The 72,089-nt window shown below is 46.9% G+C and overlaps 1 pseudogene; it reads left to right on the top strand.

The window, feature by feature from the left end:
- Positions 1–12,996: 12,996 nt before the first annotated feature.
- On the top strand, positions 12,997–59,893 carry LOC141220388 (uncharacterized; annotated as a pseudogene).
- Positions 59,894–72,089: the final 12,196 nt, after the last annotated feature.

Below are 72,089 nucleotides of genomic sequence, written 5' to 3'. Positions count from 1 at the left end.
CACTGAAGGATTCTTGGTGATGAGCGGAGAGTTGACTGCTGGGACATTATACAGGACGGCACTGGAGGATTCTAGTTGATGAGCGGAGAGGTGACTGCTGGGACATTATACAGGACAGCACTGGGGGATTCTTGGTGATGAGCGGAGAGGTGACTGCTGGGACATTATACAGGACAGCACTGGAGGATTCTGGGTGATGAGCGGAGAGGTGACTGCTGGGACATTATACAGGACAGCACTGGAGGATTCTAGTTGATGAGCGGAGAGTTGACTGCTGGGACATTATACAGGACAGCACTGGAGGATTCTGGGTGATGACTGGAGAGGTGACTGCTGGGACATTATACAGGACGGCACTGGAGGATTCTAGTTGATGAGCGGAGGTGTGACTGCTGGGACATTATACAGGACGGCACTGGAGGATTCTGGGTGATGACCGGAGAGGTGACTGCTGGGACATTATACAGGACAGCACTGGAGGATTCTGGGTGATGACTGGAAAGGTGACTCCTGGGACATTATACAGGACAGCACTGGAGGATTCTGGGTGATGAGCGGAGAGTTGACTGCTGGGACATTATACAGGACGGCACTGGAGGATTCTAGTTGATGAGCGGAGAGTTGACTGCTGGGACATTATACAGGACGGCACTGGAGGATTCTGGGTGATGAGCGGAGCGGTGACTGCTGGGACATTATACAGGACGGCACTGGAGGATTCTAGTTGATGAGCACAGGTGTGACTGCTGGGACATTATACAGGACGGCACTGGAGGATTCTGGGTGATGACTGGAGAGGTGACTGCTGGGGCATTATACAGGACAGCACTGGAGGATTCTGGGTGATGAGCGGAGAGGTGACTGCTGGGACATTATACAGGACAGCACTGGAGGATTCTGGGTGATGACTGGAGAGGTGACTGCTGGGGCATTATACAGGACAGCACTGGAGGATTCTGGGTGATGAGCGGAGAGGTGACTGCTGGGACATTATACAGGACGGCACTGGAGGATTCTGGGTGATGACCGGAGAGGTGACTGCTGGGACATTATACAGGACAGCACTGGAGGATTCTGGGTGATGAGCGGAGAGGTGACTGCTGGGACATTATACAGGACGGCACTGGAGGATTCTGGGTGATGACGGTGTCGTTGTTGTCAGGTTCCTATAAGGTGTCAGGACGTCGCTGTCTATCTCTCCATGGAGGAGTGGGAGTATCTAGAAGGACACCAGGATCGGTACCAGGAGGTGATGATGGAGGAGCTCCGGCCTCTGACATCACCAGGTGAGAGGAGACTCTTGTTGGCTCCGGTGGATGTGATGACGTCTCTCGGCCTCGTCCTATAATAGATGATTTTTCTCCAGACTTGCTCTGGTTTTCTCTACATTTTCTCACAGCTTTCATTCCCTGATTATTCTCTTCTGATCTGTGAGTCGCGGTTTCTCCGCTGTCGTCTCCATCAGTCTTGAGTCTTCGTCCTCGGCGGCTTCTTTCAGAATCTTTCACCTTCCTTAGAGCATTGGTCACATTTTGTCTGCAGATGTCCCAGCGCTTCTGTCCTTTCTCTCCTGTGAGATCTTTCGGTACCTGAGTCTGTCGTGGATTGTTACTCAGCAGAGTCGGGGTTAATTTACTGGTGATTTTCCCCCTAATCCACTGTCGCTCGTCCGTCCCTCAGAATCGGTGCCGGCTCAATGTCGTCATCAGTCGTGGTCTGGCGTCCGGCTCCTCCCTCTTGGCTGACACTTGTGTGATCTTCCTTGGTCTCCTCCGTTCATTCTTCTTCTTTGTGACAAATCACTTTCTCCGTACTGAGCACAAAGTCCTGGATAAATATCGGCACCGGACCGTCCCTCAGACCCCGAAACACGAGTCCTGACATGAAGATGGAGCATGGTGGAGCCGATCACCCCCCAGAGCCTGACATGGAGGCTCCAGCAGTTCTCGGCCCCCGCGTCTACTCACCACTCGCTCTGCCGGCGGAGAAGCACAGAACTTTCCGCACTGGAGGAGAAGGTCGGACCACCGACCGCTCCTCTCTATAGGGGGAATGTTTCTCCTGGAGGAGAAGGTCGGATCACCGCGCACTCCTCTCTATAAGGGAAATGTGTCTCCTGGAGGAGAGCGGCGATTCTGAGTACGGAGAGTTATAGGCCGTGCAATGCCCCATGGGAAATAAGATATGCAGAGAACGGGGTCTCTAGCGCCACCTACAGGAGGCAGCAATCATAGGAGTCAATAGCAATGTTTCAACCCCATCCTGTTGGGGAAAATTTCCATTTTTTTCATTTTTTTTCCTCTTCTTCCATCAGCCAGAACATTTCTATTTTCTATCCACAGATGTTTGAGGTTTTGTGGTTTTTTCGCAGGACACATTGTGCATTTTACCATATAATGTGCTGAAATCAGGAAAAAAAATCCAGCTGAGGTGAGACAGTTAGTGAAAAAAAACCAAAACCCAATTCCACATTTATATTTTGTTTTTTGTTTCTCTGCATTTATTGGGCGGTAAGAACGACCTTGTGGCGATTTTCCAGGTCAGAACAGGTACAGCGATGCCAAACTTGTTTTTTTGTTTTTTGAATATATTTTTTGGGTTAAACAGATTCTGTGGCATCGGACCAGACAATCTCTCCTTGGCTCCCCGTGTGCATCAGTAAGCGCCCATGACCCCGGTGCCTGCTCTCTAGTTGTCCTTTCTACACATCGATAGGTACTAACCGCTGTGTACCGGGTGCTCCCCACAACACCGTCCTTCCAGGTTCTGTGACTTCATCCGTCAGCCGTACATGTGCCCTTTTTTCCTCCTTCAGAGACAAACGCAGAACTTTTCAGCACTTGCTGCCTATTTTAGTGTTTATATCGAGGTGGATGCAGAGATTTATGTCTATTTAAAAAGGAATAAAAACGCATTAACTCGTGTCTTTTTGGCTCTCAAAATACAATCACTGGTAAATGGTCACCGTCCTTCCCTCAATCTCTATACAGTAAATTAGGAGAGAAGAAACCGATAGATGGAAATGTGGAGCTTTCTCCAGCTCCTCTGTGGTTCCGTCCCTGGTGGAGACGAGACTTGGAGAAGTTGTGTTTCTTAGTACGGCTTCTCCATCTGACTGACGAGGGTCTTCTCTGTCCCTCTCCTCAGGGTCCTCATCCTCTCTGCAGAGCATTAGGCTTTGGCCTCGCTGATTATCACTTCATAGTTGAGGCCACAATGTGCTGGGACCTCTGTACCGGGGGTGAGGACCACAACAATGTAATTTATTCCCTGATGCATAAACCTAGAATTACTGGTTCTGAGAGACGAGTCTCGTATATAGACAGATACACGGCAGGTCATGTATTCAGTCTCTGTGTCTCCACAGATGGATCCAGGAGGAGAAATCCACCAGAGAGATGTCCCCATCCTCTGTATCCCCAGGACTGTCCAGGGGAGAATCACAACATCCCGGAGGATCATCAGGTAGATGACACTGAAGTCCCCACAACATCTGCCCATGAAGTGATGGGACCTGAGCCCATCTTACATTTTTATTTTTAGGGTGAAGATCTGATTGGTAATAAGATTGAGGTTATCGATGAAGAAGAAGAGATGATGGATTCATGGACCAATCAGCAGGGTGAGAAGGGGAGACTGTCATATCTGTTCTCTGGTCACCTACTACTACTCCCGTCATCTCATCACATGACACAATCTATTCCATCAGTGAATTCATCATCTTTCCGCCATCCCATTCACCCCCCCCCCCCAACTGACCTATCTATCAATGTCAATGGCTGTCCACTCTCCCCAGTCCCTCAAGCTCGCTGCCTTGGAGTAACCCTGGACTCTGATCTCTCCTTCAAACCACATATCCAAGCCCTTTCCACTTCCTGCCGACTTCAACTCAAGAATATCTCCTGGATCCGCACATTCCTCAACCATGAATCTGCAAAAACACTAGTGCACGCCCTCATCATCTCCCGCCTCGACTACTGCAACCTCTTGCTCTGTGGCCTTCCCTCTAACACTCTCGCACCCCTCCAATCTATCCTAAACTCTGCTGCCCGACTAATTCACCTGCCCCCCCGCTATTCCCCGGCCTCTCCTCTCTGTCAATCTCTTCACTGGCTCACCATTGCTCAGAGACTCCAGTTCAAAACCCTAACCATGACATACAAAGCCATCCACAACCTGTCTCCTCCATATATCTCTGACCTAGTCTCCCGTTACATACCCGCACGCAACCTCCGATCCTCACAAGATCTCCTTCTCTACTCCCCTCTTATCTCCTCCTCCCACAATCGCATACAAGATTTCTCCCGTGCATCCCCCCCTACTCTGGAACTCTCTACCCCAACACATCAGACTCTCTTCGACCATGGAAACCTTCAAAAGGAGCCTGAAGACCCACCTCTTCCAACAAGCCTACAACCTGCAGTAACCACCACTCCACAAATAGCGCTGCATGACCAGCTCTACCCTCACCTACTCTATCCTCACCCATCCCTTGTAGATTGTGAGCCCTCGCGGGCAGGGTCCTCGCTCCTCCTGTACCAGTCGCTGTCACATTGTGTTCAAGATTATTGTACTTGTTTTTGCTATGTATACCCCATTTCACATGTAAAGCGCCATGGAATAAATGGCGCTATAATAATAATCACTGTGTGTTTCCTACAGATGGACGCATGAAAAGAAATCCACCAGAGAGATGTCCCCGTCCTCTGTATTCCCAGGACTGTCCAGAGGAGAATCACAACATCCCGGAGAGTCATCAGGTAGACGGTGCTGAGCCCTGTACCGGATCTGTATATGGGGGGACATTTCTGATCGAGGTCATAGATGTCACAGATTTTGATGGTTTCTTGTATTGCGCTGATTGTTACATCTGATATATCAGGAGGAAGATCCGACTAAGAATAAAGTGAAGGACGAGACAGAAGAAGAAGCGATGACGAGGAGGGATCAGCCGTGTGTGAGTGACGGGAAGGAGGAGATTCCGGTAGATGTTTCCACAGGTATGTAATAATGACCGGCGTGTGATGATGATGACTGGCGTATGACGATGATGATTGGCATGTGACTATGATTAGCGGCGTGTGATGATGATGACCGGCGTATGACGATGATGATTGGCATGTGACTATGATTAGTGGCGTGTGATGATGATGATGTCCGGCGTGTGATGATGATGATGACCGGTGTGTGATTGTGATGATGATGATGATGATGATGACCGGTGTGTGATATTGTGTGGAGTCTCCGGTGCAGTGAAGCTTTATCCGTTGTCCACATCACAGCAGAAGAGTCCGGTGATGGCGCGGCTGCTCCTGTAGAGTCTGGATGCGCACAGATGACTAACGGGGCCGCCTCCACACCTGTTTTTGATGATTTAGGAATCAAATTCTTAATTTTCCTAATTATATAACTTCTAATATTACTTCCATATTTTAATTACACAAGTCCCGTGCTGCCATATAAATGACTGAGCTTGTGATCCAGACAGAACCTTTGGCAGAAGATTCCCTGTAATGAGGCAGATGGAGGCATTGTGGACCCCGTCTGACCTGGATTTGGCATTCTCCGTCTTTTTCAGCGTGCGTAGAAGAGCCGTTAGCATAGTTTTGTGCATCTCTGAAAAGATGGACACAGCTGAACAGAGGCCTGACGGTGTCCAGAGTAACTCTGCTGCCACATTATAGTGAATGGATCCCTTGGGGGTGTCATCTGAATCACGTATTTTGTAGATTTAGATGGAAACCCTGATGTAAGTGCTCAGCGTAGAGCGCAGGATAAATGTGATCTAAAATGTTTTGTTCCCCAGAATGCCACCAATAAAAGCTTCTACTCAACCCACGAAAAACAAGTCCCCACTCTGGTTCATCATATTAACAAAAACATAGCGTGTCCACATTATGTGACGTGGCTCCCACCTAATGAAATCCAGCAAAATCTGCTCATCTAAATATCCTCTCCTCCTGTTCCCCACAGTACGCTTAAACCACAAGTTAGCGTCCACATGTTTTGCATTATTGTAGCAAGGAGAGCCCACTTAATTTACAGGTTGCTTGTCTCCAGAAGCTCGAGCTGAGCATAATGTACTAGGCACTGCAGTATACCGGGCACTACTGTGTACTGGGCACTACATCGTATGGGCGCTGTGACGATACAGTTTAAAATTTTAATTAGCCAGATGATTAGATTTGTTAAGTCACAGTGGCTCAGTGGTTAGCACTGTAGCCTTGCAGCGCTGGGGCCCTGGGGTCAAATCCCACCAAGGACAACATCTGCAAATAGTTTGTATGTTCTCCCCGTGTTTGCTTGGGTTTCCTATAGGTTCTCCGGTTTCCTCCCACATTCCAAAGACATCCTGATAGGGAATTTATATTATGAGCCCCAATGGGGACAGTGCCCATAATGTCTGTAAAGCGCTGTGGAATCAATGGCGCGATATAAGTGAGTAAAATATATAAATGAATACACTATTATCTTGGTGTTGACTTGTAAATGTTTGTGTATTTATGTGCCTGGTCAATAAGAACAGACCAGTATTTGTATAACCCTGAATATTAACTTCTATTTGTTTGGAAACAAGGATGTTTACTATGCTAAAGACATGTTGCACTAAAAGGCAACTAGATGTTTATTTACAAGACCCCCCTGTGATACCAACTATGTAAATTGATTAGCTCAAACAATGCCCTCCCTAACACCTTACCTGTGAATGTGTACTTGCACAGACAACTGTAGCTATTTTTAAGGGACATGTGCTTCTGTAGTAGTTAGTCTTGAAGCAGAGAATCAGAAAGGAGAATGAGAGACATCCTTCAGGACAGTAGATGGGTAGCATGGCAATTCCATTCAAAGAGACATAGATTTGGATTCTACATGACTCCGGCATAAGGGTATCATCCCTAAATGGAAAGATACGGATCTCTGCTCCATTGACAATCAGAGAACAAGGATACATTTGGGGAGACCAGGTTGGGATGATGAAGTCACTTGGCCCCATGGATATGTTGTTTGGAGTTGCCGGGAGGGACCCACTGGTCGCCTGGAACCCATGGAGACATTCAAAGAAGCCAGATTGGGACCCACTGGTCATCTGGCCCCATAGAAACTCTTGGAAAAGCCAGGGTGGGACCCTCAGGTCAACTGGCCTTGTACCTTGATGGACTACTAGCTTCCTAAGCTTACCGCTACCTTCTCTCTGTGGGGACCCGCCATAAGCGAGAAGCCACTGGTTGAGGTAGTTGGCCCTGGAAGTTTCCAAAGTCGCAGCTGTTCTATCCCAGGCGGGCGTAGTGGAATGGTGAGACTGTGTAATGTTGTACCATCTTAGGTATTTGCTGGGACTGTTCTGTGTGTTTATTGTCCTCTTTGTGGGTCAGTAAAGTATTGCCACGCTGTTTTACCCTCACCCTGTGTTGTCTGAGTAGCATATCGCCCATGGAAGACCCCGGGTCTTCACAGGCACTATAATGGAATATTTGCATTTTCACTTTGCAACATCCACTGCTGCTCGTTTCTGAAAATCATTGATGGAGTCAAATCAATCACTATACCTGTAGATAAATTCCCAGATAGGTGTAATTTCCAAAACGGGATCACTTGAGGGGGGATTCTGCTCTTCTGCACTTAGGGGCTCCTTATATGGAGTCCGCAAACTATTCTAAAAAAATTTGTTCTCCAAGAGTCAAGTAGCACTCGCTATATGCTGCCCCACGCTGCATATCTGACCGTCTTTTCCAAACTGTATCTATCTGTCTCCCGGTATGTTCCCTGTATCCAATATCTGCTGTGTATCCACTGATCCCTGCTAATTTCATTCTATCTGTCCTTGGTATGTTTGATCCCATCTGCACGTTCATCACCTCAATCCTTTGATCCCAAAACACACTGGTCCTTGACTGTCTGTTTCCTGAATACATTTAGCCTCTGTGTCCTAATTACTCCCCCCTCCACCCATGCTTTTGTGAGCAGTCTTCCTGCGGCTCCTGCACACCTGAGCCATCTCATGTGCTGTTCAGAGCTCCATAAATCAAGTGAGCCAAGTCTGGCACAGACGGGTCTGGTTTCTAAAGGGTCGCTTTTTAAGGGTCTAAAAATGAAATATGCCAGAAATGGGCCAGAAGTGACCAGAATGTACGAATAACTATTTACTAATTGTACTTAGATTCTCTTTCTCATTCACACTGTGCTTCGCTATCCCCAAACCCCAGCACCCTCTAACCAAATCATCATCTCTCCTTCCCTCTTACCTCCCCACCTGACCTCATCTACAGACCTGCTCCTCAACCTCAGGTCTATCCTACCAAAACATAACACAAGCCGGACACTCTCCTTCTCCCACCTGCTCTCCCTCTCTCTACTTCTCCTCACTGCTGGCGACATATCTCCCAATCCTGGACCCCCACAGCTTGTACCTTCGACCAATTCCCCCACCTATCGCTTCAAACCAACTGCAAACTACCACAACCTCTCTTATGTAAAACCCGTGCCCATGATGCCTACCCCCCTGCTCCCTCTCTCTGGAGCACCCTGGAATGCCCGCTCTGTCTGCAACAAGCTCCATTTTGTCCACGACCTCTTTACCTTTCGCAGTCTCCTTCCTGGGCATCACAGAGACATGGCTGACACCTTCTGACACTGCCTCCTCTGCTGCGCTGTGTTACGGTGGCTTGCACTTCACCCGCACTCCTCTCCCTGGTGACAGACATGGTGGAGGAGTGGGTCTTCTCCTTTCTAACAACTGCACCTTTGGCCCTATTCCCACTCTACCCGACACCTTCCGACACTGCTTCCCCTGCTGCGCTGTGTTACGATGGCTTGCACTTCACCCGCACTCCTCGCCCTGTTGACAGACATGGTGGAGGAGTGGGTCTTCTCCTTTCTAACATCTGCACCTTTGGCCCTACTCCCCCTCTACCCTCCCTTATTCTCCCTTCTTTTGAAGTCCACTCTGTCCTCATCTACTCTCCCTCCAACCTCCAAGTGGCTGTCATATACCGACCGCTAGGCTTGGTCACTGCCTTTATTGACCAATTCGCCACCTGTCTTCTTTACTTTCTCTCTGCTGACATTCACACAATCATCATGGGCGATTTCAACATCCCCACTGACACATGCCAGTCAACAGCACCCAAACTCCTGTCACTTACTTCATCCTTTGGACTTACTCAGTGGTCCTCCTCAGCCACCCACACAGACGGACACACACTAGACCTCATCTTCATCCGACTCTGCTCCCTATCTAACCTCACAACCTCCCCCCTTCCCCTATCTGACCATCATCTACTCACTTTCTCATCCCTGTCCTCGTCACCTGTCACCCATGTCCAGCAACCAGCACACCCCCTCAGAAACCTTGTATATCTAGACACTCACAAACTCTCTGACTCTATTCTACCACTGACATCCATATCTTCACTCCACAACACAAACTGCGCCACTGCTTTCTACAATGCCACTCTCGCATCAGCTATTGACTCGGTTGCCTCTTATGCATGGCAAAGCACGACGAGTCAATAGGCAACCCTGGCATAAAAACCTCACTAAACAGCGTAGCAACACTCGCATTCAAATCAGCACTCACCTCTGCTAAACAGGCCTACTTCACAACCCTCATATTTTCCCTGTCCTACAACCCCAAATAGTTATTCAACACTTTTAACTCTCTCCTCTGCCCTCCACTTCCCCCTCCGACCTCTGTCATCTCTGCTGAGGAGTTTGCCACACACTTCAAAAACAAGATTGACCAAACAGGGCAAGTCTTTACTGCCCAACCACCACAATCCCTTTGTTTGCCACACCATTGCTCTTCCCCCATAACCTCCCTTCCCAATATCACGGAAAGAGACCTTACTTGTCTCCTCTCCAAATCACACCTCACCACTTGTGCACTCGACCCCATCCCTAACCCATCTCTTCAACCTATCACTAACTTCAATTACCTTCCCCGCTGCCTTCAAACATGCCACAATCACACCCATCCTCAAAAAGCCATCCCTCGACCCAACTGCCTTGTCCAGCTATAGCCCCATTTCGCTCCTCCCATTTGCCTCCAAACTTCTTGAGCAACATGTTCACGCTAAACTTTGCTCCCACTTCTCATCTAATTCTCTCTTCGACAACCGACAATCCTGCTTCCGCCCCCACCATTCCACCGAAACTGCTTTTACCAAAATCACCAATGACTTACAGCCAAAGCTAACAGACTATTCTCTGTACTCCTTCTTCTTAACCTGTCCTCTGCTTTCGATACAGTTGACCACTGCCTCCTACTGCAGATCCTCTCTTCCTTTGGCGTCAAAGACCTTGCTCTGTCTTGGATCTCCTCATACCTTTCTAACAGCACATTTAGCGTCTCCCACTCACAAACTACATCCTCACCCCTCCCCCTCTTTTCTCAATCTATACCCTTGGCCTGGGACAGCTCATAAAATCCCATGGCTTCCAGTACCATCTGTACGCTGATGACACCCAGATCTACCTCTCTGCTGTCCAGAATCCCAGCGTGTCTATCAGCCATATCCTCCTTCTTCTCCTATCGCTTCCTCAAGCTCAATGTGGACAAAACTGAACTCATCATCTTTCCCCCAACTCGCATATCTTTCCCACTTGATCTTTCTATCACAATAAAGTACATCACGCATCCCCTGTACCAACAATCCGCTGCCTCGGAGTAACCCTGTCCTTCAAACCTCACATCCAAGCTCTCGCCACCTCCTGTCGCCTCCAGCTCAAAAATATTTCCAGAATTCGTCCTTTCCTCAACCCTCAATCTACTAAACTGCTTGTGCATTCCCTCATCATCTCCCACCTTGACTACTGTAACATCCTCCTCTGTGGCCTACCTGCTAACACTCTCACACCCCTCTGGTCCATCCTTAACTCTGCTGCGTGACTGGTCCATCTCTCGCCTCGCTACTCCTCTGCTACCCCCTTTGCAAATCCCTTCACTGGCTCCCAATTGCCCAACGTATCCAGTTCAAGCTACTAACACTGACCTACAAAGCCATCCATAACCTCTCTCCTCCGTACATCTCTGAACTAATCTCCCGATACATTCCCTTACCCCTAATCTCCCGATACATTCCCTTACCCCTAATCTCCCGATACATTCACTTACGTAATCTCCGGTCCTTTCAACACCTCCTTCTCTTCTCCACACTTATTCGTTCCTCGCTAAATCGCCTCCAAGATTTCTCCTGAATATCCCCCATCCTATGGAATTCTGTGCCTCAACACGTCTTATTATCCTCCATATTTGGATCCTTCAGACGGAACCTGAAAACCCATCTCTTCAAACACGCTTACAGCCTGCTATGACCTTGCTTGCTGCCACCTCAACAACACCGGAGCTATTGCAACCCCCCCAACCTACTGTCTCCTTCTCCGCTCCTGTAGAATGTAAGCCCACAAGGGCAGGGTCCTTTTCCCTCTGTACCCGGCTATCATTGTTAGTTTGTTTACTGTAAGTGATATCTGTATTTGGCATGTAACCCCTTCTCATGTACAGCACCATGGAATCAATGGCGCTATATAAATAAATAATAATAATAACGCTCCTTCCCTCCCGAGTCTCGCCATGTGGCTAAGCAGTACTGTACAGCCACATATAGTTCAGCAGAAATTGTGTAACAAATTATGTGGTCATTTTTACCCATTTACCTTTGTGAATATGTAAAATCTGGGCCTAAAACAACATTATAGTGGTAAAAATTAATTTTTTGTGTCTTCTCCGTTCAATGGTATAACATTTTGTGCAACACATATGGCTTCAAAACGCTCACTACACCCCTAGATAATGTATTTGTGAAAATGATTAATTTGTGGCCAAAATAACGTTTTTTGGGGAAATTTTTTTCCCTTCCACCTTGCTTTAATTCCTGTGAAGCCCCTAAAGGGTTAATAAACTTCTTGAATGTGCTTTTGAGGACTGTGAGGGGTGCAGTTTTTAAAATGGTGTCACTTTTGGGTATTTTCTATCACAGGACCCTCAGTCACTTTAAATGTGATGTTTTCCCTAAAAAAATATGGTTTTGTAAATTTTGTTGGAAAAAATGAGAAATTTCTGATAAACTTTTAACCCTTCTAACTTCCTAACAAGTTTCATCAATGATGCTGATGTAAAGTAGACATGTGGAAAATGTGATTTATTAACTATTTTGTGTGATATAACTCGCTGGTTTAAGGGCATAAAAATTCACAGGTTGAAAATTACAAAATACTCAAATTTTTTTTGCCAATTTATTTTTATATTTTCATAATTAAAGGCAAATAATAACGACCAAAATTTACCACTAACATAAAGTGCAATCTGTCACGAAAAAAACAGTCTCAGAATCAGTGGGATACGTTGAATTACCACATAAAGTGATGCTGGTCAGAATTGTAAAATGAGGCCGTGTCATTAACCCACATAACGAGCAAAGTATCTTGGTCCTTTAGGGGTTAATGTACCTTCAGCACTATTTCAGTCTTCTGAGGTTTCCTATTATGCTCTTATGCATGCTGTGGACATGATTACGGTGGCCGGAGCTCGACTGCTCCTGGATGTAGGGCCGCCTTTGTAACTAGTCAATCTCATTTTCATTTGGTACTGAAATATTAAAACTCCATTGAGTGGACACTTTTCTACACTAAGGGCATGATAGGAAGCTTGCTACGAGAGTGACATGGCACTGGTGCTACATTAAGGGGTTAATTCCTGATGACAGGTTCCCTTTAAGAACTGTCTATTTGCTGTCTAGTCTCTGCCACCCCTGACTTGTGCCAATGTCACCAGATTATAAGTGTTATTCACTTTACCCGTCATTGTGTTAATGTGATGGCATGTAGTTGTCCTCCTTATTACCGGTACTTTCACTGACGAGGGTCTTCATTGTGAGATCCATAAAATACATTCAGAAATCTCTTTGGATATGATTTTTTTCTTTAACACAAATATATGTTTCATCCTTATAGGAAATCCTTGTGAGAATAACGGTTTATCACTAAATTGTAAAAAAGAAGATATCATGAAGCACTCTAATGGAGGAAACCTCATCACCCTTCCTGTACCTCCTGGACTTCACAGCACTTCACCTTCTTATAATCCTCCTAATCATGAGGAACCCTCTCCTGAGCAATCTCACATTGTTACCAAAAGTCCAGGGGGCAAAGTGGATACAAGACTTCAGTGTGACAAGAAATTTACTAAAAGCTCAGCTCAGACACAAAGAAAACATAAAGGAGAAAAGCCATACTCCTGTTCAGAATGTGGGAAATGCTTTACAAGAAAATCAAAATATGTTATACATGAGAGAATTCACACAGGAGAAAAGCCGTTTTCATGTTCAGAATGTGGGAAGTCCTTCACAGATAAAGGGAGTCTTATAAAACATCAGAGAATTCACACAGGTGAGAAGCCATATTCATGTTCAGAATGTGGGAAGTCCTTCACAGATAAAGGGAGTCTTATAAAACATCAGAGAATTCACACAGGAGAGAAGCCGTATTCATGTTCAGAATGTGGAAAATGCTTTACAGATAAAAGGAATCTTATTGCACATCAGAGAATTCACACAGGAGAGAAGACATATTCATGTTCAGAATGTGAAAAATGCTTTAAAGATGAAGGGAATCTTATTAGACATCAGAGAATTCACACAGGAGAGAAGCCGTATTCATGTTCAGAATGTGGGAGATGTTTTATAGATAATTCAGTGCTGGTTTAACATCAAAGAAGTCACACAGGAGAAAAGCCTTTTTCATGTTTACAATGTGGAAAGTTCTTTACAGCTAAATCAGATCTTGTTAAACATCAGAGAATTCACACAGGAGAGAAGCCATATTCATGTTCGGAATGTGAGAAGTCCTTCAGAGATAAAGCGAGTCTTATTATACATCAGAGAATTCACACAGGAGAGAAGCCATATTCATGTTCAGAATGTGAGAAATGTTTTATAGATAATTCAGTGCTTGTTAAACATCAAAGAATTCACACAGGAGAAAAGCCGTATTCATGTTCAGAATGTGGGAAATGCTTTACAGTCAAATGGAATCTTATTATACACCAGAGAATTCACACAGGAGAGAAGCCATATTTGTGTTCAGAATGTGGGAAATGTTCTAGAAGTAAATCAGATCTTGTTAGACATCAAAGAATTCACACCAGGGAGAAACCGTTTTCTTGTTTACGATGTGGAAAAAGCTTTAGAGATGAATCAAAACTTCTTGTACATCAGAGAATTCACACAGGAGAGAAGCCGTATTCATGTTGACTTTGAGAAATGCTTTACAAAAAAAATCAAGTCTTTTGAGCCACGAGAGAAGTCACACAGGAGAGAAGCCGTATTCATGTTCAGAATGTGGGAAATCTTTTGCACATAAATCATATCTTGTAAAACATGAGTAGTCAAACAGGAAAGAAACTGTAATTATGTTCTCTGTGTTTCATCAATTTTAATAAACATTGCTCAGCATAAATGAGTACACCCCTTTTGATAAATTTTATTTAATATCTCACTGAACACAAGAACAATTTCTAAAATTTTGCCAACACTGAATTCCATAGAAATTTTTTTAGAATCAAAACATGAAAGTAAGGTTGATTAGTGATTTGGTACTCGCCCGAGCATCTCAGTGCATGAGATGCTTGGTACTCGGTGAGCAAATTTGGAATGCTTGGGCGGGAGCCTGAGTCCTCGCCCTGCATGTTTGGTGCTGTTCAGACATTTAGACAGCCAATTAACATGCAGAGATTGCCTGCCAGTCACGGTAATGCCTCAGCCATGTTGGTTGTGGCATTACAGTGATTGGCTGGCCGCGTAGCGTCATTGGGTCTATATAAGACCGCCATGCTCGTCACAGTCACTCCGGAATCAGACAGTGTAGGGAGAGGTGCTGCTGAGCGAGGGAGAGAATTGGCGGTTGTTTTAGTGAGGTATTCCACAGCATTACAAATCCACACTAACAGTCCTTCTAAAGACTAATGCTACTGAATATTAATCCTGGTGATAGCAGGAGTTAGGCAGGCAGAGTTTGTGGAGAGCGTATACAACACAATAGGATCCTTTGCATGTTCTTTCTGCTGCTGTTACTCATATCCATAGTCCTAGATATCAGGGCTAATATTCTTATTGCTCTTAATCCTGATAATTTTGGTGAAAGCAATATAATACACCATTTTTACTGCTCCATTTGCTTGTTAGCAGCATACAGTCAGATTTGGTTGATTTTAACCCCTTCGCAACCCTGGGATTTTCCGTTTTTGCATTTTCGTTGTTTGCTCCCTTTGTTCCCAGAGCCATAGTGTTTTTATTTTTTGGTCAATATGGCCATGTGAGGGCTTATTTTTTTGCGGGACGAGTTGTACTTTTGAACGACATTACTGGTTTTACCATATCGTGTCCGGGAAAACGGGAAAAAAATTCCAAGTGCGGTCAAATTGCATAAAAAGTGCAATACCACAGATTGTTTTAAAAATTTTTTTTACCACGTTCACTGAATCCTAAAACTGACCCACCGTTATTATTCTCCAGGTCATTACGAGTTTGTAGACACCAAACATGTAGAGGTTCTCTTTTATTTAAGTAGTGAAAAAAAATTCCTAATTTTGCTAAAAAAAAAAAAAAAATGGCAGCATTTTCCAAGACCCGTAGCGTCTCCATTTTTCAGGATCTGGGGTTGGGTAAGAGCTTATTTTTTGTGCGCCGAACTGAAGTTTTTTATTGATGCCATTTTAGGGTAAATCCGATGTTTTGATCGCCCGTTATTGCATTTTATTGCAATGCTGCGGCGACCAAAAAGCGTAATTCTGGTGTTTCGAATTTTTTTCTTGTTATGCCGCTTACCGATCGGATTAATTCTTTTTTTTATATTGATAGATCGGGCGACTCTGAACGTGGCGATACCAAATATGTGTATGTGTTTTTTTATTATTATTTTATTTTGAATGGGGCGAAAGGGGGGTGATTTTAAACTTTTATATTTTTTCAATTGTTTAATATTTTTAAAAACTTTTTTTTTTTCACTTTTTGCTTGCTTCTATAGTCTCCATAGGAGACTAGAAGCAGCACTTGTCTGATCGCCTCTGCTACATACAGGGGAGCAGCAGATTACCTCTATGCAGCAGAAATGCTCCTGTGCTATGAGCACCAACCACTAGGTGGCGCTCATAGCGATCAGCTCATGACAACCATTGGAGTCAGCTGCAGACCCAGGGTTGTCATGCTCACGCATCGGTGACCCGCGATCAAGTGACGGGGTCACGGATGGGCGGGGTAAGTGATGTGCTTCCGGCGCGGCAATGTTAAATGCCGCTGTCAGAGATTGACAGCGGCATTTAACATGTTAACAGCCGCAGGTGGATCGCAATTTTCACCCCCGGCTGTTGAGGACACATGTCAGCTGTAATAATCAGCGGACATGTGCCCTGTTGAACAGGGGGTTACAGCCTGGTGCGTACTAATAGGCCACAGGCTGTAAAGGGGTTAATAGCATTGCTGTATTGTGGAAGCAGAGAAACTTGTCCATCATCTCAGGTGATCAGATATTACTGCGGTAATAATCCAGACATTTTTGGGAACGTGACAGATATTATACTCCATTTAAAGCCTGCCAGTTGTGTGTTCAAACCTATTCACACTTGGTCGCTGACCAATAGCTTATCTATTAGGGCAGTGTTCCCCAACTCCAGGCCTCAAGGCCCACCAACAGGTCATGTTTTCAGGATTTCCTTAGTATTGCACAGGTGATATTTACATCACCTGCACAGGCAATAATCCCATCACCTGTGCAATACTAAATCCTGGAAACATGATCAAAGCTATACATGGAGTGAACATGCATGATTATATATAAAAGACCCACCAATACAATTCAAGATTGACATCACATGATTACACTACCAATACAAAAGACAATCAAGATAATGTCAGATGGGGGGCATGGCCTAGCCAGGGATGTAGGCAGACGTGGTTCGGTGCTCTCTCGCCGACCGTCGCTGTGTGCGCCGACCCGGTATACCGCTGAGCCCTTCAGACACCGCCGGATCCTGTGAGAAGCTCTCCTGCCGCCCTGGGGAGCATTTCTGATGAGCAGGAAAGAAGTAATGACCCGCACCAGGCAGCGAGATACTGGCCCTGGTAGAGAGGGCAGGGGCCAAGATGGCGCTGAGATTCAGGAGGAGGCGGCCAGAGAGAATGCGGCGTGCTCCAGGAGGATGTCGGCTGCTGCGCGCCTTGAGAGGTTTGCAAGGGTGGAAGTGGGTGAACACAGTGCTGGACTCTCAGAACGGGAGGCTGGGACAGAAGATGTTATGGAGGATCAGGAGAATACTGTGGGTGCAGGAGACTGTGCGGCTGATGGCTCTGGAGATGAGGTGCAGGACAAAAATATGGAGTCTGCTGCTGACCCTGCTGTGGAGGAACCCACCCTGAAAGATGTGTTCACTGTGGTGTCATACTGCAAACACGCGCTTACAAAGTTGTCAAAGCAGGTTACGGGTGTGCAAGCAGAAATTACTAACATTAAAGCTGCCATGCAGAAAACCGATGTCCGCACAGGAGAGATAGAGGAAAGAGTGAGCGCGGCTGAGGACACCATAATATCTCTACAAGCTGCTCAGAAAAAGCCGGACAAGCAACTAACAGATGTCATTGCTAAAAATGATGACTCGGAAAACAGGTCACGACGTAACAATGTCAGGATAGTGGGGGTCCCGGAAAAATCAGAGGGATCAAACCCTACAGAGTTTATTGAGAAATGGCTGCTGGAAAAATTTGGAGCTGATAAACTGTGAAAGGTCTTTGTTGTAGAAGGAGCTCACAGAATCCCACTGAGACCCCGGCCTCCTGGAGCAGCCCCCCGGGCCATGCTGGCTAGGCTCTTAAATTACAGGGACAGAGACATTATCTTAAGTACGGCGAGGAAGATCAAGGATTTAACAATTGATGGACAAGATATCTCGTTCTACTCAGACTATTCACCCACGGTGCAAAGAATGCGCATGAATTATAGAGATGTAAAGAAAAAATTGAGAGACATGGGACCGGCGTATTCTGTGATGTATCCGGCCAAGCTGAGACTGGCTGCACTGGGGAGAGTACACCGGCCAAGCTGAGACTGGCTGCACTGGGGAGAGGACACTTTCTGCAATCTCCAGAAGAAGCTCTGGACTGGATTGAAAAGAATTCTAGACAAGTGCGAGAGCACAAGGACGGCTGAAGAGAGGCAGATTGTGGTTTTGTGAATGTGATTTATAATTATCCTTTGTTATCCTTTTTCGGTTGCGTTTAACTATTTGTTGCAGGATACAAGTCTGCTCATGGACTGGAGCGGCGTACTGGTGGTGCATACAGTTTATATACCTTTTATAGAATATGTTTTTCATAAGGCGGGAGAGACCTTTGGGAAGATAGCTGGTGGAATAGGCCGGTTTCATTCACCCACTCTCGGATAGAGAGAACGGAACGACAAATTGGGAGGTGGTTTGGGGGATATAGGGGCGGTCAGAGGAGTTTTGGTTTGGGGCATGGGGGAGGAGGGGTTGGATGCGGGGGGGGGGGGGCAGGGACAGACGGCATGGGGGACATCTTATGATGTGGTTATATACACAGAAGTTGAATCTGATAAACAATGGAGGGTATGGTTAAGGTGTTAAGCTGGAACATACGTGGTTTGGCACACCGTAAGAGACGGGCTATTGTTCTCCAAAATATTATGGCCCACGGGCCTTCCATTATCTGCCTCATGGAAACACACTTGACGAGGGACAAAATTGGGCTCCTGGCGAGGAAATAGGTTCAAAAAGCATACCACTCTACTTACTCTGCATATGCGAGAGGGGTTTCCATCTTGGTGCATGTGGGGACTCCATTTGAGGAGGTTGAGGTTAAAATAGATAAAGATGGACAGTACGTTTTTCTAGTCTGCAGACTTTATGGTAAATTATATTGCGTGGTGGCAGTGTATTTCCCACCGCCATTTACTGGGACAAAACTGCAAGAGATTATAGAGCTCACGAGGCATTGGACAGGGACCCCTGTGTTGCTGATTGGAGATGTTAACAATATAATGAATAAAATTTGGGACAAAACTAGTAGGCAACTGGGAAGAACTGACGGAGAGGGGGAGACACCCTTTGCTAAGTATGTGTCAGAGGTGGGCCTGATAGATCTATGGAGAGTGAGACATATGGGAGTGAAGACATATTCATGTTACTCCTTGACGCACGGTTCTATGTCTAGAATAGACTTAGCCTTGGGAAATGGGTTGGTTAACCAAAACATCACTCATATTGATTATTTGCCTAGGATACTCTCTGATCATTGTCCCTTGCTGGTGGAGCTGAGGTTCGGTATGTGTGGGAATGGTGGACGGAAAGAGTGGAAGGTTCACCCGGTATGGCTGGAAACGGTAGATATTCAGAAAATCGCAGGAGAGGTGGAGGAATTCTTCCAGAACAATGTGGGAAGTACAGCCATAGGAACTGTGTGGGACACAATGAAGGCTTATGCTAGGGGTTTACTGATTCGAGATATATCCAGATGTAAAAGTCAGAACCGATTGGAGGAAAGAGAGGCATTGGCTGCGCTGAGGGGGGCAGAGGAGGAGTTGGTGCTTAATCCCACCGTAGAGGCGCAACAGAACAGAAGGAAGCTCAAAAAAAGGTGGATAAAATATTTCTGGCCAATGGGGAAAAGAAGAGGGAATTCCAAAAAATTGCCTTTTATGAAGAGGGTGAAAAAGTTGGTCACCTGTTGTCTGCTATAGCGGCAGCGCAGAGGGAACCGGGATTTGTGTATGGTCTCTTGGATCCAACTGGCACCCTAGTCACTGAAACGCGAGATATCTTGAGGCTGTTTAGAGACTTCTATAGTGACCTATATAACTCTAAATTAAGGAACAAGGGAGATGATATAGACCAATTTTTGAGGGGTACTCAGATATCTAGGCTTAGTGAGGAGGCTAGGGATAGCTTGGAGGGCCCCCTGACGGTAGAGGAAATGGAGGAAGCTCTGGCTTCAATGGCAAATAATAAAGCCCCAGGTGCAGATGGTTTACCAGCAGAATTCTATAAACATCTTAGAGATGTACTATTGACAAAATTAAAAGATGTGGTTTTGGCTCTGGAGGTGGGAGAATTACCGGAGTCAATGCGGGAGGCTACGGTGGTGGCTCTGCCCAAGGCAGATAAGGACCGGACACGGCCAGATTCGTATAGACCCATATCCTTACTACCGGCTGATATTAAAATTCTAGCTTAAGTAATGTCTAACCGATTGAGCCGGGTGGTTTCTGGTGTTGTACACCCGGATCAGTCAGGATTTATGCTGGATAGATCAACGGCCATTAACTTGAGGTGGCTAATCCTTAATATGCAATTGGCTGCTGATAATGCTGGGCATAGAGTGGTGGTCTCATTAGACACACGGAAAGCCTTTGATAGTGTGGAGTGGAGTTATCTTTTTCGTGTTCTCCAGTTGATGGGAATTGGTCCATTTTTTTGGGCATAGATAAAATTATTATATACATGCCCGGTGGCCAGATTGAGAGTAAATGGGGAACGGTCAGATAAATATGATATGACTAGAGGAACTAGACAGGGCTGCCCCCTCTCCCCGCTGTTATTTGCCCTGGCCATAGAGCCGTTGGCTGCTGTACTGAGACAGTCAGACGTGGTGAGGGGATCCCGGTATGGTGTGGCGGAGGAGAAGATAGCGTTGTACGCAGATGATATTTTATTATTCTTACAGGACCCTCAGATGTCATTACATGGAGCAATAGCTATTATCAATAGATTTGGTTTATTATCTGGGTTACAAATTAACTGGGATAAATCTCATATTATGGAAATAGACTCCCTGAATAGTTTAGATGTTGAACAGGTGGAGCGGACACAACTCAAGTTGGTACGAGAATTTAAGTATCTTGGCATTACAATAACATTACCAGTAAAGGAGTACCTTCAGTTGAATGTATACCCGATACTGGGGAAATTAAAGGATAAAACATCTACATGAAGCAAAATGCGCCTCTCGGTGGTGGGACGCACCAATCTTCTTAAAATGGTGCTGATGCCCAAATTGTTGTACGTTTTACATAACTCCCCTGTGTGGATTCTTCAGCCGGTGTTCCAGCGTATTAATTCAATATTTAGGGATCTGGTCTGGGGTGGAGGGCAGCCTAGGATTAAGCTGGAGACTCTCCGGAGGCTGAAGGAGGAGGGGGGGTCTCGCTCTACCAAACCCATGGGTATATTTTTTGGCAGCTCAGTCCCAACATATTAGAGGGTGGGCGCAGACAGCAGGGAAGGGGACTATTCAGGCGGTTCTGGAACTTCATATTAAAAAGAGTCCATTGGTAATGGGTCTAGAAACGGGACTTTTTAGGATGATGGGCAAGTCATACCCGACCTGAGGCCTAGTCCATAAATTGTGGACAAGGGTGAAGAAGATTAGAGGCATAGTGGGGCTGACAACGTATACTCCTATTTGGGATAATGAAAACCTATGTGAATTTTACAAAATAAGAGAGCTGAGAGGCTGGGTGGCAAAGGGTATAAAAATACATCTACGTCGTCCTGGTTGATGAACCTTGTAGTTCACATCACCAAGCTTGTCTATCACCTCATACAGCCCTTGCCATTTGGCCAAGAACTTACTCTCTATAGTAGGAATTAACACAAGCACTCAGTCTCCGGTTCTGAATTGCCTCACTCTGGCTGACCAGTTGTAGACCCTGGCCTGAGCTTCTTGTGCCTGCAAGAGATGTCCTTTTACGATGGGCATCACCTTTGCGATCCTCTGCTGCATCAGTGTCACATACTCGATGACGCTTCTGTGGGGCGTGACCTCAGCTTCCCAGGTTTCCTTGGCTATATCCAGGAGATCTCGTGGATGTCGGCCATACAGAAGTTCGAATGGTGAGAACCCCATAGATGACTGTGGAACCTCTCGGATGGAGAACAACAGATACTGTAAGAGACAGTCCCTGTCTCTACATTCCTGTTCGATGGCCTTCCTCAGCATACTCTTCAGCGTTTTATTAAATCTTTCCACCAGGCCATCTGTCTGAGAATGGTACACTGAAGTTCTCAGTCGGGAGATTTGTAGGACCTTGCAGAACTCCCTCATCACCTTACTCATAAAAGGTGTTCCCTAGTCGGTCAGGATCTTGTATTTCCAGCAGCAGCTGCCGATCTCCTATAGGTCCCTCAATGAATATGTCTTGGAGTTGCACAAACATCTAACTGTTACAGCCGTGTTCTTTCCTCCATCCCAGACCTCAACTGTATAAATACACACACACTGGTACTAGGAGACTGGGTCGTGGTCAAGAGACATATGAGGAGACTACTGAACCCAGATACAGTGAGCCATTTTAAGTACTTACCACTGCTATTTCTGTCAACCTCCAAGGCAAAGATACTTGGATCAACGCCAGCCACTGGAAAATGGTCTTGATCCCTGGCAGCAGCAAAGATGATGACCCTGCCCCTTTGGACCATTCTGATGGCAATTGCATTCCTTGCCCTAACTCTCAATGATGTAAAAAAAGAGGAGAGGACTGGGACAACAAACTCATAAGTATCACCAAGTACTGCTTTGAGACACAGTTTCTAAAGACATTCCTAAGAACTACTGGATATGCACCCATAACCCAATATCCTCTGATACGTTGTCATATTGTGCGGGCTGTGTGGAGAATGTCTACTCCTCTCCCCTGTAGAACTGTACTGTTTTAGTAATTCTATGCATGTTTTAGTCATCTGAAAATGTGTTATTTTCAGGTATGGCCATTAGATGGCAGCAGAGGTACTGTTTGATACTACATTACCCTTATGTCAGTGGGACACAGGGTTAACTAGTTTGGGGGCTGTCCTCAGTGGCAAGCAAGAGACTGAGGGATCTCTGGGAGTGAGATTCGGCCATCTTGGTTATTTAAGAAGTAGCAGTGAGTGAGGAAGGACAGAGAAGAGAGACGGGTGTGTGTGGGAGAAACCAGTATGATTAAAAGGAACAGGCACATCACAGTATAATCTATACTCTAAAGGTCAATTTGTGGATCCTGGCCTCTTCCAGCCAATAGGCAGTAACGGACGTGCCTGGACTAGGGAGCCTCAGAATCCGAGGTAGTCCCTGCTAAAGTTAGGTATTGGGAGCCGTGGGGTGAAGCAGGAACTTCTCCAAGAGAAAGTCCAGAGGCAGTTTCCCCTAGGTCCGAGTCACACCGTGATTAGCACCGTGTGGGGATTAAGACTGTGTTTTACCATCTGTGAATGCCGTGTTTCTCTACAAGTGTTGTACCTGTAATCCCCTGTTTCTAAGGCCGCGCTGAACAAGTAAACTGGACTGTTTTGTTTTTAAAGAACTATGTTGTCTTTTATTTAAAGCGCAGAAGATCTGAACCCGTCTGAACCAAGGATGAAAGTGAGTAAAGACTTCCACAGCATACAGTCCAAACTACAGCACCCCACACTCACCCAGGGACAACCACGTCCCCATATTTCTGTAGAGGGCCAGGGTGATGACACTGCAACACTCACCCATGACTATTGTTACATTTGGCGTAGTCGGCTGGATGCGAAGTTCTTGCATCCAAACAGCGGGGTGAATAGGTCCTGTGGCACAAGAGAGAAAATGCTGGATAAGGACCGCAAGAAAAAATGTCTCTGGCGCAGATGAAGCACCTGAAGATAGACAAAGAGAACTAAAGATAGTGAAAAACGTACGAACCAAGATGGTGGACGAAGATGGCGATTGGAAGATGGCGGCCGGCAAAGTGGATCCGAAGATGACGAAGATTGGCGGTAAAAGACTGACCTTTCGTGGGCGGGGACAGCACATTGAGGCGCGAAAATACCCCAACCCACTCAGAGGCCGGCCTGGAGAAGAGGACGTCCAGTAGCCAAGGTTCGGCCCAGAAGATGAGTCGTCTACAGGAATAGGGCGCGGTTCAAAATGAAGACCGGCTCACCAGGTAAGCAACGACGTGGGCGCGGCCGCGGGCGGAACTGCCCAGAGTGATGGGTGACGCTGATTGTTTTGCGTCATCTGGCCGGCCCAGGAAGAGGTGGAGTCTGGACTAGGGAAGGGAAGAAGCGTGGAAGACTCGGAGCCGCCATTCCTGTCACAGCATGCTGCTGATAAGACGTGTGTTAGCATGGAGCCACATTGCACCTTCCGTATGCCGCAAGAGCGAGAGGAGGAAGCAACGTCTGCACCACAAGCGTCACCGGGGACTGAGGGTGAAACAGCACCTGCAGCCTCCCATACCCGGGGACAGAGTTCCAATGTCCCTTCAATGGCCGGAGGATTAAGGGGAACAAGGATTGTGACCACTGCCCCTCAGCAGGTAATACAGCACTGCAGCATCACAACCTATGGCACTGCCTTAATGGATAATGGTGGTGCTGTGGCTGAGGGGTCAACAACAGACGACCCGGGAGCAGCTAGATACCATAACCAGCCATGGAGGTGGCGGACCCCACCTTCATCTGCAGCATGGAGAGTTTTAATGAAGGAGCGATGAGAATCCAAGAAGGATGGATAAAGAGGAGCTGTCTCTGTTTTTTTTTCTGCTTCTTGTGTCCTCCCTGTTGCAGGTTGAGTAAAAAGAGGAAAAACCTCACAAGGCCTGAATTTTAAGGCAGTTGCCTTGTTTGTTTTAAGGACAGTTCATTAAGTGGCCGAGTTTCCTGAAGTTTGCCCCTGAGAAAGAGAAGGGGGGTTAGTTACCCAAGACCCCCAAGGCCGGCTGGCCTGTACCTGAGAGGAGGATGTACCCTCGGGCTGAGGAGTAGCCCAGTTGAGCCAGATAGGCTTACCTTTTTATTTTTATTTTCCTTATTTTTGTTGCACCTTTTTCTGCTGAAATCCAAAGGTGCAGGTGCACAAACTAAGGACTGTTTGGACACTACCTGCTTCCGGGGTTCTTACCGTAAGGACTGGTGCTACAAGTCTCGTCAGCCAAATATGGACTGCACACTTGTTTCCAGGGTCCTCAACAAGGAGGACCGGTTCCAGTTTTTGTCTTAAAAATGGACTATGTGACCTTCTAAAATTAGACTGTCATTGTTACAGGATCCAGGGCCGGCGTCAGTGAGGAGAAGACGTCATGGTCACAATAGTCTTTGAAAATGTTTTAAATGACACTAACCCTATCTTCTTTCCTAGGACTGTATTGCCGGGGACGGCAATGTTTTAAGAGTGGGAGGATGTGAGGGGTGTGTGGAGAATGTTTACTCCACTCCCCTGTAGAACTGTACTGTTTTATTAATTCTATGTATGTTTTAGTCATCCGAAAATGTGTTATTTTCAGGTACGGCCATTAGATGGCAGCAGAGTTACTGTTTGATACTACATTACCCTTATGTCAGTGGGACACAGGGTTAACTAGTTTGGAGGCCACCCTCAGTGACAAGCTAGAGACTGAGGGATCTCTGGGAGTGAGATTTGGCCATCTTGGTTAGTTAAGAAGTAGGAGTGAGTGAGGAAGGACAGAGAAGAAGAGAGACGGGTGTGTGTGGGAGAAACCAGGAGGATTAACTGGAATGGGCACACCACAGTATAATCTATACTCTAAAGGTCAATTTGTGGATCCTGGCTCTTCCAGCCAATAGGCAGTAACAGACGTGCCTGGACTAGGGAGCCTCAGAAGCGAGGTAGTCCCCGCTAGAGTCAGGTATTGGGAGCCGTGGAGTGAAGCAGGAGCTTCCCCATGAGAAAGTCCAGAGGCAGTTTCCCCTAGGTCCGAGTCACACCGTGATTATCACCGTGTGGGGATTAAGACTCTGTTTTACCATCTGTGAATGCCGTGTTTCTCTACAAGTGTTGTACCTGTAATCCCCTGTTTCTAAGGCCGCGCTGAACAAGTAAACGGGACTGTTCTGCTTTTAAAGAACTGAGTCGTCTTTTATTTAAAGCGCAGAAGATCTGAACCCGTCTGAAAGTGAGTAAAGACTTCCACAGCATACGGCCCAAACTACAGCACCCCACACTCACCCAGGGACAACCACGTCCCCATATTTCTAAACAGAAAAAGACCCACATATTGTATACAAAGCGGAATAAGAAACCGTTAAAACAAGGCCGGGCCCAAATCACAAAGAAGCCAACTCAAACAGCAAGATATCGTACAGGAGAAACATGAGTAATTATGGCATAAAATAGATTTTATTAGAAAATATTCTTATTAAAATGACAATAGTGTAAAGTACATAATAGAAACAACAAAGCATGGGAAAAATGGATCAGGTCAAGCGACACCAGGTCCATGTACAGGGGGCCCCAATATATCCAATATGGATAACACAGGTAAATATATATGTGTATGAGTTACTACAGGGTGGGCCATTTATATGGATACACCCAAGTTAAATGTGAATGGTTGGTGATATCAACTTCCTGTTTGTGGCACATTAGTATATGGGAGGGGGGAAACTTTTCCAGATGGGTGGTGACCGTGGCGGCCATTTTAAATTCGGCCATTTTGGATCCAACTTTATTTTTTTTCAATTGGAAGAGGGTCATGTGACACATCAAACTTATTGAGAATTTCATAAGAAAAACAATGGTGTGCTTGTTTTTTTTTTTTTAATACTGTAAATTTTATTGAAAATGTATAAGCTTAACAATAGAACCAAAGAAATAAGGCATAAACTGAAATTAATAGAGCATGTTGGAAATCCGCTATGGATCATACACTTATCTGCGTTCTACTTGCAGACTCCTAATAAACAGTGTTTAGTCCATGCACTATTATACGAGGAGCTGAATATTTCCATAGTTGGTGTAACTGTAGGAGCTGCTCGCTTACTCAATCATTTGCTATAATCTATATTGGTTTACAATTTCAGAAACACTGCTAACCTTTATGACACAGACAGGAAAACAACAGGGGGAAGGGGAAGGGTAATAAGGCAAAATACTGGAAGATTTCAGCAGTAAACTCTGTTCTCCTTTCCTTGAACAAATATCAGGTATTAAATTGGGCCCAGTAATAGTCCCATGGTCCCCACACCTTATTGAATACAGCTAATTTGGCGTTTATTTATTGTTCCATTCTTTGTATATCCACAATTCTACTTAGTAGATCTCTATTAGAGGGGGGGGGGAGCGTTTTTTTCCAATGAAGAGCTATGAGGCATCTAGCTGCTGTTAGGATGTGGAGAAGCAGCTTTGAGGACTTTTTACCCGTCCCTCTTGGAGTAACATTTAATAAATATATAGCCGGGTCTAGAGGAATTTCAGTGAACAATACTTCCCGCAGGAGGGATCTGACATTTTCCCATAATGGGGTCAGGATCGGGCATGTTCAGAAAATGTGGATAAGGGACCCCTTAGCAGCTCCGCAGTGCCAGCATCCATCCGGGACAGAGGGGTTTAATTTGTGTAGTAGTTCAGGGGTATGATCCCAAAACATCATTAATATATATTGGTTCTCCTTGTACAAAGTGCAAAGAGAGGTTTTGGATGCTTTATCCCAGATGGACTGCCAACACCGCGGTGTTAGTTCCTTTCCCAGAAACCTCTCCCACTTAGTCATGTATGAGTGTTTAGGAGGTGGATCCCCCTGGGGAGTGTTAATTAGATCATATATGTCCGATATCAGACGGTGTGCTTGGTTTTAACATAACTTTATTCTTTCATGAGTTTTTTATAAGTTTATGACCACTTATAAAATGTGTTCAAAGTGCTGCCCATTGTCTTGGATTGTCAATGCAACCCTATTCTCCCACTCTTGACACACTGATAGCAACACCGCAGAAGAAATGCTAGCACAGGCTTCCGGTATCCGTTGTTTCAGATGCTGCACATCTCGTATCTTCACAGCATAGACAATTGCCTTCAGATGACCCCAAAGATAAAAGTCTAAGGGGGTCAGATCGGGAGACCTTGGTGGCCATTCAACTGGCCCACGACAACCAATCCACTTTCCAGGAAATTGTTCATGTAGGAATTCTCGGACCTGACACTCATAATGTGGTGGTGCGCCATCTTGTTGGAAAAACTCAGGGAACGTGCCATCTTCAGTGCATAAAAAGGGCAACACATCATCATGTAGCAATTTCAGATATCCAGTGGCATTTAGTTTTCCATTGATGAAGAATGGCCCCACTATCTTTGTACCCCATTAACCACACCATACCATCAAGATACCACCCTGTATATTTGGGTAAGATTTAACAGCCTCAGTAGGAAGTATGCACCAACATTAGGGTTACAATAGAACTAATAATACCCATAGCCAGGGCTCTGGCTGGGCCAGTCAAGAATGGTCACAGAGTTGTTCTGAAGCCACTCCTTTGTTATTTTAGCTGTGTGCTTAGGATCATTGTCTCGTTGGAAGATGAACCTTTGGCCAAGTCTGAGGTTCAGAGCACTCTAGAAGAGGTTTTCATCCAGGATATCTCTGTACTTGGCTGCATCCATGTTTCCTTCAATTGCAACCAGTTGTCCTGTCCCTGCAGCTGAAACCCCCCCCATAGCATGATGCCACCACCATGTTTCACTGTTGGGATTGTATTGGGCACGTGATGAGCAGTGCCAGCTTTTCTCCACACATACCACTTAGAATTATCACCAAAAAGTTCTATCTTCATCTCTTCAGACCAGAGAATCTTATTTCTCATAGTCTGGGAGTCCTTCATGTGCTTTTGAGCAAACTCTATGAGGGCTTTCATATGTCTTGCACTGAGGAGAGGCTTCCGTTGGGCCACTCTGCCATAAAGGCCCGACTGGTGGAGGGCTGCAGTGATCGTTGACTTTGTGGAACTTTCTCCCATATCCCTACTGCATCTCTGGAGCTTAGCCACAGTGATATTGGGGTTCTTCTTTACCTCTCTCACCAATGCTCCTCTCCCACGATTGCTCAGTTTGAGTGGACGGCCAGATCTAGGAAGACTTCTGGTGGTCCCAAATGTCTTCCATTTAAGGATTATGGAGGCCACTGTGCTCTTAGGAACCTTGTGTAATGCAGAAATTCTTTTGTAACCTTGGCCAGATCTGTGCCTTGCCACAATTCTGTCTCTGAGCTCCTTGGGCAGTTCCTTTGAGCTCATGATTCTCATTTGGTCTGACATGCACTGTGAGCTGTGAGGTCTTATATAGACAGGTGTGTGCCTTTCCAAATCAAGTCCTATCAGTTTAATTAAACATAGCTGGACTCCAATGAAGGAGTAGAACCATCTCAAGGAGAATCACAAGGGAATGGACAGCATGTGACTTAAATATGAGTGTCTGAGCAAAGGGTCTGAATACTTATGATCATGTGATATTTCAGTTTTTCTTTTTAATAAATTTGCAAAAATTTCTACATTTCAGTTTTTTTTCAGTCAAGATGGGGTGCAGAGTGTACTTTAATGAGAAAAAAAATGAACTTTTTAAAATTTACCAAATGGCTGCAATGAAACAAAGAGTAAAAAATTTAAAGGGGTCTGAATACTTCCCGTACCGACTGTATCTGTCAGTGAACGGGATCTGTCCCCTGCAGGATCCGATAGCATGGGGAAGTAGCTGATGGATAAATTGTCTGTAAATAATAAAAAGGGAGGAATTGTTATGGTAAATATTTATACTTTGCTTTGATTATAATTTTACACAAATCTACCTATATATTTGATAATTTTAATATTAGTTTTATAAGTGTTATTCATAAAAGTGATAACACAGGGTGTAGCGCTGTGTTTCTGTTACAATTTGCTCTGTTTTTTTAAGTACAGTTAATCGGATAGAGATAGTTTTAGTTTCAAGGACATCTGCAGATGTTTCCATAATTACAATTTTGTTATTTTCAATTAAAATGCTTTCTTTCCCCAATTAAAATATCTGCAGCATGAGGTAATGTAAAGCCTGTCAAGACATTCCCCTTTTCATATCTCTGTTGTTGTAATAAAGATATGTGACTGTGCTTCTGAGACTCAGATAAGAATTGTACTCAGACACTGGCTGTGTGTTATTCTCTTTTCTCCGATGCATCGTATTGATTCTATTTATCTAATTTGAACCAAAAATGGCAGCCAGATTTACAGATAATTATCTCCATCCAAATTAGCTTTTCTTCGAAGGGCTATCACCAACCACGACCGATGGATCCTGTAACTAAGGCTCCGATCACATCTACAAGACGTCACCGACCACGACCGATGGATCCTGTAACTAAGGCTCTGATCACATCTACAAGACGTCACCGACCACGACCGATGGATCCTGTAACTAAAGCTCCAATCACATCTACAAGACGTCACTGACCACGACCGATGGATCCTGTAACTAAAGCTCCAATCACATCTACAAGACGTCACTGACCACGACCGATGGATCCTGTAACTAAGGCTCCGATCACATCTACAAGACGTCACCAACCACGACCGATGGATCCAGTAACTAAGGCTCCGATCACATCTACAAGACGTCACCGACCACGACCGATGGATCCTGTAACTAAGGCTCCGATCACATCTACAAGACGTCACCAACCACGACCGATAGATCCTGTAACGAAGGCTCCGATCACATCTACAAGACGACACCGACCACGAGCGATGGATCCTGTAACTAAGGACCTGATCACATCTACAAGACGTCACCGACCACGACCAATGGATCCTGTAACTAAGGCTCCGATCACATCTACAAGACGTCACCAACCACGACCGATGAATCCTGTAACTAAGGCTCCGATCACATCTACAAGACATCACCGACCACGACCGATGGATCCTGTAACTAAGGCTCCAATCACATCTACAAGACGTCACCAACCACGACCGATGGATCCTGTAACTAAGGCTCCGATCACATCTACAAGATGTCACCGACCACGACCGATGGATCCTGTAACTATGGCTCCGATCACATCTACAAGACGTCACCAACCACGACCGATGGATTCTGTAACTAAGGCTCCGCTCACATCTACAAGATGTCACCGACCACGACCGATGGATCCTGTAACTAAGGCTCCGATCACATCTACAAGACGTCACCGACCACGACCGATGGATCCTGTAACTAAGGCTCCGATCACATCTACAAGACGTCACCAACCACGACCGATGGATTCTGTAACTAAGGCTCCGCTCACATCTACAAGATGTCACCGACCACGACCGATGGATCCTGTAACTAAGGCTCCGATCACACCTACAAGACGTCACCAACCACGACCGATGGATCCTGTAACTAAGGCTCCGACCACTAATGGATCTGGTCTCTCGGCCTCTGGTCTCGCCCTGTAATCCCCTCAGTGCTGACGTCACACAGATCCTGTTCTGTCTCCAGGAATATAATCTGCGGGGAATGTTCTCTGCTCTGTATATAATGTCTCCTGGGCGCAGGTCTCTGTATAATGGCTGATAACAGAGAGAACAGAGATCCAGAATAAGTATGAAGCGTCTGCTGCACTGAGGGGGAGGAGCTGTGGTGACGTCATCATTATCACAGGTCCTTCCCCACTTCTCTCCTGAGCTCCGCCCCCTGATCACATGGTGGTGATGTCACCACAGGTCCTCCCGCTCTCAGTGCAGCAGCTCCGTGCTGGTTGTGTGCAGCTCTTGCTCTCTGTTATCAGCCGGCAGGACGAGATCCCTCCAGCTGATCCAGTGTTCATCCCTCCATCTCCTGAATGACCCCGAGGATGGACGAGGACGAGACCACCAGAAGATTATTACACTTCACCCTGGAGATCATCTCCCTGCTGAGCGGAGAGGTAACTCCTCTACATTTCTATCAGCTTTATTGTGTTATGTAACAAGTCCGACATCAGGTTTTGCTATCTGATCTGAGAGCAGCATGATGTGGGGGCAGAGACCCTGATTCCAGTGATCGGTCGCTTAAGGCCCCGTCACACTAAGCGATGCAGCAGCGATCCCGACAGCGATACGACCTGTCAGGGATCGTTGCTGCATCGCTAATACATCGCTGGTGAGCTGTCAGGCAGGCAGGCTCACCAGCTATGAGGGGAGCAGCGATATCGTGGAAAGAATCGTTCCACGATGTCCTGCTCCCGTTCCCAGCCTGCTGCTTAAGCAGGAGCAGGCTGGTGACTATGGTAAATATCGGGTTACTAAGTGCGCGCGTGCCCCTAGTAACCCGATATTTACCATGGTTACCAGCCAGATCGTTGGTCCCGCTGGTCACACACAGCGATGTGTGCTGGCCAGCGGGAGGCCAACGACCAAAAAATGGTCCAGGACACTTTGCAACGATCAGCGACCTCACAGCAGGGGCCTGATCGTTGCAAAGTGTCACACATAGCGACATCGCTGGTGAGGTGGCTGGTGAGTCACCAAAACCGTGACACAGCAGCGATCTCGCTAGCGATATCGCTTAGTGTGACGGGGCCTTTACTGGGCTGCTCGCTGCAGTTCTGATGAAATCCCTGTTTTTTCTGCTGTAGCTCTAGTAGTGCTCTGAGCTCTGTATAGCTCCACCCACAGCCCTAATTGGCCGCTCTCTGTACACTGCATAGGCAGAAAGCTGCCAGTCAGTGGCAATAATTTAGTGACAGATTCGGTTTAACCTCTTCATGCCATTCACCGTACATGCAGCACCTGATGCAAGCAATCCAGAGTATTAGATCAGCGATCCGGGCAGGAAAGGTTGATGTCCCATCCAGAGACAAGGTCAATTAGTGTAAAAAAAAAAAGTTTTTAAAATTTGTAAAAAAACAACAACAAAGAAAGGAAAAATTATTAATTAAATACACATATTTACATAAAAATAAATAAAGTACACTTTTGGTATCGCTGTGTCCAGAACGACCCGATCTATAAAACTGTCCCACTAGTTAACCCCTTCAGTGAACACGGTAAAAAAACGACAAAAAAAAACAAAGCAAAAAACAATGCTTTATCACCATAGCGACAAACAAAAAATGTAATAACACGCGATCAAAAGGGTAAATGTAAATAAAAATGGTATCGTTGAAAACATCATCTTGTCCCGCAAAAAAACAAGCCGCGATACAGCTCCATCAACTTAAAAATAAAAAAGTTATAGCTCTCAGAATAAAGCGATGCAAAAAAAATTGTTTTCTATAAAATAGCTTTTATTGTGTAAAAGCTCCAAAACACAGAAAAATGCTATAAATGTGGTACCGCTGTAAACGTACTGACCCGTAGAATAAAGCTGCCTTGTCAATTTTACCACACGCGGAACAGAATAAAAAAAACATTAAAAAAAATTCTGGAAGTTCTGTTTTTTGTTTATTCTGCCTCCCAAAAATTGGAATAGAAAGTGATCAAAAAATGTCACGTGCCTGAAAATGGCACCAATAAAAACGTCAACTCATCCCGCAAAAAACAAGCTGTCACATGACTGTCGGCCGAAATATGTAAAAATTATAGCTCTCAAAATATGGCGATGCAAAAACTCGATTTTTTTTTTTTTTAAAAGCGTCTTATAGTGTGTGACAGCTGTCAATCATAAAAACCCGATATCATTCTGGTATCACTGTAATCGCACCGACCCGAAGAATAAAGTCGTCTAATCACTTATACCGCACGAGGAATGGCGTAAAATATAACTATAGGGTTAGGGTTGGGTTTGGGGTTAGGGTTGTGATGGGGTTGTAATTTTTTTCAAAAGTAAAAAAAAAAGAGATGAGGATATGGCGACTAGTGTTGAGCGCTCGCTACTTGAGTTTGCATCGGGTGCTCGGGTATGCATTGAGTATCGCGGGTGCTCGAGTCTCGGCCCCATATGCATTGTGGCCAAAAAAAACTCGCGGGGATTGCCTGCCATGCACGAGCGATCCCCGCATGTTTTTTTTTGGGTGTCTAATAACCATGAAACATGCGGGTGGGGACTCGATCACCCGCGATACATGGTGCATACCCGAGCACCTGATGCAAAATCATGTAGCGAGCACTAATGACAACTTATTCAATATGATGATGACCTAATATTATCAAATTCTGTGTCGTACCTCTGGGTTCAAAATGTTCACTATACCCCTTAATAAAATCCTTGAGGGGTCTAGTTTCCAAAATGGTGTCACTTGTGGGGGGTTTCCACTGTTTAGGCACATCAGGGGCTTTCCAAACGCAACATGGCATCGCTAATTATTCAAGCAAATTTTACATTCAAAAAGTCAAATGGCGCTCCTTCCCTTCCAAGCCCTGCCGTGCTCCCAAACAGTGGTTTTTCCTCACATATGGGGTATCTGCGTGCTCAGGGGAAATTGCACAACAAATTTTGGGGTCCATTTTTTCCTGTTATCCCTGCGAAAATAAACAAAATTGGGTCTAAAGTAACATTTTTGTGAAAAAAGTTAAATGTTAATTTTTTTCTTCCACATTCCAAATTTTCCTGTGAAGCACCTGAAGGGTTAATAAAGTTCTTGAATGTGGTTTTGAGCACCTTGAGGGGTGCAGTTTTAGACTGGTGTCACTTTTGGGTATTTTCTGTCATAAAGGCCCCTCAAAGTCACTTCAAATGTGATGTGGTCCCTAAAAAATGGTTTTGTAAATTTTGTTGTAAAAATGAGAAATCGCTGGTCAACTTTTAACCCTTATAGCTCCCTAATAAAAAAAAAATTTGGTTCCAAAATTGTGCTGATGTAAAGTAGACATGTGGGAAATGTTATTTATTAAGTATTTTGTGTGACATATCTCTCTGATTTAAGGGCATAAAAATTCAAATTTTGAAAATTGCTAAATTTTCCAAATTTTCGCCAAATTTCCATTTTTTTTCACAAATAAACGCAAGTGATATCGAAGAAATTTTACCACAATCATGAAGTACAATATGTCACGAAAAAACAGTCTCAGAATCAGGGGGATCCGTTGAAGCGTTCCAGAGTAATTACCTCATAAAGTGACAGTGGTCAGAATTGTAAAAATTGGCCGGGTCATTAATGTGCAAACCACCCTCGGGGGGTAAAGGGGGTTAATATTAATGATATAACTTAATATTCAGAAGAATTAAAGGGGTATTCCCATCTCCAAGATCCTATCCCTATGGGATACCGGATATATAGTGTGTTTCATATAAATGCTGTGTTTTTTTGTGTAAACTGTGCATTTTATATAAATTGTGAGACCTGCTGACAGGCAGCACAAAAAGGGTTAATCTTCCTCTAACAGGCTTGATCATGTGACCCAGCTCTGTTTAATACGCAGAAGCTTCTGGAAAAATGCCTCTGGGCAGTCAGCCAATGACTGCAGCTCTAACAGTCACATGGGAGTGGGAGGAGTTAAATCCTGTGAGGTAGTTAAGGATTGAAGAGGCAGTTGGTGGTCAGACATTTTGAGAAGAGGAAGCCATTTTGTAGGTGAAGGAGTTACCTACCTTCTCCCTGACTGCTGCGCTTAAAAAGGGGACAGACACAATAAGGGGAGCTGATAGTCTTCATATTAGGAAGAATTACCTCAGGGCAGAAACAGAGCACAGCGCTGAGGAAGAAATATTCAGATCTGATGAAACCAGAGGTTCCCAGGATCTGCCTGTCTGCAGGTGCACAACAATATTCAACCATGAGTGTCATCCTGTACCTCAGCTCCCTACCGCTTGTGAATAAGGCATTGTGCCCACGATGCAGAAATGAAGCAGAAATTTTCCTGACCATTTCTGCATCTCCTTGCCAGAAAAATGCATGCGGATTCTATGTGCGTTTTTGATGCGTTTTGTAAACGTTTTTTAAGCGTTTTTGAAGCCAAATAAAGTTAGTGGGAAAAAAAAAAGGCCAATAATGTCATTTCCTAGTCAAATCCCTATTCACCATTTTGGAGGTATTCAGGATGCCACAAGAACTGCAGCCCCTGTAATTAATATAAAAAAAATATATATACACATACATACTCTATGCAGATATGTACGCGTGTGTATACATGGGCACAACCCCCCCCCCACACACACACACACACTCCTCACCCAGTATCCAATTACGGCTCTTTCACACGTCAGAATCTCCGGTACGAATGGTGATGACTTTTTCCACACATACCGGAAACACACACAGACCCATTTCAATGTATTCTTGGTCACGCATACGCTGTACAATAATCTTACATTTCAATGTATTTAAAAAAAAATGGGTGGGTTCACGTGTATTTTTACTAACCAGCAGAGGGAAAGCAGACGGCTGAGGGCTGATATGGTCTGGGAAGTAGCCAAGGATCATGGCCCCTTCCCTTGCTATTAATATCAGGCCGCAGCAGTTAGCTTAGCCTTTACTGTCCATTCTACAGGGGGACCCAAAAAAAAAAAAATGACATAGTGTCCCCCTATAAATTGGAGCCAGAAAAGGCTAGGCGGACAGCTGCGACCTGATATTAATAGCCTAGAAAGGGGCCAAGGTTATAGGCCCCCCTCCCAGGCTATAATATCAGCCCTCAGCCGCCCCAGATTTGGCGCATCATATTTTTGCGCCAAATCTGACGCTTAGCCTCGTTCTTCCACGCTGCCCTGGTGCGGTGGCAGGGGGTAATAGTAGTGGGGTTCATGTCAGCGCCAGCTGCCATAAAGCCCAGGTTAGTAATGAGCTGCGTCTATAAGACACCCCCATTACTAACCTACAAAGAGCTAAAAAGAAAAAACACACACTACACCCAGAAAATAATTATTTATTTGAAATAAAACACACAATTTTATTTAATTATTAATTTACTAAAAAAAAATAATTACCTGTCCACGTTCCTGCGATGATCTCCCATGCACAGCTGTCACATCTGGAGATGTGACAGCTGTCATGGCTGCTGTAAGCTCACACTGCCGGGAACACGTCTGCTCCCGGCAGTGTGAGGCACTGACTGAGGTCACCAGAGTGCATTCAGTCAGCGCAGCTCCGGTGACCCCCCTTACGGCCCTGCTGTACCGTGGGAATTTCTCACGGTTAGCGGGGCCGTAAAGGAGGTCACCGGAGCAGCGCTGCCTGAACTCCGGTGAACTCACTTATGCAATGACGGGGCTGCTTTACGGCCCCGTCATTGTAGCGGTGGCAGCGGTTTAGAGCGGTCACATTTTATGTGGCTGCTCTAAACTGGAGATCTTCATGGGACACTCGTAGATTACTACGGAGGGGTAAGGATAAAATTGTGTTTTTTTATTTTATATTTTATTACAGGAGATTGAGGGCTTCGGGGAATTAGGTGTATAGGTGAGTATAGGTGTATTTTTTTTATTTTTTACTTTATTTTAGGTGGCGATCGGCGGGAACAGGTAATGTATAAACTAAATTTCTTTAGGGAACCACTGGCCACCAATGAAATGTATTTTTAAAATTTATTGGGGACCAAACAAAAAAAAAATGGGGACTTTAAATTAATAAAAAAAAATAGGTTGACAAAAAAAAAAATATATGGGGGCATACAAAAAATAAAAAATGTATAGGGGCAAAAATATAAACCTATGGAGGCCAAAAATAACATATGGGGCAGTTTTACGGACACATTAGGGCAATTTTAACAGCAGGATCAGGCTGATGGGAACTACTGCTCCCATCGAGCTGATCCTGCTGCCACTAGTGGACGGGGGACAGACATAGGCCGATGGGAGTAGTAGTGTCACATAGACCTATGTCTGCCTGCACGCAGACACCCGCTGACAACCGCAGACACCGCACAGAGCCCATGCTGACACCGCGCAGGTTTCCAGCGCAGACACCAATCATGACCGGGACATTCAGGTCCATCTTGTACCACCCCAGGTGCTCAGCCATGATCCAGGAAGACAGGAATGGTATGGGATTCTCGTCTTCCTGGATTTATGGGATGGCTGGAACGCCCCCGCATGAGGTCACTTCCCATTTGCTGCAGTCTTGTGTTCCAAAATCGCAGCAAATGCGCTTTAATTCTGCAAGTAGTTTTACATATTTGCAGATTTGAAGCGTTCCAATGCAAGTCAATGGCGGCGAAAACGCAGCGCTTCTGCAAAATAATTGGTGGTGCTGCGTTTTTTTTCACCATGAAAAAACGGAAGTGGAAATTTGAGCAGCATGTGCAGAGCACACGCGGATTATCATTGGGGGACATGGCGGACCTTCTACCAAGCGTTTTTGATGCGTTTCTTCAGTGTTTTTGCTGCTGCAGAAACGCTTCAAAAACGCATCGTGGGCACACAGCCTAAGAATTTGACCCATTATCCCCAGTAAAGGGACTTCTGTTTAAGTTCTTTGGGCTTCTTTATGACTGGGGCTCGGGTGCACAGACTACTACCACCATCATCACCCTCTACCTGGAGGCATTTACTGGAAAAATATTATATTGTGGAGTTTAATTTGAGAAGAGAGGACTCTTCTCCTGACAGAAAACTGTCCACAGCGAGATACATTGTATACTGCGAGGAGTGCAGCCCCCTGCCATAGACCACATGAGATTACCACACTTGTGCACACTTAAAGGGGTACTCCCATCTCCAAGATCCTATCCCAATATGTAGTAGGTGTAATAATAATAATATTAGCAAATACCTTCAATTAGGAATGTAGTATAGTATTTTTGATTCGCCACTTACCTCATGTGCAGAGCATAGCAGGACCTTAGGTATCCATGGTTACGTCCACTGATAAAATCACAGTTAGTTGGCTAGCTGCTAGTGGTCGTAACCATGGATACCTAAGGTCCTGCGATGCTCTGCCATGAGGTAAGAGAGCTAGCCAACCAAAAATACTATACTACATTTCTAATTGAAGGTATTTGCTAATATTATTATTATTATTACACCTACTACATATTGGGATGGGATCTTGGAGATGGGAGGACCCCTTTAACTGAAAAAAAACTAAAGAAATGAACTGGAATATAAATGAGTGTACATGCAGCATGTAAGAGCGTGTTCACACATGGCCCAAATAGGGTCACTGTGTAATTTTGATTAAAATTAAAGTCAAACTAATAAGAATTGAAAAAATTGGCCTAATCAGAAAGGTGAAAACAGTCTCGTGGGTGAAAGTGTTAATAGGAACCTGTAATTAGGTTTTGGGTTAGAAAGCCACAACTATTTCATTATCTCTCTGGGGTTTAGTGTTTTACCACTTTTCTCCATACACAGGATTACACAATAGTGAGGAAGACACCGGGAGAGGGTGTGACTCCCATCATCCATCTCCAGGAGTCAGGAGGGCGGAGCCCGGACCCCATCACAGAGCCTCCCCCGCACCCCCCGATACATGAGAGGAAGAAGAAGATCCTAGAGCTCAGCAACAAGATGATTGAGCTGCTGAGCGGAGAGGTGACTGCTGGGACATTATACAGGACAGCACTGGAGGATTCTGGGTGATGAGCGGAGAGGTGACTGCTGGGACATTATACAGGACAGCACTGGAGGATTCTGGGTGATGGCTGGAGAGGTGACTGCTGGGACATTATACAGGACAGCACTGGAGGATTCTGGGTGATGAGCGGAGAGGTGACTGCTGGGACATTATACAGGACAGCACTGGAGGATTCTGGGTGATGAGCGGAGAGGTGGCTGCTGGGACATTATACAGGACAGCACTGGAGGATTCTGGGTGGTGACTGGAGAGGTGACTGCTGGGACATTATACAGGACAGCGCTGGAGGATTCTGGGTGATGAGCGGAGAGGTGACTGCTGGGACATTATACAGGACAGCACTGGAGGATTCTGGGTGATGGCTGGAGAGGTGACTGCTGGGACATTATACAGGACAGCACTGGAGGATTCTGGGTGATGAGCGGAGAGGTGACTGCTGGGACATTATACAGGACAGCACTGGAGGATTCTGGGTGATGAGCGGAGAGGTGGCTGCTGGGACATTATACAGGACAGCACTGGAGGATTCTGGGTGGTGACTGGACAGGTGACTGCTGGGACATTATACAGGACAGCGCTGGAGGATTCTGGGTGATGAGCGGAGAGGTGACTGCTGGGACATTATACATGACAGCACTGGAGGATTCTGGGTGATGAGCGGAGAGGTGACTGCTGGGACATTATACAGGACGGCACTGGCGGATTCTGGGTGATGAGCGGAGAGGTGACTGCTGGGACATTATACAGGACAGCACTGGAGGATTCTGGGTGATGAGTGGAGAGGTGACTGCTGGGACATTATACAGGACAGCACTGGAGGATTCTGGGTGATGAGCGGATAGGTGACTGCTGGGACATTATACAGGACAGCACTGGAGGATTCTGGGTGATGAGCGGAGAGGTGACTGCTGGGACGTTATACAGGACAGCACTGGAGGATTCTGGGTGATGAGCGGAGAGGTGACTGCTGGGACATTATACAGGACAGCACTGGAGGGTTCTGGGTGATGACCGGAGAGGTGACTGCTGTGACATTATACAGAACAGCACTGGAGGATTCTGGGGGATGAGCGGAGAGGTGACTGCTGGGACATAATACAGGACGGCACTGGAGGATTCTGGGTGATGAGCGGAGAGGTGACTGCTGGGACATTATACATGACAGCTCTGGAGGATTCTGGGTGATGAGCGGAGAGGTGACTGCTGGGACATTATACAGGACAGCACTGGAGGATTCTGGGTGATGAGCGGAGAGGTGACTGCTGGGACATTATACAGGACATCTCTGGAGGATTCTGGGTGATGACCCGAGAGGTGACTGCTGGGACATTATACAGGACGGCACTGGAGGATTCTGGGTGATGACCGGAGAGGTGACTGCTGGGACATTATACAGGGCAGCACTGGAGGATTCTGGGTGATGGCGGTGTCGTTGTTGTCAGGTTCCTATAAGGTGTCAGGACGTCGCTGTCTATCTCTCCATGGAGGAGTGGGAGTATCTAGAAGGACACCAGGATCGGTACCAGGAGGTGATGATGGAGGAGCTCCGGCCTCTGACATCACCAGGTGAGAGGAGACTCTTGTTGGCTCCGGTGGATGTGATGACGTCTCTCGGCCTCGTCCTATAATAGATGATTTTTCTCCAGACTTGCTCTGGTTTTCTCTACATTTTCTCACAGCTTTCATTCCCTGATTCTTCTCTTCTGATCTTTGAGTCGCGGTTTCTCCGCTGTCGTCTTCATCAGTCTTGAGTCTTTGTCCTCGGCGGCTTCTTTCAGAATCTTTCACCTTCCTTAGAGCATCGGTCACATTTTGTCTGCAGATTTCCCAATGGAATTTTTCATAAAGTCCCACATTCAATATAACAGCGGATCGTCCTTTGCTTTCCTGATGAGGAGGTCAGAGTTCTCGTTAAGTTCTTTCACAGCTCGTTGCTCTGATATCATTAGATTATGATATTTCTGTCCTTGAAATTTTGTGTTAATTTTTAATGTAAGTAGTTCATCTTCAATCATTTCCTAGAAAACATCCAAGACTGGTGGACGAGACTTGACCGGATAGTAATAGAGATTTTTTTTATAACAAACGATTGAAAGTAACTGTCTGTTGTATTGAATCGCTGGAGTTTTATGATCAAGAAGTGAACCCCGTTCATCAAAAGTTCCAGTTCTATTGGGAACATCATCATGAGAAACTTCTTGTAACGAGTTCTCCATGTTCTCATTCTGTTCATTGACCATGAAATGACAACGCAAAGTGAAGGTTCTCACAAATTTATTCACATCTAATAAAGTTCTATGAACGTCAAACTCAATTGTCGGGGAGAAGGTTAAGCCTTTGGATAGAACTGTAACTTCAGCCTCTGATAATTACTGTCACTAAAGAGATGAAGCTTTTTCTTCAAAGGGCTAAAAATATATCTTTATTATTAACAAATTTAAAAAAAACATATAGAGGAATACCATATGTATTCATATACAAATACAATATATACAAAAAGTGAGGTACAAGTTCAGGAAGAACAATGGTGGTATACCTGGATATAACACTTGGTGTACTGCACTGCTACATCTAAGGCCCAGACCAAAGGTGAAATTATCCTATTAAGTAAATACGAAATATGGGTCCAATTATATGTTAGAGAGTATACTAATGCGTAAAGGTCCATAGCATACATCACATAAGTAATATATAATATCAGTTATTTATATCATTAGAATGAAAAAGTTTCTGACTAGAGAAACACTATCACAAGTAAGCATTATACCTCATAGACATAAAGGATATAGTAATAAACATATAAAGTGATAGGTTCAGTCAGTATGCTGGGCAAAGGTGATACAAATAAGCATCAACAGACCAAGTGCAATAGGACACAATAGATAGACATAATGGTAATGTTACCAGCAGTGCAGGAAACCAGGGACCCAACCAGCAAAGGATAAACAGACAGCTGCCGGCTGATATTAATAGCCTGGGAATTGGATATTGTCCCCCTCCCAGTGCAAGAACACCAGCACTCAGCTGCCCAAGAATTGGCGCATCCATAAGATGCACCATTTCTGGCGCCTAGCCTCGGCTCTTTCCACTTGCCCTGGTGCGGTGGTGAGTGGGGTAATACTATTGGGATTGATGTTAGCTTTGTAATGTTTGCTGACATCGAGCCCAGGGGTTAGTAATGGAGAGGCGTCTATAAGACACCCCCATTACTAACCCCGTAAGTTTAGTTAAAAAAACACACACACAGAGCAAAGTCCTTTAATTGAAATGAACACTCCCAGACCCTCTTTTACCCTTTATAAAGATCAAATTAAAATACAAAATAATCTTCACCTGTCCGCAGATAATCCTTATGTGATGCTGTCCAACAAAAATCCCCAGCCGTGCTACATCTGGATTGTTTGATGTGACCGCTCAGCAAGCCAGTAGCGTGAGAATGCTCCTGCAGTGTCTAGCGCTGCTCTGACTAAGGTCACCGGAGTTCATAGCCGATGAGCTCTGGTCACCTTACTGACGTCACTGCTCGCTGCACTGACCAGTGTGTCCTGGCTGGCGTGCTGAGCCATCGCTCAACACACCATACAGATGTAGCAGAGCTGGAGTTCGTGACTTGTTAATAACCAGTAAAGGCTACGCAGATGTTAATATTAATACCCTGGGAAGATCTATGTTAATTAATGTTTATTACCCGCTTCCCAGACTATAAGCATCAGCTGTCCGCTTTCCCCCTTTGCTTTTTTTACTTTAAATTCTTTAATTATTAGCTAAATCCATGTACAGCAGCTCCACACGCCCTGCACTGATGATATATCTCACTGACTCATTTCTATCTTTCTAGATCTATAAAAAATGTTTTATTAGTTAGAAAATTACCCTGAAATGTCAGAGAATGACCGTCTGTAAAAGCTGATGTTATAAACGCGTTTGATACGGATGTCATACAGATGCGAGACAGGTGAGAGAAGTCGCATCGTACTCGCAAGACAATCATCCTACTTTTCAGGAATATCCGACCAATTTTATTTCAGCCGATGAGTGCGATCCCTTAAATGCGACATGTTAGTAACGGCTGATTGACGTCAAACTGGCCATAGATATAAGTATTGGGGAGCAGGACTGCAGACTTAAAATGCAAAAGGGGGAGAGAGGAGGAAACTTAAAATTGGTTTTGTAAATTTTGTTTGAAAAATAAGAAATTGCTGATTAAACTTTTAACAAAAAAAATAAATATGATGTGAAGTAGACATGTGGTAAATGTTAGTTATACCATACACAATAGTTAATACATATAGTTACATAGTTACATAGTTTATAAGGCCGAAAAAAGACAAGCGTCCATCCAGTTCAGCCTATTTCTTGTGCACTGCAGCTATTCCGCAGCGTTGATCCAGGGGAAGCCAACAAAAAAACATGCGGTATAGGCCAATTTACATCATTGAGGAAAAATTCACTTCCCGACTCCAATCTGGCAGTCAGATTAAATCCCTGGATTAATTAACTATCACTAAGCATAAAATGTAATTTTATTGTTCTCAAGAAAGGCGTCCAGGCCTCTCTTGAACTCTTTAAGTGAGTTGGACATCACCACTTCCTCTCCCAGAGAGTTCCAGAGTCTCACGGCTCTGACCATAAAGAATCTCCTTCTATGCTGGTGCAGGAACCTCCTTTCCTCCAGACGCATAGTGTGCCCCCTCGTCTTTGTCACCATCCTTGGTATAAACAGGTCATGGGAGAGATCTCTGTACTGCCCCCTGATGTATTTATACATGTTTATGAGGTCTCCCCTAAGCCTTCTCTTTTCCAATGTAAATAGGCCTAATTTTGACAACCTCTCTGAGTATTCCTGTCCCTCCATTCCCTTTATTACCTTAGTCGCCCTCCTTTGTACCCTCTCTAGCTCCAATATGTCTTTCCTGAGCACCGGAGCCCAGAACTGTGCACAATATTCTAAGTGCGGCCTTACCAGCGCTTTATACAGAGGAAGAACAATGTTCTCATCAAATGCCCCTATTCCTCTTCTGATGCATGCCATGACTCTATTTGCCTTCGCAGCTGCTGCCTGACACTGGGCACTCCAATTTAATTTGCTATTAACCAAGATGCCCAGGTCCTTCTCCATGTCAGATTTCCCCAATGGTTTCCCATTTAATATGTATGGGTGACTGCTGTTTTTCTTTCCCATGTGCATGACCTTACATTTATCGGCATTGAACCCCATTTGCCATTTTTTGGCCCAACTCCCCAATTTATCTAAATCCTCCTGTAGCTGTGCCCTATCCTCATCTGTATTAACTACTTTACAAAGTTTAGTATCATCTGCAAATATTGCTATTTTACTATGCAACCCTTCCACTAGATCATTAATAAATATATTAAATAATATAGGGCCCAAGACAGACCCTTGAGGCTCCCCGCTAGTAACCCTGACACCCCCTGAGCTTACTCCATTGATAACCACCCTCTGCTTTCTATCACTCAGCCAGCTATTTACCCACTTGCACACATTATCCCCCAGACCAAGCATTCTCATTTTATATACCTACATATACATATCTGGTTAAAAGGCATAAAAATTAAAAGTCCAACATTTTTTTTGTAAAATTTTCGATTTAGAGCCTGGGGGGCATACTTAGGCGGTGATATGTGCAGGAGAGGCCAGATGTTATACAGGGGTTATATTCACAATAACCAGGGTGTACTTTATTATAAGACCACATTGTGATTTTGGGAACGTCCCTTTAGAAGAATCTTCACTCTCGGTCTCTCCAGACAAGATGTCGTCTAGGAATCGTCCCCCCATCTGAGCCTCTAACTTCAATAAATAATTCTCTTTCCCACAGTAAAATACATAAATTACCAAAAGAAGGTAAGAAGACGTCCTCATCCAGGTTCCGAAAGTTTTAAGGTTTTTTTTTTTACCAATAAATTGGATGAAATTCTTTTTCCGACAAGAATTGTTACCAAAGAAAGAAACTGCTGCTCCGATTCCCGGCCGTTCCTCCGACATTTATGAATGACATGATAACCGGGTGTCACCGTTCTCCATACATGTGTCCCCACACTTCTGACACTCAGCACTGATTGGACAATGTAGGGGAACAATGGTAACGCCCAGTTGTCAGTATTTTCTTACATTTATAGGGTGAATAGTAGAAGAGCTGCACAGCTTAGTGACCAATAACAATATGACTCCGGAAATGAGAGGACGAGAAAGTAAAAAAATCAATAAAATAATGTATCTGTAAGGCCGATAATGGGGGAAATGATTTACAGATAAAATGACCAAACAGCTTACAATCCTAGAATGTTCTGGTTGGAGGGGACCACCTCCAGGGTCCCCGTATCCAGCCCCCTGCTCAATGCAGAACTCACCATCTCAGACAGATGTCTGTCCGGCCTCTGCTGGATTGTTTCTTCCAGTCTTGATCATTTATTTCTCATTACTGACCTCGCTGTATGAGGAGCTTTTTTGTGGGGGATGAGTTGTATTTCTCATCTTGTTTCTTAACTTTATCAACTTTATTCTGCTGTTATTTTTTAGAATTTTTCTCTCATGAGCTGCACAAGTTGAGTGATAAAACGACCGTCCACCCTGAGACTGAGAAGTGACTATACGGTTATCATATATAGACTCCCTTCCTTGTGTCCTCCATTTGCCTCCTGTAACGGTGAACCGATGGAGAAAACCTGGCAGGTCCTAATAATAAGGCGCTTACAGACAGTCTCCATACAGCCGGTCCCAGAGGTTTCCCGGCTTCCATCTTTTTACCACTGTACAGTGATCTGGACTTACAGTACAGACACCGGGGCTGCTCCACATAGTAGTGCTGGCTGGTAGAGCGAGCTGGCAGAAGAAGGTCGACATGTCAGTGACGCGCCCCCTGGGCCTGTGTTGTGTAGCGTTGCGCACGCGGGGAATACCCGGAGCCGGATCCGATAGGGTTAGTAGTCCTCGTGGCGGTGACCCGGTCCGTGCCCAGGGTGTCAAACTAAGTGGCGATGTTTTAGTGGCAGATGTTATATTGTTCGACTACGCCACCCGTTGAATGCGGTTATGAGACCGCCGCTGCAGGGCAGACCGCTGAGGCCGGTGGTACGGTTGTGCAGCGTGGATAGTATAACCCTCAACGGGAGGGGTATGGCCTCAGGGCAGCAGACGTGGATGATGGGGATAGCAGGATTGCACGCAGGCACCAGGAACCACTCAGAGACGGTGCGGTGTAGTTCAGGGTCTTTACTGGTGGCAAAGGTAGACCCTCCCGGGAGTACTGGCTAGCGATCGGGGTCTGGTCAGTCCGTGAGCAGATAGGATCTCCCCCGGCCAGGCGGAGTTGTAGGCCTCCCCAACTAATTGTACTCTCCCTGGCTACCTTGCTAGAAGCGGGTAAAAGTAGCCCACGTCCCTGAGTGTACCGTGTGGTGCTCACCCGTATGGCCGGTGACTCTGGGCCTTCTGGTAGCCTCCGCTCCACGACGGCGGTGCTGGTCCCTTGCGTGTGACCGTGCCTTCGGGTTTCTTGGCCAGAGGACCTGAAATCCCCTGCCGGACGGTTTCTGCTGCTGGGTATGGATCAGTCCCCACAGCCTCGGACTCCGTGTCCGGTGAGATATCTTCAGTCAGGACCAGCTCTACAGCTTTCAGTCCCTGACCCCTTTTATCACTGCTCCCACAGAGCTCCTGATCTTGCTCTCCCTGCATATGCTCCACTCCAGACCAGACTGTGTCTCTGTCTGGGATTCTTCTTCTTCTCCTTTTTCCTAACCCTGCCTCAGCCCCAGTTTTATATAGGGGAAGTTCTTCCCCTCCCAGGACTGGGCAGGAGGTGTGGCATGCTTAGGGTTCCTGACCAGGAGACCTCCCACCTGCTCTCAGACGTAATATTGCTATTACTGTGGGAACCAGACCCCTGGGGTGCCACATTCCCCCCTAGTAAAATTTAGTACTCCGGGACTAAACATATTTTTGAAAACATAACAGGGTATAAACAGGAACAATACAATAAGGAAAAACACGTTAAGGTGGTCACGGCGTGTCCGCAACCGGGTGCAATTTTCGAAGCAATAAGGGTGTCCATTTCACCAAAGAACAGGGAGCCGTAACCAGGTAGGGGTCTGTCCTGCCCCGAGTCTTTAGCAGTCTTTAGTCCGTTCCTGGGTTACGCTCCAAACATATATACAACAGAGTTCCGGTTAATCCACAAAAGACACCTATAAAATAACTGGAAAAACATAATTATTTACAAGCAACAGTAAACAGGTAAATACCAATAAGACAGTCTGAACACTTTAGATCCTCCAACGTACGGGCAACTGGCCTCTATTGGCCCTAGTAGACCTACGGAGCTTACTGAACGGTCCTGAGCTACAGGGTGTAGGAGCTGTCAAAGGCAAGCTGGGCAGCTGTCTACGGGCTCTTTGGCTCACTAGGGGCACGGCAGGCTCACTATAAGCAGAGGGTCGATTCTCCTGGTCTGCTTGTGTGGGGTCTTCTGCCTCCTGGACCGGCTGCTCTTCCAGCTCTACCTGTTTTTCCGTAGGCACTTGGGATGCTGGCTGGAGGAAGGTGAGGACGGGTACCACAACAGCGCCATTTACTTGTGTCCAAGACCGAGGGAAGTCTCCGAGTACAGTACTGACCATCTCTTCCCTTTCCTCTGCGGGTCGAGGGTTTTCTTGATCTTCTTCTGGGTTTCGTAACTGCTCGGGACACTTCTTCAGGTGATCTCGGGAGACAATGGCTGTGGTTTCTCCTCCATCCTTACTGATTGTGCAAATTTTTGGGTTTTCATGGCTTGATGGCAGTACGGTGTACGGGTCCTTCTCCCACTGGTCGTCCAACTTCTGGAGCCGTCTTTTCCTCTTCAAGACCTGCTCTCCAGGTACCAGGGGAACAGCGGGAGCATACTGGTTGTAAGTCTTCTCCTGTCTTTCTCTTGCTTGACAGAGACTTCGCTCAACGCTCTCCTGTACTTTCCGGTACTGCTGCTGCCTCTCTGTGTCCCAGTCTGCTTCTGGTGAAGTGTCCTCGGGTGTCAGGACTCCCATATCCAGATCAACAGGCAGCTTACCAGGTCTTGCTCTCATTAGGTAAGCCGGGGTACAGTTGGTAGAACCTACAGGGATGTGGTTGTATACGTCCACCAGATCAGGCAGTTTCTCAGGCCACAGACTGCGTTCTTCCAGGGGCAATGTTTTCAGAAGGTCTATCACCACCTGGTTCATTTTCTCGCAGAGTCCATTGGTTTGCGGATGATAGGGTGTTGTTCTTATCATCCGGCAGCCATACAGAGTGCAGAACTCCTGGAAGACTTCCGCTTCAAAGGCAGGTCCTTGGTCCATCAGCACCTGCTCTGGGTAACCGTGTGGACGGCAGAAGTGCTGCTGGAAGGCTCCAGCTGCTGTTTGAGCCGTTAAGTCCTTGACGGGGACTACAACCAAGAACCGGGAGTAGTGATCCACGATGGTTAACGCATAGACGTAGCCACTTCTGCTGGGGGCCAGTTTTACATGGTCCAAGGCTACCAGTTCCAACGGCTGCCTGGTGACGATGGACTGCAGGGGGGTCTTCTGGCTGGCACGGTCCTTCCTTCTTAGGTTGCATGGACCACAGTCTCTGCACCACCTCTCGATGGTTCCTCTCATGCCTACCCAGTGGAACCGCCCGCGCAGCAGGAACTCTAGCTTCTTCCATCCTAAGTGCCCAGCTCCGTCGTGGTATGCCTCCAGTACCATAGCCGCTTCTCTTCTTGGCACCACTACTTGCCAGATCAGTTCATGCGTCCGGGAGTTAACCATTCTGCGGCACAACTTCCCCTTGTAACGGAACAGTCGACTCTTCTCAGCCCACAGTTGCTTGGTCTCCTCCGGAGCGTCTGGGTCAAGGCGGGCATCTGGCTGAGTCAGCATCTCCTTCACCAGTCGGACGGCGGGGTCACTGTCTTGCGTTTCCGCCCAGTTGTAATGAGGTAAGGGGTTGAACGTACCGGATTGCTTACCCCTTACACGGTGGGAATACTGGGTAGTCCCATGACGGTGGAACGCGGGGAGTTCAACTTCTTCCAGTTCCTCTGGATCTTCCCCTACGTCCGGTAGGTTTGGCATTCTGGACAAGGCATCCGCGTTGGTATTGGAGCGTCCTGCCCGGTATTTGATCGTGAACTCATAGTTGGACAGGCGGGCCATCCATCTCTGCTCCAGGGCACCGAGTCTTGCAGTGTCCAGGTGTGTCAACGGGTTGTTATCCGTGTACACGGTGAACCGGGAAGAGGCGAGGTAGTGCCTAAAGCGTTCGGTGACTGCCCACACCACTGCCAGGAACTCTAGCTTGAATGAGCTGTAATTCTCAGGGTTTCTTTCGGTGGGTCGCAGTTTTCGGCTGGCGTAAGCAATTACCCGTTCTCTCCCCTGCTGGATCTGGGACAGTACGGCTCCTAGCCCGATGTTACTTGCGTCGGTGTAGAGGATAAAGGGCTGGCTGTAATCAGGGTACGCCAGGATTTCATCCCCCGTGAGGGCCATCTTCAGCTGGCGGAAGGACTCTTCTTCCAGCTTCTCCCATCTGAAGGGCGGCTTCTGGTTCTTGGCCTTCCTGGACTGGCCTATCAGGAGGTCCTGCATAGGAGCTGCCTTTTTGGTGAAACCGGGAATGAATCTTCGGTAGTAGCCTACCAACCCGAGGAACTGCCGCACTTCCTTTACGCTGGAGGGTCTTGGCCATTCCTTAATCGCGGTGATCTTATCAGGGTCGGGAGCCACTCCGTCAGCACTCACCACGTGTCCCAGGTACTGCACTTTTGGTTTTAGCAGGTGACACTTCGACGGTTTCACCTTCAGACCGTAGTTTGCTAGGGCTTCAAACACTTCCGCCAGGTGTTTCAGGTGGTCCTCGTAGGTTTTGGAATAAACTATAACATCGTCCAGGTACAGCAGGACCGTCTCAAAGTTCCGGTGTCCCAGACAGCATTCCTTCAATCGTTGGAAGGTTCCTGGTGCGTTGCAGAGTCCGAACGGCATGCAGGTAAACTCGCTAAGTCCCATCGGGGTGGTGAATGCGGTCTTCTCCTGGTCCGTCTCTGCTACAGGAACCTGCCAGTACCCGCTAGTGAGATCCAAAGTGGAGAAGAAGTTAGCAGATTTTAAAGCAGCCAAAGACTCCTCTATCCTTGGTAAGGGGTACGCATCTTTGTGTGTGATACGGTTGATTTTCCGGTAATCTACACACATTCTCATGGTGTTGTCTTTCTTTTTAACCAAGACTAGTGGAGCTGCCCAGGGGCTACAGCTATCCCTGATTACCCCAGCCTCCTTCATGTCTCTAAGCATCCCCTTGGCGTGTTGGTAGTGTGCAGGGGGTACGGGACGATACCTCTCCTTTATGGGAGGATGGTCTCCCGTGGGGATGTGATGTTCCACTCCCTTTACTCGCCCGAAGTCTAGCGGGTGTTTACTGAACACTCTCTCGTATTCCTGGATCACCCGGTAGACTCCCTGCTTTTGGTGAGCGGGTGTGTAGTCAGTACCCAAATGCAGTTGCTGACACCAGTCCTCCATTTGTTGCTTAGAGCCGTTACCTTCCTCTGGATGAGATGGAGGCAAGGGTTCCACGGACTGTACAGAATTTTGGTTGATGGTATACAATTTGGCTAGCGTAGCATACCGGGGCAGGTATACTTCCTTCTTCCCAATATTTATTATGCGAACGGGCACCCTCCCATGGCGTACATCAACCACCCCCCGTGCCGTCAAAATGGTGGGCCTACTATCTGAGTAGACTGGTTCTACCATTGCCTGGTAATCTCTACCTCTCAGACCAATAGCTGCCCGGCACCAAATCATCATTTCACTTTTCGGGGGCATGGGGATAGGGAAAGGGTCACACATTCTCACGCTACCAATCTCACCACCGGAGAGTTCCACCTGTTGCCGTCGCATCAGTGCCCGAATCTCTTTTTGGAGCACTCGCTGCTGGCCGGAGCTGGCGTTCTTGGCAACCTGCTGTAAAATGAGAATCACCTCTGCAAGACAATTTTCAATCACATTAGTTCCTAGAGTTATCTTTGGGTGACTCTCACGCTTGTCAATGTCCACAATGATCAGTCCCTGTGCTGCCAGTTCGACTTTACCGATTTTAATGGTCATCTCTTTAAATCCGATCTGTGGCACGGGCTGACCATTGCTGGCGATGATACTCAAGTCGTCGTCTGGGTAGCGGGTTATATCCGAGTCATTCCAGTACTGCTTGAAGAGCACCACGTACGGGATGGTGGTGACCTGTGACCCGGTGTCAAGTAGGGCACTCATAGGAATGCCATCCAGTACCACAGGCAAGACTGGACGTCCTCCCACGTATTTGTCACGCCAGTTCGATGGGCCTGGTGATCTTATTCCTAGGGGTTGGCCCTCTACCCCAGGTTGTGCCGGTTTAAAGGACAGTACCTTGCCATATGTCCGGGTTGATTGCAGCGGCGGCAGATGGTTTGTCCGTCCTCGTTGTACCGGTCGCTAGGTCTTCCTCTGGTCGGTGGGGTCCTCCTTGGTCGGCGCCACGGGATATCCTCCGGTCCGGATGCCAGCTGGATCTTCCCTGGAGTAGAAACCTGTAAAGACTGCACAGTTCGGGTTAGCGCGGCAACGCTTTTAGTTAGCTCTTGGACCTGATGGTGCAGGTCTGTAGCCGGGTCATTGTTTAAAGCCTGCGCATCAGCTCCCACAGGCCCTGCCGACAAGGGCGCCGTCTCCTGGTGGTAAGTGGTAGCAGGGCGTTTGTGGGTCACAGCGCCACCTGGTGCCGGTTCTCGGAGCACCCGGATGGCTCTGTCCTTGAACTATGCAAAGTCCAGATGAGGGTCCTGTAAGGCCATTGCTCGCAACTGGGTTCGGTGGGCATTGCAATGTAGACCCTCTATAAATTGTTCAGTCAACAGCTTGTCTTCGTTTCCCACGCCGTCAGGGTCGGCCTGCTTAATGGCTCTCAGGGCCTCTTGTAGGTTTAGTGCATAGTCCCTTATATTCTCATGTGCTCGCTGCTTGCACCCGTAGAATCTAAGCTTGATCTCGGCTGAGGTACGGGTATCAAAGGTGTCCTTCAGCCGGGCTAGTATCTCTGTGACAGTCCTCCTCCTCCCAAGTGGCCAGGACTTTACCTCCCTTTGGGCTGCCCCTGTTAATTGAGCCACCAGGATGCTCACTTTTTGCTCTTCTGTGAGGGGGTACACCTGGAAGAGGCTATCCAGCCTTTCTCTGAAGTCATTTAGGGTATGTGACTCCCCTGAGTACTGGGGTAGCCAGGCTGCCCCCGGGATATAGGGCATGGTGAAAGGCATAACCGCAGCAGCGGTGGCGCTGGCGGTGGCTGTGGCAGTGAAGCTCTCCTCCGTATCCGACATCCTCCTCCCCCCTAGTGGACCGTGGCCTACCTTGCGATGATCCTCTTCCGTAGGCCGCGGCTCCGCAGTGGATCGTCAGGGTCGAGGACCTTCCGTCGCGCTCCTGTGACGTCGGCGTCTGCTGGGCTCCTTCCAGGACCTTACGCAACGTCCGGACGTGAGGCGGGGCTTCAGTTCTCGCGCGCTTTCGGAGTCCACGCCCCCCTTCTTCCCGCGCGGCGTCCTCAAGATGGCGTCCAATGGCGGGAACACTCCACGGATGGCGGGAAGAAGGCAAAAGATGGCGTCGGATGGCGGGAAAACTCCACGGATGGCGGGAAGAAGGCAAAAGATGGCGTCGGATGGCGGGAAAACTCCACGGATGGCGGGAATCTTCACCACTGGTAAGTTTAACAGTCTTTTTCAGGCACGCAGTACCCGGTGGTTGCGGGCACGGTATCCTGCCGACTACGCCAAAAGTTGACGCGCCCCCTGGGCCTGTGTTGTGTAGCGTTGCGCACGCGGGGAATACCCGGAGCCGGATCCGATAGGGTTAGTAGTCCTTGTGGCGGTGACCCGGTCCGTGCCCAGGGTGTCAAACTAAGTGGCGATGTTTTAGTGGCAGATGTTATATTGTTCGACTACGCCACCCGTTGAATGCGGTTATGAGACCGCCGCTGCAGGGCAGACCGCTGAGGCCGGTGGTACGGTTGTGCAGCGTGGATAGTATAACCCCCAATGGGAGGGGTATGGCCTCAGGGCAGCAGACGTGGATGATGGGGATAGCAGGATTGCACGCAGGCACCAGGAACCACTCAGAGACGGTGCGGTGTAGTTCAGGGTCTTTACTGGTGGCAAAGGTAGACCCTCCCGGGAGTACTGGCTAGCGATCGGGGTCTGGTCAGTCCGTGAGCAGATAGGATCTCCCCCGGCCAGGCGGAGTTGTAGGCCTCCCCAACTAATTGTACTCTCCCTGGCTACCTTGCTAGAAGCGGGTAAAAGTAGCCCACGTCCCTGAGTGTACCGTGTGGTGCTCACCCGTATGGCCGGTGACTCTGGGCCTTCTGGTAGCCTCCGCTCCACGACGGCGGTGCTGGTCCCTTGCGTGTGACCGTGCCTTCGGGTTTCTTGGCCAGAGGACCTGAAATCCCCTGCCGGACGGTTTCTGCTGCTGGGTATGGATCAGTCCCCACAGCCTCGGACTCCGTGTCCGGTGAGATATCTTCAGTCAGGACCAGCTCTACAGCTTTCAGTCCCTGACCCCTTTTATCACTGCTCCCACAGAGCTCCTGATCTTGCTCTCCCTGCATATGCTCCACTCCAGACCAGACTGTGTCTCTGTCTGGGACTCTTCTTCTTCTCCTTTTTCCTAACCCTGCCTCAGCCCCAGTTTTATATAGGGGAAGTTCTCCCCTCCCAGGACTGGGCAGGAGGTGTGGCATGCTTAGGGTTCCTGACCAGGAGACCTCCCACCTGCTCTCAGACGTAATATTGCTATTACTGTGGGAACCAGACCCCTGGGGTGCCACATCAGATCTGACCCAAAGATGGCAGGTACTAGACAATCAAGAAGCGGGACGAGGTCAGAATCAGGAAGCCGAGTAAGAATGGTCCTGTAGATGGAGACCTAAGTCATCCCGGGGTATTATGGAAGCCAGACAAGGTTACCAAAGACAAACAGGAGCAATGAAAGCAGGTGCAGAATACATCTGTAACTGGTGACGCCCCGCAGACTGCTGGGAGATTAATAGGATGTGGCGCTGCCCCATAGGTCACAGCACAGGAAAGGCAGGGGAGGGTGGGGTAGACGTATTACTGCACTCCCCATACCACTGCACTGGCCGTCCTGGAAGCCGGGGGAAGAGACCACCGATCTGATCTGAGGGGGCAGCTGAGGGCAGAGGACCCCATAGGGGACTGTACAGGGAAATGTGTAGTGTTCAGTCCCGGGGTGGAGGGTCGCTGTAACTGCGGTAATACAACTGATCCAAGCCAATAGCAATATATTTATTTCATTTTCTTTTAGGACTTTTCTACAATAAATACTTTGTTTCTTTTCAGACATTTTTGTGTTACCAAATCCTGGCGGCCATAAACCATAAGCGATGTATTGTTACATGGTGACAGTATTCCTCATTGTCCCCATATAATATACACAACGTCCTGATCAGTCTTTATTACACAAGAATAAGAGGAATAAACTTCATGAATTGTAAGAATAGACGAGATGGAAATAGGAAACTTTGTCCCCGGAGTCTCCACAGAAATCTGCGTATTTCTTCTTCCGTCTCAGGATTCTCGGTTCCGGGGTAAAATCTCTATTCAGTTAGGAAACATTGTTCCATCACTGAGATCGGAGGTGACGGCCGCTACTGATAAGACTCTGTGTAGGGGGAGGGGAGAGGAGGGCGGGGCTAGAGGCCGAGCTCCTCCCATCTACATGGACTCTGACCAGTAGTGACTGTCCTCTCCTATCTTAGTAATGGGACGCGTACACCCGGCGTCAGAGGCTCAATGCAGTGAGGAGGAGAAGCCGCGCGCATGCGGTAGGTTTGTCATGTTCTCAAGCCCCCAAAGCCGTGATGACATGCTAAGTGGGGCGACTGCTCTGGGGTCACAAACTCCTCATCGACAAGTCAAAGGCCTCATTTACATATCATAAACTTTAGAAATGCAATACTTTTTCTAAAGATCTGTTTGTGTGTTTAATGTAATAGAGATGTTAGGCGGAGAGTTTATATCTGCAGACACAGCTGCTGCGGGTTCTGGGGGCACAGGGAACGGACAGTTTCCCTTTAAACATTTTTAAGTACATATATTTAGTGTTTTGGGCAGGGGCGGATGTATCACATGTGCAGTAGGTTCAGCTGCATATAGACCAAGTAATGTAGGGAGGCTCCAGGGGGTAAGGAGGCTCTGTGGTGTAAGGAGGCTCCAGGGGATAAGGAGGATCCGAGGGGTAGGGAGGCTCCAGGGGATAAGGAGGATCCGTGGTGTAGGGAGGCTCCAGGGGATGAGGAGGATCCGAGGGGTAGGGAGGCTCCAGGGGATAAGCAGGCTCTGTGGTGTAGGGAGGCTCCAGGGGGTAAGCAGGCTCTGTGGTATAGGGAGGCTCCAGGGGATAAGGAGTTTCCGTGGTGTAGGGAGGCTCCAGGGAATAAGGAGGATCCGTGGTGTAGGGAGGCTCCAAGGGATAAGGAGGATCCGAGGGGTAGGGAGGCTCCAGGGGATAAGCAGGCTCCGTGGTGTAGGGAGGCTCCAGGGGATAAGGAGGATCCGAGGGGTAGGGAGGCTCCAGGGGATAAGCAGGCTCTGTGGTGTAGGGAGGCTCCAGGGGGTAAGCAGGCTCTGTGGTGTAGGGAGGCTCCAGGGGATAAGGAGTTTCCGTGGTGTAGGGAGGCTCCAGGGAATAAGGAGGATCCGTGGTGTAGAGAGGCTCCAGGGGATATGGAGGCTCCATGGTGTAGGGAGGCTCCAGGGGATAAGCAGGCTCCGTGGTGTAGGGAGGCTCCAGGGGATAAGCAGGCTCTGTGGTGTAGGGAGGCTCCAGGGGATAAGGAGGCTTTGTGGTGTAGGGAGGCTCCAGGGGATAAGCAGGCTCTGTGGTGTAGGAAGGCTCCAGGGGATAAGCAGGCTCTGTGGTGTAGGGAGGCTCCAGGGGATAAGGAGGATCTGTGGTGTAGGGAGGCTCCAGGGGATAAGGAGGATCCATGGTGTAGGGAGGCTCCAGGGGATAAGCAGGCTCTGTGTTATAGGGAGGCTCCAGGGGATAAGGAGGATCCGTGGTGTAGGGGAGGCTCCAGGGGATAAGGAGGCTCCGTGGTGTAGGGAGGCTCCAGGGGATAAGCAGGCTCTGTGGTGTAGGGAGGCTCCAAGGGATAAGCAGGCTCTGTGGTGTAGGGAGGCTCCAGGGGGTAAGGAGGATCCATGGTGTAGGGAGGCTCCAGGGGATAAGCAGGCTCTGTGGTGTAGGGAGGCTCCAGGGGATAAGGAGGATCCTTGGTGTAGGGAGGCTGCAGGGGATAAGGAGGATCCATGGTGTAGGGAGGCTCCAGGGGATAAGCAGGCTCTGTGGTGTAAGGAGGCTCCAGGTGGTAAGGAGGATCCATGGTGTAGGGAGGCTCCAGGGATGATGAGGATCTGTGGTGTAGGGAGGCTCCAGGGGATAAGCAGGCTCTGTGGTGTAGGGAGGCTCCAGGGGGTAAGGAGGATCCATGGTGTAGGGAGGCTCCAGGGGATAAGGAGGATCCGTGGTGTAGGGAGGCTCCAGGGGATAAGCAGGCTCTGTGGTGTAAGGAGGCTCCAGGTGGTAAGGAGGATCCATGGTGTAGGGAGGCTCCAGGGATGATGAGGATCCGTGGTGTAGGGAGGCTCCAGGGGATGATGAGGATCCGTGGTGTAGGGAGGCTCCAGGGGATGATGAGGATCCATGGTGTAGGGAGGCTCCAGGGGATAAGGAGGATCCATGGTGTAGGGAGGCTCCAGGGGATGATGAGGATCCGTGGTGTAGGGAGGCTCCAGGGGATAAGGAGGATCCGTGGTGTAGGGAGGCTCCAGGGGATAAGGAGGATCCGTGGTGTAGGGAGGCTCCAGGGGATAAGGAGGATCCGTGGTGTAGGGAGGCTCCAGGGGATAAGGAGGCTCCGTGGTGTAGGGTGACTCCAGGGGATAAGGAGGATCCGTGGTGTAGGGAGGCTCCAGGGGGTAAGGAGGATCCATGGTGTAGGGTGGTTAATGGAATAAGGAGGATCCGTGGTGTAGGGTGGTTAATGGAATAAGGAGGCTCCAGAGGGGACATGGAGGCCCATTTGCACTACAGGTTGCTCACATACTGGAATCGTTCCACTTTCTACCACTGTAGATTTTTCTTCTCAGACATTGGGAGAAGGACTCCCCTGGGTCCTGTAATTAGCATTTAACCCTCTAATATGATTTCGGTGCTATTTCATTCTTCTTAGGGTTCGTATTATGTCCTTAGTAGGGTTCAGCGAGTATGTTCTGTCCGGTGCTGCTGCTCGGTGATAAGGTTAGATCGCTTCCGTGTGCATGATTTGCAACTGTTTGACAGTTTTATTACATGGGAGGAATGTGTTAGAAATAGACATTCCTCACATGTAATAAAGCTGTCAAACAGTCGCAAATCATGCACATGGGAGGGATTCAACCTTATCACTGAGCGGCTATAAATACTCGGAGCTCGGCCCGAGCATACTCGGTGAAAGGGTTAATAGAACATACTCGCTCAACACTAGTCCTTAGGCATACTGTGGACGTGATTACGGCGGCCACCTTTATGAGGCCCACCTTTGTGATTAGTCAATCTCATTTGCATGCAGTAATAAAAGATTAAAACTCTATTTTTAATTGCGTGGACACTTTTCTACACTAAGAGCATAATGGGAAGCTTGAGAGAGTGAAATGTCACTGGTGGTACATTAAGGGGTAAATGCTGGTGACAGGTTCCCTTTAAGAACTGTCTATTTGCTGTCTAATCTCTGCCACCCCTGACTTGTGCCAATGTCACCAGTTTATGTGTTATTCGCTTTACCCGTCATTGTGTTAATGTTATGGTATGTAGTTGTCCTCCTTATTATCGGTACTTTCACTGACGAGGGTCTTCATTATTAGATGTGATTTTTTTTCTATCTTTCATCCCTACAGGAAATCCTTGTGGGAATAACGGTTTATCACTAAATTGTAAAAAAGAAGATATCAGGAAGCACTCTAATGGAGGAAACCTCATCACCCTTCCTGCACCTCCTGGACTTCACAGCACTTCACCTTCTTATAATCCTCCTAATCATGAGGAATCATCTCCTGAGCAATCTCACATTGTTACCACAATTCCAGGTGACACAGTGGATACAAGATTTCAGTGTGACAAGCAACTTACTAAAAGCTCAGCTCAGACACAAAGAAAACACAAAGGAGAAAAGCCATACTCCTGTTCAGAATGTGGGAAATGCTTTACAAATAAAACTAAATTTGTTATACATCAGAGAAGTCACACAGGAGAGAAGCCATATTCATGTTCAGAATGTGGGAAATGCTTTACAGATAAAGGGAATCTTATTACACATCAGATAATTCACACAGGAGAGAAGCCGTATTCATGTTCAGAATGTGGGAAATGCTTTACATCTAAATCAAGATTTATTATACATCAGGGAATTCACACAGGAGAAAAAACATTTTCATGTTCAGTATGTGGGAAATGCTTTAATGATAAAAGGACTCTTATTAGACATCAGAAAACTCACACAGGAGAGAAGCCATATTCATGTTCAGAATGTGGGAAATGCTTTACAGATAAATCAAAATGTGTTAGACATGAGAGAATTCACACAGGAGAAAAGCCATTTTCATGTTCGGAATGTGGGAAGGCCTTCACAGGTAAATTAAGTCTTGTGATGCACGAGAGAAGTCACACTGGGGAGAATCTGTATTTATGTTCAGAATGTGGGAAATACTTTCCAACTAAATCAAGATTTATTAGACATCAGAGAATTCACACAGGGGAAAAACCATTTTCATGTTCAGTATGTGGGAAATGCTTTACTGATAAAAAGACTCTTAATAGACATCAGAAAACTCACACAGGAGAGAAGCCATATTCATGTTCAGAATGTGGGAAATGCTTTGGATGTAAAGGGAGTCTTATTAGACATCAGACATTTCACACAGGAGAGAAGCCGTATTCATGTTCAGAATGTGGGAAATGCTTTCCAGCTAAATCAAGATTTATTATACATCAGAGAATTCACACAGGAGAAAAGCCATTTTCATGTTCAGTATGTGGGAAATGCTTTATTGATAAAAATACTCTTCTTAGACATCAGAAAACTCACACAGGAGAGAAGCCATATTCCTGTTCAGAATGTGGGAAATGCTTTACAGAGAAATCAAAATGTGTTATACATGAGAGAATTCACACAGGAATAAAGCCATTTTCATGTTTGGAATGTGGGAAGGCCTTCACAGGTAAAGGGAGTCTTTCTACCCATCAGAGAATTCACACAGGAGAGAAGCCATATTCATGTTCAGAATGTGAGAAATGCTTTACAGATAAAGGGAATCTTATTAAACATCAGAAAATTCACACAGGAGAAAAGCCATTTTCATGTTTGGAATGTGGGAAGGCCTTCATAAGTAAATTAAGTCTTGTGATGCACGAGAGAAGTCACACTGGGGAGAAGCCGTATTCATGTTCACTATGTGGGAAATCTTTTGTAAATAAATCGTATCTTGTTAGACATGAGGGAAGTCATACAGGAAAGAAACTGTAATCATGTACACTGTGTGTTTTAAAATTTTTAATAAAATTGCTCAGAATAATGAGTACACCCCCTTTGATAAGTAAGATTGTCATTAATATCTCACTGAATACCAGAACAATTTCTAAAATTTTCCTTTCCCCCATGACCAGCGCCACACGAGAGAGGGAATTCACACAATAAGGACAGGAAGCGTACTGAATAAGAGGGCTGCACCTCTACCCCGCATCATTTTGGTTTCCTGTCCATGAGGGAACCTGAAGCTGAAGAATCAGGAGAGGAAAGTTAAAGGAGAAACTTACCCAGGCCTTGCCTGGAAGAAAGGCTCCTTGTATATAGTGGCGGTGTCGGGTCCTGGAAGCGCCACCGCTGGTCACTTGAGGGCTCATGTAGATGCGAGCGCCGAAGTCCTTTTGGATGCTTGCTGGCTCCAACAATGTCCCAGGCTTGCGCATGTGCAGGACGCCCTGGGATTGGTGCGCCTTGATGTAGAGCATGCCGGAGACTTCTGACCTGAAGTGTTGGATTTCACTTCCAGGGGGTCTGGAGAAGGCATGTACAAGGGGGTGGGGGAGTTGCTGTGGCTGGTCCCTCTTTTAAAATCATGCCTGACTGCCAAAAGAGTGGGTTTTCTCTGGCTCTCCTTCCCCACGTGATATGGAGGAACGGCAGTGCCAGGATCAGAGTTCACGCAGCAATGGCAGTCTCATGAGTTGCAGAAGTGACAGTACAACCAACCACGAATAATGGTGTGATTTGATCCAGCCTCTGAATCTGGTACCCTTATTAAACTCCAGAATGCTGACTGATCTTTGTGAAATTTCACCATGGTAATTAAGTCCCTTTTTCTTGTCTCTAATTACTAGGAACGGCTTAAGAAATGTGGCACAAAAGAATAAGGAGTGAACCCTTTGTAGGGATAAGTTACCTGACTTGTGGCAGAAAAGACTGTGCAGATTGTATACAGAAAACCGCATGTGAAGAATCCACTAACTTCATGGATTTGAGATCCGTGATCAGGGCACAAGTTAAGGATTCCCTTGAGACCCTTATTCATAAAAAAAGGAAAAGAAAGGGAAGGAAAGGGTCCAAAAAATTATCACCTGATTTAGATGAATCTATAAAGTCGGAAGGTGAATGTGGATTGGATTCTTGTTCCTTTTCATTCTTTAATGGCGATACAGGGGGTAGGCCATGCTTTCCTATAAAAGTCGCAGATAGGTTGATTAAGGCTGTGAGAGCTACCATGGGCATCTCGGATGCTAAGACCCCCAAATCCATACAAGAGTTCATGTTTTGTGAATTAGAGCAAAAAAAAAAGAGGTGCATATTTCTAATTAATGAAACGATTCAGGCTCTCATTAAGAGAAAAAAACGAAGAGAAAGGGTTCACTACCATCATCTTCTAAGAGAAGATGCCAAAACAAGACTCGTGGAATAAGATCCCAAAGATAGACGTAGCAGTGGCCAATTCATCCAGAAAATCTACCTTGCCTTTTGAGGATGTGGGTATTCTGAAAGACTATCTGGATAGAAAGGCAGATGGTTACTTAAAACACACCTGGGAGTCCTCGGTGGGTGCCCTGAAGCCAGCGGTCTCTACGACCTGTACAGCCAGATCTATGATTATCTGGTTGCAACAACTAGAAGGTCAACCGAAGGATAATGTCCCAAGGGAAAAGATCCTGGCTGATGCAGGGAGCAGCAGCTTTTATTGCAGATGCCTCAACAGACTCAGTGAGGCTGGCAGCCAGGTTAGCGGGCCTCTTTATTGCCACTCGTAGGGCGCTATGGGTAAAAAGTTGGCCTGGGGATGTCCAGTCAAAGACCAAACTGTGTTCTATCCCATGTGATGGGGGCTTTCTTTTTGGTCAAGTTCTGGATGACATCTTGGACAAAGCTGGAGATAAAAAGAAAGGATTCCCCAGTTTGTCTATCCCAGAATACAGGAGTACTTTTTGGAATAGAAGATACAGCCGGAAAAGACCTCCTAGGGATCAGGGAAAATAGGAAGTCAGAAGACTAAAAAAAAGGTTTCATGTTTGCAGGGCCGCCTTCAGGGGGAAGGAAGTCTTCCCAGTGATGTCATTCCCCCGGAAGGAGGAATGCTTTCCCTCTTCCTCCATGCATACGAATAAAATTCATCCCATGTCAGGATTCTAGGGATAGTGGAAGCAGACCTAAAATTGGAATTCCAGACTATCCTTCCACCCCTGCGAACCTTCATGGTGACACCTCTCAGAAGGTCTTCCAAGCAATAGTTAGTCCTGGAGGCAGAGTTTTTGGTCCTCTTGGAGGTACCCATAGAAGAATAAGGAAAGGGATTATATTCCCCCCTTTTCTTGATAAAGAAGCTGGATGGCACTTTCAGAACTATAGTAAATTTGAGAGGTCTGAACAGATTTCTGGTGTATCAACCCTTCAAGATGAAGTCAAAACAATCGGCTGTAAAACTTCTGTTTCTAGGTTGCTACATCGTGACGACCTGCGCCGCGGTCAGCTGACTGTGATGCGGGTGCCACGTGATGCCGACGCCACGGGCCGCCCCGCCTATCATGACGCGGTATGCGTCATCAAAGGTCCTCAAACCTATCGATCAGACTATGGACATCCGGTTTTTTACACACTTGGTGATTGGCGTGGGCACATTTAAAAGGGATCACATTGACACTGACACATACTCCTTGACTAAGGTTCGCCGAAACGCGTGTTGGGGTGGATGTACACCATCCAGCCGTTGGTACGCTCCTGGCTTCCTGTACCCAAGGTAGCTATATATTTAATCTTCATACGGAATCATGACTTATAAACTACCCTGCTTGTCGGCAGAGGGAAGCATGAAGTGCTCTACAATGTCCTGGTAGACGGCTGCGGTGACTTTGGTCTTGATAAAACACAGTGGACCTACACCAGCAGATGACATGGCCCCCAAACCATCAGTGATTGTGGAAACTTCACACTAGACCTCCAGCAGCTTGAATTGTGGCCTCTCCACTCTTCCTCCAGACTCTGGGGCCTTGATTTCCAACTAAAATGCAAAATTTACTTTCATCTGAAAACAACACGTTGGACCACTGAGCCACAGTCCAGGTCTTCTTCTCCTTGGCCCAGGTAAGACGCTTCTGGTGTTGTCTATTGGTTATGAGTGGCCTGACACAAGGAATGCGACACTTGTAGCCCATGTCCTGGATACCTCTGTGTGTGGTGGCTCTTGAAGCAATGACTCCAGCAGCAGTCCACTCCTTGTGAATCTCCCCCAAATCTTTGAATGGCCTTTTCTTAACAGTCATTTCAAGGCTGCAGTTATCCCGGTTGCTTGTGCACCTTTTCCTACCACACTTTTTCCTTCCACTCAACTTTCCATTAATATGCTTGGATACAGCACTCTATAAACATTGAACAGTCAACTTCTATACCAATGACTTTTTGTGGCTTACCCTCCTTGAGTGTGTCAGTGACTGCCTTCTGGACATCTGTCAAGTCAGCAGTCTTCCCCATGACTGTGGAACCTACTGAAACAGACTAAGGGACATTTTATATGCTTAGGAAACCTTTGCAGGTGTTTTTTGTTAATTATTCTAATTTATTGAGATAATGACTTTTGTGTTTTCATTGGCTGTAAGCCATAATTATCAACATTAATAGAAATAAACGCTTGAAATAGATCACTCTGTTTGTAATGACTCTATATAATATATGAGTTGTACTTTTTGTATTGAAGAACTGAAATAAATTTACTTTTTGATGATATTCTAATTTTATAAGACGCACCTGTAGATGCAACCACAACCCCTTTTTGAAGTATAGGAACCGGTTCACAATTATCTCCACCTCCAGGAAAACAGCGAGATAAGGCATCCGCCTTAATGCCCTTGTTCCCCAGCCTATACGTGACAGTGACAAAAAAGTTAAACCTGGTAAAGAATAACGCCCATCTTGCTTGTCTGGGCGTTAGACGTTTTGAAGACCCTAGATATACCAGATTCTTATGATCCGTGATTACCATAACCGGATGAAATGCCCCCTCCAAAAAATGACGCCACTCCTCAAAAGCCCACTTGATTGCCAACAGTTCTCTGTTACCAATGTCATAATTTCTCTCAGCGGGCGACAGCTTTTTAGAAAAGTATGCACACGGATGTCATTTACCAGGACACGCACCCTGCGACAAAACAGCCCCCACCACCACTTCAGACGCGTCAACTTCTACAATGAATGGCTGAGTGACGTCAGGCCGTATGAGAATCGGCGCAGATGCAAAACACTCCTTTAGGGTATTAAATGCCTCCCTGGCTGGACTGGACCATTTAGAATAGTCTGTCCCTTTCCTGGTCCTATCCGTCAGAGGTTTGGCTACTACAGAAAAGTTTTTGATGAACTTGCGGTAGTAGTTAGCGAAACCCAAAAACCTTTGTAACGCCTTTAAATCCTCAGGACGCTCCCTATCCAGTACCTCCTGAATTTTTGCCGAATCCATGCGAAAACTGGTGGACGATAAAATATAACCCAAAAAAGGGATTTCCTCAACCAAAATCATGTATTTCTCTGGCTTGACAAATAATTTATTGTCTCTGAGTATCTGAAGGACCTGCCTGACATGTACCTGATGTGACTCAAGGTCAAGTGAATAAATTAATATGTCATCAAGATAGATCACCACAAATCTTCCTGCCAGGTGTCATTAACAAAATGCTGAAAAACAGCTGGAGCATTAGTTAACCCGAAGGGCATCACAAGGTTTTCATAAGGACCCTCAGGCGTGTTGAAGGCCGTCGTCCACTCGTTCCCCTCTTTAATACGAATGAGGTTATATGCCCCCCTGAGATCCAGTTTAGAAAACCATTTTGCACCCACAATCTGATTAAATAGGTCCGGGATGAGAGGGAGCGGATATGAATCCCAGACCGTGATCAGATTGAGTTTGCGGAAATATAAGCAGGGGCATAACCCCCCATCTTTCTTCTTAACAAAGAAAAACTCTGCAGCAACAGGGGATGAGGATGGTCTGATATGACCTTAGCCAAAATTTCCACAATATAGTGCCTCTCCGGACCCGAGATGCTATACAGTCTGCTCTTTGGCAGCTTGGCTCCAGGAACCAGATTAACAGCGCAGTCATAAGAACGATGGGGAGGGAGTTCTTGACACCCCTGTTCCGAGAACACATCCTCAAAGTCTAACAGGTATTTAGGCATGGACTGGGTATCCACCCTAGCCAGCCGAGTGCCAAAACAGTGACCATGACAATACTTGCTCCATTTAACCACCTCCTGCGTCTGCCAGTCTACTACAGGGTTGTGCAGTGTGAGCCCCAGTAGTCCCAGAACCACAGGAGAGGGCAGGCCCTCTAGCACAAAACAGTCAATACATTCTGAGTGTATGGCCCCAACCTGTAAATGTAACCCTCGGATTACTTGAGAAAAATACCCCCGGCTCAAGGGTATGTGTCTGGACAGTGTTTGCGGTTTGAGGCCCTGGGCCTGGACGAACTCAGCGTCAATCAAATTAAACCCCGCCCACTGTCCAGAAAGGCTGAAATGGTCACTTTATTTTTGCCCAGATGGATCTCGGCCGGTAGGAAGAATTGAGAACCACTCACGGAGGCGACACGTACACCTGGGTTGCCAACCTCCCCGCAACCCGAGTTCATTGGTTTTCCGGCGGCTGTTTTACGGCGAGGTAAGGAAGGACAAGCACCTATGTAATGACACCTCCCTCCACAGTAAAATCACACACAGCCCCTTTATGCCCAAACTCCAGTTTGATCCCTAGAATGAGTTGCCCCACCCAACTGCATGGGCTTCTCAGATGACTCAGACCAGGGTTCCCTTAGCCCTGGATCTCCCGCACATTGGGGTGTCCTTTTGTGTCTCTGGCGAAGACGGCGATCAACCTGGATCGCCAGAGACACGGCCACTTCAAGGGAGACTGGAGTCTCATATAATGCAAGGGTATCCATTAACCATGCAGACAGCCCTTGACAAAATTGGCTATGGAGTGCGGGGTCATTCCACTTAGTGTACGTGGACCAACTCCGAAACTCAGAGCAATACTCCTCTGCCGGCCGGTCTCCCTGCTGCAGCTGACGTAGCATGGATTCAGCCAGGGAGACACGGTCGGCGTCGACGTATATTAGACCCAGGGTAAGAAAAAATTCCTCCACTGTCCAGAGAGACTGGGAGTCCGGCGGGAGAGAAAAAGCCCATGCTTGGGGGTCACCTTAAAGGAGCGCGATTACTATCCCCACCTGTTGCTCCTCGGTACTTGCGGAGGTAGGAAGTAACCGGAAGTAAAGCTTACAGGCCTCCCTGAAAACTACAACCCTGTCACACCCCCCAGAGAACAATCTTGGCCTCTACTAGGGGTTGCCTGGAAGTAACGGTCCCCAAACCTGACGTGTTAGGGTTCTGAAAAACTACAGTGCGTAAGTCTGCTCACCCTATTCCCCGGGATACCTCTGAAGATGAGGATGCCGAGGCCGCCACCCTCACCCTAACTCCTGAGTTAGCCCTCCACTTCTTCTTCAGGGATAAACAGAAAACTCCAGGCACACAAAATATTCTTTCACAAATAGCAGAGGGAAGCACCGGGGTGTGAAGGTAGGGGGAATAAACTAAAATGGAGAAATAGCATTAGTTACAGGATCCATCGGTCGTGGTTGGTGATGTCTAACAGCTGTGATCAGAGCCTTAGTTACAGGATCCATCATTCTTGGTTGTTATCATCTTGTAGATGTGATCAGAGCCTTAGTTGCAGGATCCATTGGTCGTGGTTGGTGACGTCTTGTAGATGTGATCAGAGCCTTAGTTACAGGATGCATGGGTCATGGTTGGTGATGTCTTGTAGATTTGATCTGAGTTTTAGTTACAGGATTCATCGGTTGTGGTTGGTGCCGTCAATGAGATGGGATTGGAGCCTTAGTTACAGGATCAATAGTTCGTGGTTGGTGTTGTCTTGTAGATGTGATCTGAGCCTTAGTTACAGGATCCATAGTTCGTGGTTGGTGTTGTCTTGTAGATGTGATCTGAGCCTTAGTTACAGGATCTATCTGTCATGGTTGGTGTCTGTCTTGTAGATGTGATTGGAGCCTTAGTTACAGGATCCATTGGTCGTGGTCGGTGACGTCTTGTAGATGTGATTGGAGCCTTAGTTACAGGATCCATCGGTCGTGGTCGGTGACGTCTTGTAGATGTGATCGGGTCCTTAGTTACAGGATCCATCGGTCGTGGTCAGTGTCATCTTGTAGATGTGATCTGAGCCTTAGTTACAGGATCCATTGGTCGTGGTCGGTGACGTCTTGTAGATGTGATCTGAGCCTTAGTTACAGGATCCATTGGTCCTAGTCACTGTAGTCTTGTAGATGTGATTGGAGCCTTAGTTACTGGATCCATCGGTTGTGGTTGGTGTGTCATCTGGGCCGGGGGATTTGTCAATGTTTAATTTGCTGAGACGCAGGCGTACTTATTTTTGCGTTAAACTAGTTATATCAGGTGGTGAACTTTGATTTTTGCCTTGTTGAAAGATCCCTAGATGATTCATTGGTGAACACGGATGAAAAGTGACTGTTTTGTATCTCCGCCTTTTCTTTGTCCTCTATAATTATTTTGCTATTATCGTCTTTTAAGGGGCCGATACCATCCATTCTTTTTTTATTTTTGGCATTGGGATTTTTTGTGATTTATTTTAATGTCGCTGGTAATTTGTTTCTCTGTAGATAACTTTGCTACCTTGATTTTCTTTTTTACATTTCTTATTGAGATCTTTAGGCTATGTTCATACATTGCGTTTTTGCTGCATTTTTTCCCGCAGGCAAAACCTGCCCTCTTGGCAGTAAAGAAGCTGCCTCAAAAAAGCAGGTTTTACTGAGTTTTTGCTGCGTTTTTGGTGCTTTTTTTACAGCGTTTTTGTCACTGTACATTTGTCTCTTTTGCATGCTGATAAAGTTTAATGCAAAAAAAAACCTTATTCAACTTCCTCAGGTTTTGGCATCAAAAACACTGCAAAACCTGATACCTGCGTTTTTGCAGTGTTTTTTGCACTACTCATTGCTTTCAATGGGTGAAAAAGGCTGAAAATACGCTGAAAGAAGTGACAGGCTGTATTTTTCAAAAACCAAGGTATTGCACGAAAGATTGAGGACAAAAAAAAAACAAGCTATGTGCATGAGATTTCTGAAATCTCATACACTTTGCTGGTACGGTAAAATGCAGCTGAACATTTGCATAAAAACGCATTAAAAAAACACTGAAAAATTGCAACGTGTGAACATAGCCTTATACTCCTGAAATGCTATTTCTGTATTCTCAGCCTTCAAGATTTGGAATGCCCTTTGTTTTTGTCTTATTAAACTTTGTACTGTCTTATTTATCTGACGCCCCCCCTGGGCCGTGGGGTACCCGGTGCCGGACCGGTAGATGCTGGGGGGATGTCACAGTGGCGGTGACCCGGTCCGTGACCCAGGGCGGTCAATATAAAGGGGTTATTGATAGGGGATTTATAGTGATTGTATAGAGTTTGTGACGCCACCTGTGGTATGCGGCTAAGGGAGCCGCCGCTGCGGAGCAGGTCCTCTGGAGCTGATGTTACTGCAGCAGGGATGGTGTGGCTCTCCACAGGTAGAGCTTAGCTCCAGGGCAGTGTAGATGTTATTAGTTATGCTGGGCGTTGTAGTGCAGGGGTTGATGGTGCAGCAATAATCAGTCCACAACTTAATGGCGGTTTCCTCTTAGCTTTACTGGTGGTGATTACACAAGCTGGGACTAGGGTACTGGCTAGAAGTGGAAGTCCGGGCAGCCTGGAAGCAAGTAAAGAATCCTCCTTGCCAGGTGAAGTTGGAGGCCTTCCCTTTCCACTAAACTCTTTGGCCCTGCTGCTTGTAGCTGTGCGGTGGCCCTCGTCCCTGAGTGCAACGTCTCTGTGCTCACCCGTATGGCAGGCAGCTCGGGCCTTTCTGATGCATCGCTCCCACGTGGTGGTGCTGGGCCCTGCGGTGCTGCTGAGCCTCCGGGCGTCTGATGGGGCTAGGAGACCTGCAGTCTCCTTCCCTCCTGTTTCTGCTGCTGGGCCTTCAGTGCCCCCACAGCCTCGGACTCCGGTGTCCAGTTCCTCTGTGCTGGTTCTTCTGGGGTGAGCTGCTGCGCAGCTCCAGTCCCCAGCTCCTCTCTCCTCAACGTCCTAACTTCAACTCCTCACACTAAGACTAACTAACCCCGCCTCCAGATCCCAGTTGCCTAGTCGAGAAACTCCCCTTGCTGGTCTGGAGCCAGGAAAGTGTTGCATGCTTAGTAAAACCTGATTAGGGGACCCCTGCTTGCTTCCAGGCATGGCATCACCTCTTGTGAGGGAGGCAATGCCACTGTGGCAACCGGACCCCTGGGGTGCCACATTCCCCCCTAGTTACTCCCGGACTGAGGATACATTTTAAAATTAACAAATAACAATTTACATTACAAACAGGTTCCAAAATCAAAAATTACAAAAACCCAACAAAAATTGAAAGCAGTCACTGCGACGCTTAGTCCTTACGCCACAATCCTGGTAACTGTAATTTGGCTGGTGGGAACCGCATCAACCCACTTTGTACATCGTCCCTGGGCGTGGCTTCAGGGCACTCTTTCGTTGGGCCTGGTCTTCAGCCACGCCTGCGGTTTATTTTCTAGGCCTATTAGCAACTATTTTCAATATTGTCCTGACCACACCTAGTCCTGTGGCCCAATTGTCCATAAAATCAACAAATATACTTTTGCAAGACTATTTAATGGGTACAACTATAAACAACATACACTTTAGTTCTCTTATACTTTATATAAACTGTGTGTTTCAACTGTTCAGGACATATCTTCAAGTAATCTCTTGAGACTGCCGCTGAAGTTTCCCCTCCATCTTTGCTGATGAGGCACATTTTGGTGTTGTCGTAATTCGAGGGTAGGACGGTGTATGGCTCAACCTCCCACTGGTCATCTAACTTGTGGACTCGTCTTTTCCTCTTAAGTACCTGTTCTCCAGGTGATAAGGGAACGGCAGGTGCGTGCTGATTGCAAGTTTTCTCTTGCTTCTGTCTTGCCTGGGACAAACTTTTCTCAACACGTTCTTGCACCTTGTGGTATTGTTGCTGCCGCTTGGTATCCCAATCCGCATCTGGTGAGGTCGTCTCTGGTGTTAAGACTCCCATGTCTAAGTCGATGGGTAGTCTACCAGGTCTTGCTCTCATCAGGTAAGCAGGTGTACAGTTGGTGGAGTTCACCGGGATGTGATTATATAGGTCCACCAAATCTGGTAACTTCTCTGGCCACAGGCTATGTTCTTTAAGGGGCAACGTCTTCAACAGGTCTATCACCACCTGGTTCATCTTTTCACACAACCCATTGGTCTGGGGATGATACAGCATCGTCCTTATTTTCTTGCAGCCGTACAAGTTACAGAATTCCTGGAACACCTCTGCTTCAAAGGCTGGACCTTGGTCGGTAAGCACCCGTTCAGGATAATCGTGCGGGCGACAAAAGTGCTGTTGGAACGCTTTGGCTGCCTTCTGGTCTTTTACTGGCACTACTGCCAGGAACTGGGAGTAGTGGTCTACTATTGTTAGCGCGTAGACATAGCCTGACCTGCTTGGGGCTAGCTTCACGTGGTCCAAGGCTACCAGTTCTAGCGGCTGTTTGGTGATGATGGGCTGCAGGGGAGCCCTCTGGCTGTCACAGTCTTTTCGTCTCAGGTTGCATGGACCACATTCTCGACACCATCTCTCGATTGCTTTCCTCATGCCAGGCCAGTAGAATCGCTCACGTAGCAGGACTTCCAACTTCTTCCACCCGAAGTGTCCTGCTCCATCGTGGTACGCTTCTAAGACCATTGACGTATCCCGCCTCGGGACTACCACCTGCCAGACCAGTTCATGTGTCCGGGACTTGATGCTTCTTCGACACAGCTTTCCTTTGTAGATGAACAGTTTGCCCTTCTCCTTCCACAACTGTTGGGTCTCCTGTGGAGCATCTGGATCAGGGTACGAGTCAGCTTGCATCAGCAACTCCTTGACTAGGTGGACAGTCGAGTCGCTATCCTGCGTTTATGCCCATCCATGGTGGGGCAATGGGTTGAACGTGGCCTCTCTGTTGGTGGAGCTCTTGTCCTTTACACAGTGGGAGCACTGGGTCACCCCATGATGATGGAAAGCGGGTATCTCTATCTCCTCCAGCTCTTCTCCCCCGTCTGGCAAGTTGGGCATCCTGGACAGCGCATCAGCATTTGCATTTTTATGCCCCGCCCGATACTTGATGGTAAACTCGTAGTTAGACAGTCGGGCCATCCATCTTTGCTCTAGGGCACCAAGCCTCGCAGTCTCCAGGTGCGTCAGCGGGTTATTGTCCGTGAAGACTGTAAATTTGGAGGAGGCGAGATAGTGCTTGAAGCGCTCTGTTACAGCCCAGACTATGGCGAGAAACTCCAACTTGAAGTAACTGTAGTTGTCGAGGTTCCTTTCCGAGGGCCGGAGCTTCCTGCTGGTGTAGGCAATCACTGTCTCTCTGCCTTGCTGTACCTGGGACTGCACTACTCCCAATCCCACGTTGCTGGCATCTGTATGGAGTATAAAAGGTTGGCCATAGTCGGGGTAGGCCAGCACTTCGTCTCTGGTCAGAGCCATCTTCAGTCGGGTGAAAGATTCGTCTTCTGGTTTACCCCATTTGAATGGAGGTTTCGGGTTCTTGGCCTTCTTGGACTGGCCTACCAGGAGGTCCTGCATGGGTGCTGCTATCTTGGTGAAACCCTTGATAAATCTCCTGTAGTAGCCTACCAGCCCGAGGAACTGCCGTACTTCCTTGATAGTGGAGGGTCTTGGCCAGTCCTTGATTATGGTGACTTTTTCAGGGTCTGGCGCTACACCTTCGGCGCTTACGACATGATCTAGGTACTGCACCTTGGGCTTCAACAGGTGGCATTTGGACGGCTTTACCTTCAGGCCAAAACCAGATAGGGCTTCAAACACCTCGGCAAGGTGCTCCAGGTGGTCTTCATATGTCTTCGAGTAGACAATTACGTCGTCCAGGTACAGCAGGACAGTTTCGAAGTTCTTGTGTCCTAGGCAGCACTCCATTAACTGCTGGAAGGTTCCTGGGGCATTGCAGAGCCCGAATGGCATGCAGTTGAACTCGCTGAGGCCCATTGGTGTTGTAAACGCGGTCTTTTCTTTGTCTGCCTTTGCCACAGTAACCTGCCAGTACCCACTGGTGAGATCCAAAGTGGAGAATTAATTAGCAGATCTTAGTGC

The sequence above is a fragment of the Phyllobates terribilis genome, unplaced genomic scaffold (genome assembly GCF_046119375.1).
Source record: "Phyllobates terribilis strain yellow unplaced genomic scaffold, ASM4611937v1 Scaffold_291__1_contigs__length_2406647, whole genome shotgun sequence".
In the NCBI taxonomy this organism is placed as follows: Eukaryota; Metazoa; Chordata; class Amphibia; order Anura; family Dendrobatidae; genus Phyllobates; species Phyllobates terribilis.
This window is presented reverse-complemented; position numbering and strand designations above follow the sequence as displayed.